The sequence below is a fragment of the Pelophylax lessonae genome (genome assembly GCF_965119305.1).
Source record: "Pelophylax lessonae genome assembly, chromosome: 4".
NCBI lineage: Eukaryota > Metazoa > Chordata > Amphibia > Anura > Ranidae > Pelophylax > Pelophylax lessonae.
The window spans coordinates 642108558-642180646 of NC_138771.1; the positions used below are offsets into that span (position 1 = coordinate 642108558).

Genomic DNA, 72089 nt, shown 5'->3' on the forward strand with positions numbered 1-72089 from the left:
TTAGGGGCAGTTAGAGAGATCAGCTGCAGTCGCATAAATCGCTCTGTTAATGTCCACAAAAGTCATTTAAAGGACTGCGAATTTTTTGGTATTGCTGTGCAGTGCACTAAAAAGGGGGGTGTGGGGGGGGGGGGGGGTAATCCACAGTATAATATACTTTGTAGAAAGCATATTATAGTGAATTAGTAGTATTATTGTGCACTGTGCAGCATTGAGACAAGTGTGGTAACTGAGCGTTGCTTCAGCAATACTACAAACAGTGCCAAACTCCCTGGCCAATTTTTTCAACAACTGGTGTAATAGACCAGTGGCCCCCCAATACCACGTACTGAAGTGGGGTGTTATCTGAGTATACTTTTACAAGTGTATTTGTGTCCTGTAACAATATTGCCTCTTTTGCTGAGTTAAGTCTGATACACACAGTGCCAAACTCACTGGTCAATTTTTTGTGTGATAGACCAGTGGCCCCCCAATACCACATATTAAAGTGGGGTGTTATTTAACAGTATACTTTTCTAAGAGTGTATTTTAGTCCTGCAAACATTTGGCCTCTCTTGCTGTGTTGACTGTGCTACACACAGTGACAACAGTTACTGGCCAATTATTTGTAGAACTGGTGTGATAGACCAGTGGCCCCCCAATACCACAGATTGAAGTGAGGTGTTGTATACCTTTTTCCAGATATTCTGCGAATCTCTAGAGACTTTTGTCACAGGATAATTAAAAAACATGACAGGCAGAGGAAGAGGCAGACATGTATGCAGGGGTGGTAGGGGTAGGGCAGGAGCAGTAGGCCGGAGCCAAACTGTGAAGTTTCAAAAGCCGCATGCAATTACGTCAAAGGACGCACCAGACTTGGTTGAGTGGCTCACTCTGCCTTCCTCTTCTGCACCCTCCTCATCCTCTCTATCTGCACCCTCTTCACTCTCTGCTGTGTGCACCCCAAAGACACCACCACCACCACATACCCTCCGCTTGAGTCACTGGAATTATTTTCCGATCCATCACAAGACATCTGCTATGCGCAGCCATTGTTGGAATCGGATCAGGAAGAGGAGGTAGCAACAGCCGCCACTCAGCAGTCTGATGACAGTACCCAGATCAGCCCAAAGAGGTTGGTCCCCGCTGTTGCTGCCTACTCCGAGATCTTGAATGTTAGTGGTGGGGAAGGTGACGTGGATGATGACGTGTCTATGGACGTCACATGGTTGGCCACAAGAGAGGAAGAGGAAGGGAGTTCAGAGGGAGAGACGGACCGGCAGATAGGGAGGAGAGGCAGGCAGAACTTGCATTGCACAAGAGGTACAAAGCAGACTGCAAATGTATCAGGAGCGAGCCATCGACCATGTACAGTCACATCTGGTGCTCCCAGGATGCCGCCACATGGCTCAGCAGTGTGGGATTTTTTTAATGTGTCCGTTGCTGACAACAGTGTTGACATCTGCAGCCTTTGCAGTCAACGCATAAGTCGCGGTAAGCTCAACACTCACCTAGGGACAACTGCCTTAAGAAGGCACCTGAACTCCCATCACCAAGCCCAGTGGAGGCAACACCGTCAGAACCCACAAAGCCACACTTCAGGCTCTCACCGTCTAACCCCTTCTCCTTCTCCTCTCTCCTCACATTTGTCCTCCACTCCACCTGCCATGATGCCGTCGTCACGTAGTTCTGGAAAAAGGCAGGCTTCTGTGGTCCAAATGTTGGAGCGGAAAAAAATTATGACGCCGGATAACCCTCTTGCCCAAAGTTTGACTGCTGGCTTGGCGGAACTGATAGCCCGCCAACTACTGCCATATCAACTGGTGGACTCGGAGGCCTTTTGCCTTTTGTAAATTTGTGGCCATTGGAACACCACAATGGAAGGTCCCAGGCAGGAAATATTTCACGCAGAAGGGCATTCCAGAGCTGTATGGCCATGTTCAGTGGCAAGTGAATATATCTCTGGCACACAGTGTTGGTGCCAAGATGCATCAGACCACAGACACATGGTCTAGCAAACACAGGCAGGGAAGGTATATCACTTTTACAGCCCACTGGGTGGACCTTCTGACGGCCGTTAAGCATGTATCCCGTGGCACCCATGTAGATTTATTTGTACCGCCACGGATTGCAAGCAGGCCTGCCTCTTTTTCTCCTCCTCCTCATCCTCCCTCTCATCCTCAGCTGACTCCTCCTCTTCCGCTTCTACCGTCTCTTCCACTGTGCCACCCAAGATCCCCAGAATCTATTCCACATGCCAGGTGAGACGTTGCCATGCTGTGCTGCGCCTGTTGTGTCTGGAAGCCAAGAGCCACACTGGTCCTGCACTCCTTTTAGCTTTGCGTTCACAGGCAGATCAGTGACTGACACCACTGAATTTGACAGTTGGTAACGTGGTGTGCGACAACGGTGCCAATCTGCTGAGCGCGCTGAAACAGGGCAAAATAACACACGTGCCATGCATGGCACACGTCCGGAACTTGGTGGTGCAGCGATTCGTTGCCAAATACCCTGGGGTCCAGGACGTCTTGCGGCAGGCCAGGAAAATCTCGGGCCATTTCCGAAGATCTTACACAGTCATGGCTTGCCTTGCTGACATTCAGCGGCAAAACAACCTGTCCGTCAGGCATCTTATTTGTGACTGCCCAACACGATGGAACTCAACATTGCATATGCTTGATAGGCTGCTGAAGCAGAAACGTGCAGTTAACGACTACCTGTTCAAACTCTGCGGCAGGACAGGTTCTGGGGAGCTTGGGTTTTTTTTTCACCGAGCCAGTGGCTGCTCATGCACAATGCATGCAGACTTCTGCGGCCATTTGATGAGATCACCAAACTGGTCAGTCGCAGACTGGGCGCCATCAGTGACATCGTACCTTATGCCTTCTTTCTGGAGCATGCATTGCGTCGTGTCATTAATCAAGCCGTCGAGGAGCAGGAGCAGGAAGATGAGGAAGTCGCGATGCTGGATGATTATAGAAAGCATATTATAGTGGATTTGTATTGTGCAGCATTGTGACTGATGAGTGGTTCTGCAGCGATACTACAACTACAAAGAGTGACAAATGCAATTAGAAAAAAGTATTATAACTGGTGTGATAGACCATGGCCCTCTAAAATGACAGATTGAAGAGGGGTGTTATATAACAATATATTTTCATAATAGTGTATTTGGGTACTGCAGAAATTTTGCCTCTGCATCATCGATGTCACATTCACCACCACTAACATTTGAGATCTCGGAGTAGGCAGCAACAGCGGGGACCAACCTCTTTGGGCTGATCTGAGTACTGTCGTCAGACTGCTGAGTGGTGGCTGTTGCTACCTCCTCTTCCTGATCGTAAATCGTAAATGTCTTGTGATGGTTGGGAAAATAATTCCTGCCACTCAAGCGGAGGGTATATGGTGGTGGTGCACACAGTAGAGAGTGAAGAGGGTGCAGATAAAGAGCATGAGGAGGGTGCAGAAGAGGAAGGCTGAGTGAGCCACTCAAGCAAGTCTGGTGCGTCCTTTGACATAATCGAACGCACCTTCTGCAACTTCCCACTTTGGCTCCGGCCTATTGCTCCTGCCCTACCCCTACCACCCCTGCGGAAGAGCCTGCCTCTTCCTCTGTCTGTCATTTTTTAAATAACCCTGTGACAAAAGTCTCTAGAAAAGCGCAGTATATGTGGAAGAAGGTATATAACACCCCGCTTCAATCTGTCATTTTGGGGGCCACTGGTCTATCTCACACCAGTTATAAAAAAATAAATCCCAGCAACTTTTGTCACTGTGTGTAGCAGAGTTAACGCAGTGAAAGAGGCAATATTTCTGCAGTACCCAAATACACTATTATGAAAGTATATTATTATATAACACCCCACTTCAAATCCACTATAATATGCTTTCTATATTAGAAAGTATATTATAAGTGTATTACATCCCTATATACTGCACACCAAACAATAGTACACCTATACCAGTCCTTAAAAGGACATTTGTGGACCTATTAGCTAGTGATTTGTGTCACTAACAGTCTGTCCCTGCTCCATACAGCAACCTCTCCCTACACTGACAAAAAAACAGAATATAGGCCTAACAATAGTACACCTATACCAGTCCTTTAAAGGACTTTTGTGGACCTATTACCTAGTGATTTGTGTCACTAAAGCCCCGTACACACGTACCGATTGTCGGCCGTAAATATTCGGCCGACGACCGATCGGCCGATTGTAGGCTTGTTAGTATGATGCTTCCGACAGCCGACAGCGCATTTTCGGCCGAACACAATCTGTCGTGCAGGCATTAAAATTTTTGTTGGCCAACACCAGAACGGCCGATTGTTTGCCAGTCAGTACAGATTTCGACAGACACGACAGCCCTGGACAAAAGACGGACGATTGTTCGGCCGACGATCGGTACGTGTGTACGAGGCATTACAGTCTGTCCCTGCTCCACACAGCAAACCTCTCCCTACACTGACAAAAGACAGAGTGTAAAATGGCAGCCAGTTCAGCTCTATTTATAAGGTAGGGGGTATGTCCATGTGCTGAAATGTCTAAATTGGCTGTCCTGTTCCACCTGATGGATGTGTCATGGGTCAAAGTTCTCCCCAATGTAAACTAATATGGCGGTCGCTAACATCGCCATATGTTCGCATGTTAGGGGAATCGTGAACGAGCAAAGTTTGCCGTGAACCGACCGCCGGGTGAACCGCAAGGCCATCTCTAGCAGAGAGATCCTTTTTCTGCTCCATATTGCATGAAAATAGTGCTCTGCTTAATAATGTGGAACACCCTCCATTAGTAGTTTTTCCTTAAATTGGGCAGGCACACTTGGCAATCTAATTATCACAGGTGTCCGAGATTGTTTTCAATGATCAAAAGAACCCTGAGACACAATTCCATCCATGAGACACAATGCCGTCCCTGAGACACAATGCCATCCATGAGTTAAACTGAAAAACAAAATATTTAATCTTTGTGACACTTAAATAGAATTTGCATAATAATTTGGAACAGGGTGTAGTGTGAACCGGCACTTAACCTGTAACATTTTTTTAAAGCGTCGCCTATAAGGATTTTTAAGTATTGTAGTTTGTCTCATTCCACGAGTGTGTGCAATTTTTAAAGCATGACATGTTTGGTATCTTTTTACTTAGTATAACATCATCTTTAACATTATACAATCAAAATTGGGTTAACTTTACTGTTTTCTGTTTATTTTTTAATTCATTATTGTGCATTTTTTCCAAAAAGATTACATTTGAAAGAGACTGCTGCTCATATACAGTTGCAACGATCACCATTTTATTTTCTAGGATCTCTGCAAAAAAAGAAAAATATCTATCTATCTATCTATCTATCTATCTATCTATCTATCTATCTATCTATCTATCTATCTATCTATCTATCTATCTATCTATCTATCTATCTATCTATCTATCTATCTATCTATCTATCTATCTATCTACAGAGCTTTTTTTCTCAGAGAAAAGGTGCAGGAACTCCTCCCTTTTAAATCTTCTTATTTCCGCCCCCATACCCACCTTTGGGCAACATCCCTTGGTTCCGCCCCCTACCCGCTTCTGAGCAAAACCCCTTGGATCCGCCCCCTACCCACCTCTGAGCAACTTCCTATGGTTCCACCCCCTACCCGCTTCTGAGCAAAACCCCTTGGATCCGCCCCCTACCCACCTCTGAGCAACTTCCTATGGTTCCACCCCCTATCCACCTCCCAGTACCGCCCCTTTTTAGAGAATACAGAACCAAGTAACATTTTATGGTGATAAGTAATTTGTATGGAATTTGTCAACAACAAGAAAAGTAGGAAAGTAGATCCCCTGCAGCCAGCAGCAATAGATCCTTCCCAATGATAATAGATTTTTTTTCCCAGATAAAATGGATCCCAACAACAGATTTGCCAGCATCAATAGACTCTCCAGCAGCCAACAACAATAGACCACTCCCTCAACAATAGTTCCCCCACCAACAGATCGCCCCAGCAATAACAGATTGCCACAAAAAATAGATGCTCTCCAGCAACAATAGATTCTCCAACAGCCAGCAAAAACAGACCCCTCTCTCAACAGTAGATCCCTTCCAGCAACAACTAAACCCCACCAGCAACATAAGCCCCCCCCCCCCCAGCAGCAACAATAACCTCCATCATGAAAAAATAGATCCCCCTCCTGGAACAATAGAACCCCCCAGCAGCCAGCATCAACAGACCCTCCAGCACCCCTTGCCATTACATACTTACATACATTCACTGCTGGAGGTGCCGGAACTGCGTTCCCCCGCGTTCCCGCTGAAAAAAAGCCCTGTATATCTATCTATCTATCTATCTATCTATCTATCTATCTATCTATCTATCTATCTATCTATCTATCTATCTATCTATCTATCTATCTATCTATCTATATATATATATAGAGAGAGAGAGATAGATATAGATAGATAGATAGATATAGATAGATAGATAGATAGATAGATAGATAGATAGATAGATAGATAGATAGATAGATAGATAGATAGATAGATAGATAGATAGATAGATAGATAGATAGATAGATAGATAGATAGATAGATAGATAGATAGATAGATAGATAGATAGATAGATATGTATATATATATAGTCTGGGGTTTCTAAGTAATTTTCTAGTGAACAATACTAAATTAAACTTGGAAGCTAAAAATGCCTGAAAAGGCATGGTCAGCAAGTGGTTAAGGGCGGGTGAATATGCCTGGAAGGAGACAACTCCAGACTAATCCACTAATGTGGCAGGGACACAATAGTTGCTCAGTAAGAGCACAATGGTAGATGAAGGCATCCAATGTTGTCCCCATGCCAAACCCAGCAAACAGGCTTTACAAGAATGCCAACCACACTTCATTAAACCTAGCTTTTAAAATATGGTGCACACGGAAAGGCATTGCATATTGCACATCAAATGAAAGAAATGGTTTCTCAGCACATTTACCAATACCAGCTAGCCTTTTGTTTTTTTCGTTTGTACCGTAGTGTGTATATACGCTGCTGGTGTTCTGTGAAAACAGTTAACTCTCCGAAATCTCAGATTATTGCTGGAAAGTCAACAGAAGTGACGTAGTTGGAGATTTTGGCAGAACACCGGCTGTGAAGTGGCAAGGCAGTAATGGTGAACCTTGGCACCCCAGATGTTTTGGAACTACATTTTCCATGATGCTCATGAACTCTGCAGTGTAGTTAAGCATCATGGGAAATGTAGTTCCAAAATATCTGGGGTGCCAAGGTTCGCCATCACTGCCGCAAGGCTTCCCTTACAAGAAATGGCGGCAGCAGCACCTGAGAGCCACTTGAAAAATCATCTGGGGTGAAGACACCGTTGGATTCGCGGACAGATAAGTGTCCTAATATTAACAGTCAGTAGCTACAATGTTTGTAGCTGACTTTTAATTTTTTTCTGAAGGAGCCTGAAGCTCCGCTTTAAGGAGAAGTGGGCTGTCTTCAGGCAAATCTGCCCCTAATTTATCCAACTTATTCTACATTGAAATATCAAGATGAAAATTTGTCAAAATAATTATGCTATGACTACGACCGGGTTCACACTATAGCTTCACTGCTCCGGCAGTTGTCCATCCCTGGCTGTGGTAGGGTTCAGGGTGTTGAGCGATTCAACGTATCTGTTAATTTTCTATATATATATATATATATTTTTTTTTTAATGTATAATATTTTTTTATTTGTTTTAGCTTTTTTTTTTTTTTTTTCTAAAACCTTTATTTGAAGTGTACAAAACATACACTTCATTCATGGCCCTATACATATTTACTAAATATTCATGTATATACACTATTTTGCCAAAAGTATTGAGACACCTGCCTTTACACGCACATGAACTTTAATGGAATCCCAGTCTTAGTCCGTAGGGTTCAATATTGAGTTGGCCCACCCTTTGCACCTATAACAGCTTCAACTCTTCTGGGAAGGCTGTCCACAAGGTTTAGGAGTGTGTCTATGGGAATATTTGACCATTCTTCTAGAAGCACATTTGTGAGGTCCGTACGTGTGAAAGGGGCCTAAGACTAATAACTATTGCTTTAAGTGGCTGTAAAGGCAGGTTTTTTTTTTACATGTGTTAAGATAAAAAACATGCTGTGTGCAGCTGCACCCCTAATACTTACCTGAGGTCACGATGTTGACCAACAAACTCAGCTATCCGGGACTCTCCCTCCTCATTGGCTGAGACACAGCAGTGGGTGCCATTGGCTTCCACTGCTTTCAATCAAAGTCAGTGAGCCAATGAGGAGAGACAGGGGGCAGGGCTGAGATGTGGCTCCATGTCTGAATGGACACACAGAGCAGCAGGTCAGCTCAGGTGCCCTCATAGCAAGCTGCTTGCTGTTGGGGCACTAAACAGGAGGGAGGGGCCAGGACCACATAATAGGGACCTGAGAAAAGGAGGATCTGGGCTGCTTTGTCCAAAACCAAATGCACAGAGCAGGTAAGTATAACATGTTTATTATTTTTTTATAGGAAAGGGTATGGGGGTCCAGGTACTGAGGGACATGTATCAATGCAAACATTTTTTTTTTTTTAAACAATATTTTTTTTCAGGAGCAGTGATTTTAATGATGCCTAAAGTGCAAAAAAAAAAGAAATATATGAAATATAGTGCCTGGGGGGTACCCTTAGGCTGCCTGTAAAGTGGTGCATCAGTAGCATGTATAGAACATGCTGCAGCAAAAATGACATTGTGAATGACAACTCAAATCCCATTTAAAAAGACTCGCAGAGGCAACTGGCTATTGGAAAACAAAAAGGGCCTCATCCCCACAACCGTGGCTGGTGGTTTTGGGGGTCTGCAGGCGGGGGGGGCTTATCAGAATCTGGAAGCCCCCTTTAACAAGGGGCCCCCAGATTCTGCCCCCCATGTGATTAAGTATGTACCCCATCCCATTCACTAAAAGTGTCAAAAAGTAATAAAAACACAGAGACAGTTTTTGAAAATTCCTTTATTATAAAATAAAAAAACAGTGTCCCCTAATGTAAATCTATCGTCAATCACGCCGTCCACCACACCCGGAAAATAAAAAATAAAAATGCTCCCACCGACATGAAGGCTGGCAGCTTACTGCAGGCTAAGCTGTTTGGCAGTTCTCATAAAGGTAAGGGGGGCACCTGGCTATGTCACCTGGTAGCACCGCCCCTTCTGTCATCATGGACCAGTGCATGCTGGGTCAGTGATGTCAGAAGGGGGTGGTACCAGCAAGTGACCAGCCCCCTTCCCCAAAGCACCCAATCCCCCATATTGAGGGCATGTGGCCAGCCGTGCTACATGCCCTGATAAGGGTCTGGTATGGACATTGGGGGACCCCTACTTCTTTGTTTTTTTTTAATTTTGAAAAAAAAAATGAGTGGGGTCCCCCAGATTTTAAGGGGAACCCCATGCCTTTTTTTTTTTCTTTTATTTACTGGAAATGTTAATTTTTTTTTTACTCTTCTGATGTTAAGGACCCAGCGGCCGACTTCCTGGCTCCAGTCCTTAGCAGCCAGCTTATACTGATCATCCATTTACATCTGTCAGCGGGGAAGCCGATGCATGGGGCAGGCGGCTCCGATTGCCGCCTGCCATCCGCGATTGCTCCCCGCTGAGAGAGAAGGACAGGCAGCTGTTGTAAACACAGCTGACCGTTCTTCTCCCTGGAATGATCACAGAGCGCCTGTGATCCTTCTATGTAGGATCACAGGTCTCTATGGTCATTTCACAAGCCCCACACCCATACAGTTAGAAACATGCCCCTGGGTACACATTTAACCCCTTGATCGCCCACTGTGTTAACCTCTTCCCTGCCAGTGTCATTATTACAGTAACAGTGCATATTTTTAGCACCGATTACTGTAGTAATGTCACTGGTCCCCCCAAAAGTGTCAAAAATGTCAGTTAGGGGTCCGATCTGTCCGCCGCAATGTTGCAGTCCCGCAAAAAAAACGCAAATTGCCGCCATTACCAGTAAAAAAAAAAGAAAAACAATAAAAATGACATAAATCTTTCCCTAGTTAGTAGACGATATAACTTTGGTGCAAACCAATCAAAAGACGCTTATTACTAATTTTTTTTACCAAAAATATGTAGCAGAAAACAAAATGGCCTAAAATGTTAAAAATTTTGATTCTAAATGTTTTTTTTTTTTGGGGAATGGTATATAGCAGAAAGTGAAAATTATATATTTTTTTTTTTCAGAATTGTCGCTTTTTTTATTTTTTTGTTTATAGTGCAAAAAATAAAAATCGCACAGGTGATCAAATACCACCATTAGAAAGCTCTATTTGTGGGGAAAAAAAGGACATCAATTTTATTTAGGTACAGCGTCGCACGACCGCACAATTGTCCGTTAAATTAACGCAGTGCCGAATCGCAAAAAATGGCCTGGTCATAAAGGGGGCAAATCCTTTTGGTCCAGTGGTTAACAGAGATACATTGATGTCTTTTTTTTTATATCCGATGAAAAAAGGACAAACGGTCTGCATGTGTGTGAAAGGGGCCTTAGATCTGAAAAAACAAAAAAAGGAGCAGTCCTTGTCCCATTCGTGTTTCCAGACCTGGATGGTTGCACGTCTGTTTGCCCCTAGACTTGCATGTAATCTTAAAGCGGGTGTATCCTCACCAAAAAAAAAGAAAAATTTACCCTGCAGGACAAAGGCATAATGATCTAGTATGCATTGCTCATTATGAAATACTTACCTTAGAACGAAGCCCCGACACGGTCACCTGGACACCCCTAAGGGAGCTGTCATGTTCCCTCGACGTCTCTTTCGGGTTTGGCGGCTCCGGCGCTGTGAGTGGCCGGAGCCACGATGACGTCACTTTCCGGCAAGGAACAGGCAAGAAGCTCTGAAGGTCCACCGCACCCTCAGAGTGCATGCGCCGCTGCTGTCAGCGGCTTCATGCAGGGCGAATATCTCCTAAAAAGATTAGTGCTGCTCAGCACCCTACTCCTGCGCTCAGAACCTGGTCCTCAGGCTGCCTCAATCTTGGAACTTGTACTCATACTTGGCATCCCCTATGGCTAGGCTATGCTGCCCTCTACGACCGGGGCGGTCGACCAAACACTGTAAATACAAAACAAAGAAAGGGCGCACCAGCCTAGCGCATTATCCTCAGCAAGTTTATTGATAATAAGAAGATAAAAATCAGCTACTCACAAACATGCGTGAAAGTCAAGCATTTCAATTCCATAAAGCAGCATCTTTACAGGAGTCCAATATCTCTCCGCTTTTATGAGATATTGGACTCCTGTAAAGATGCTGCTTTATGGAATTGAAATGCTTGACTTTCACGCATGTTTGTGAGTAGCTGATTTTTATCTTCTTATTATCAATAAACTTGCTGAGGATAATGCGCTAGGCTGGTGCGCCCTTTCTTTGTTTTGTATTTACAACGAATATCTCCTAAACCCTGTAGGTTTAGGAGACATTAATTTTACCTACAGGTAAGCCTTATTATAGACCTTATTATAGGCTTACCTGTAGGTAACAGTTAAGTATACTCCGATACTACCGCTTTAATTGGAAAAGCAATATGAAAGGACACTTATGTTTGCAATATTTTCTGCACTGAAACTTTATTGTTCTGACATACTGCTGGGATTGCTGATCATAGTTTTTACTTCATTGTATCTTCTTCTTTATTACAATATCAACAGGACACGGTCCTATAAAGCTGTCATAGATACGACTGAAATGGACTGATAACCGCCCTTGAAGAATATGAAGAAACAAAGTGTCTTTCTCTGTGCGTTGGGCATCGCCTGCTTTATGGGGGTAAGTCTAAATCTCACCATACATCTTCCAGTCAATTAGAATCGATTTATTGATCTCAGGTTTCAGTGTTAACCACTTGCCGACCAGCTGCAGCAGTTATACAACTGCAGGTCGGCCGGTTCCCGCGAATCGCCATACCTGTACAGTGATCCACGGTAGAGATCCTTGGGGCGCACGCACGCCGCCGGAAGTGCGCGCCCATTTGCCTGCGGGAAAGCCGATCCATGGGACGGTGGCCACGATTGCCGCCCAATTTGGACATTTTCACTTAAACTCCCTTTTTTTGCCAGCAGTTTAGACATCAATGGCTGTGTGTTGAGTTATTTTGAGTGGACAGCAAATTTACACTGTTATACAAGCTGTACACTCACTACTTTACATTGTAGCAAAGTATCATTTCTTCAGTGTTGTCACATGAAAAACTATAATAAAATATTTACAAAAATATGAGGGGTGTACTAACTTTTGTAAGATACTGTATATGCAGAGTAAGTAGAGCTAGACCTGGGTTGGGTTTTGTCAGGATACCTGTGACCTGAGAAAGCAGTACAAGTACTGCATTTCAAAAGATGCGGAGGTTGGGGCATGTTGGGGCATGTCCACAAGAAGCAGGTTACCTATAAACCGGCAATGACGCCAAAGTGGAGAATGGTCAGGGTAGATTTTTTTCTAATTTGTATGGAATAAAGTAACCTCTGTGTAATATCTTGAAAACATTGTTCCAATGATCCGAGCAATGGGTGATAGTAAAGCTATGTGTGATAGCAGATGTCCATGTCTCTAAAGAGAATGAATTCCCAAGTTCTTTTTCCCGACAGGGGAAGTACAGCAGCTTTTGTTCCTCCTTAGAATATTGGAGGAATTTATAAAACCAAGAAATCCCACCTTTAGACTCCTGTTTAATAGTCAAATGACTCCACACCGAGGATTCTATACCAAACACAGGGAAAGAGGAAACACCGCTCTGGTGTGTAGATGTCCAGACAATCAAATAGGGTGCTGGTTAGGTCCGCAATCCCGGCAGCTGTACAGATAGAAGTTAGGCAACCACACTCCAACTTGAGAGTTTGAAATAAATAAAATCCATTTATTGAAGATTCAAATAATCCATAGTGACAAAAATCAGAGACAGAGGACAAACACGGTTGACGCGTTTCACGAAATCATATTCGCTTAGTCATAACCATGGGGATACATGCGGAGATGCTGCCTAAATAGTGGACTACAACCAAAAAAGCCAATTTCCGTTAATTAGGTGCAAGGTTGAGAACCATGAAATACAGATTGCCAATAAGAGTGGAACAGGGCAGATTTCCATAATGGGAAAGAACGGAAAAGACTCCACATAAATGGATTCTATAGCCACATGGGTAAGGAGAAATTTACTCTGAAAATGGGGAATTTGTATATGTGAAAAAAGTACCTTCTAGTATGTTTACAGGGATGTCAATCAAATTATGATACCCTATTTCTGTCCATTTAGATACCTTTAGCGAGGGAATGAGATATTCATAGGCTGTAAGGGGTCATGGAACCCTATGGGTAGAGTTAGAGGCTGGTACCTGAGCTCCTCCTGGTGCATCTGTGTCCATCATCCCCCTCTGCGTGGTGTCATCTATGCGTGGCTTGGACTTGAGGGGGCTCCGGGTGGACGGGGTGCTGGATCCAGAGATAGTCTCGGGGTCTGAGGCCTCCGATCTGCCTGAGTTTGCGTCCGTGTCCTCCATGAGCTGTGTGATTAACGGCGTCCCGCCGGCCGCTAGAGGTAAGGGAGGCGGCGGAGTAGGTGGTCTCCCGCCGCCATGTTGTTGAAGCCTCGGCGGCTGAAGAACAGGGAAATAGGCATCCAGCTTCCGCAGCATCGGGTCGCTTTGGTTCTTTCGCATGGCGGGAGGCGGAGGAGCTATTCCCACGGGTGAGGCAGGGGACAGCGGTGCCGGGCCGGGTCTGGAAGTCGCGGTCGGCTTAAATATCCCTGGGCGCCTGACGGAGCGGAGTTAGATTGCGGCCATCTTGACGAGCGGTCGCCACGCCCCCCCCCCTATGGGTAGAGTTAGGATGAGAGTGTACGCTTAAGAGGGACTGCCAGGCCACTAATGATGCGTGGATAGAGGGGACTTCCGGTAATGATATATATTGCCCCGTAGCCTGAGCAATCAGTAAGGATGGTAAATCCCAGTTCTTAAAAAAGTATTTTTATATAGAGACCCAAAATCAGTTTGGGGTAAGAACCAGGCTTTACGTTGGTCCAGGAAGGTAGCTGAATGGTAGTGTTTCAAAGTGGTAGTCCAACACCTCCAGCTGATTTATGTTAAATCAGGGTACTGTAGAGTATTCTATGCTAGCCTTGCCTCCTTTCCATATACATTTCCTGAAAATGACCTCAAAGTCCCAGGAAAACCTATTAGGCATATAGGAATGGTCCTAAATCAATATGGTATTTTCGGCAATACAAGCATTTTACATGCCGCAATCCTCCCAAGCCAGGATAGCTCATAGGCTGCTGTAAAGTTCAAATATTTTTTGACAAATTCTGAGGGATGAAATTTGCCACAAATACTTTTAGAGGACGGGAAACTGAGTGAAACAAGTTGTGACGGGAGTCGCTTTGGTTGGAGGGCTTGTGGAACCCAGATTACTTTAGAGAGGTTGGGAAACTCCTTGACCAGCTTTTCCGGCCCCTCTTATGTTTAAGTCACCCTGTGTCTATTAGGGGCACAGGGTGACCAAGAACCCCAGTCTGGTCTGCACAACCACAACGGACTCAGCATTTGGTGTTACCCCAGTTATCCTGGGTTCTATTTGTGTGGTTTGTGTTGAAAGAGTGAAGGGCTCTTTCACTTGGGACAAAAATATTTCTGAACAATATCCCTCAGGAAATATATGAAGATGAACAGTTTGACTTTTCAGAATATTGCAGAAGTGTCTCGTAGACCCTTGCTAGTGGGGTGGGGTTTGTTATTAAGTACCTGCATCCCATTGTTCTTCTATTGTTCTGTCTGCCTTAAGATAAACTTATCATGGGATGTATATGTGTATGTGGATTGGCTGTTAAGGGGGTTGAGGGTTGTCCCACAGTGTATATATGTTTGTGCTGGTGTTTCAATAAAGAGTTGCTTTCAGACACATACAAGCTAAGTTCAGGCTAGTTTTTGCATGTAGGGCAGCTGGAATCTCTATATATGTCCAGACTAGAGGAAGCCATGTACTGACGGAAGTCCACAAACATAGTGTTGGTCGGGGGTTTCCCGTTACACAAGTATTTCAAGGATTGGGGTTCCCATACTTATCGATATTGTGTTTGTAATACTGAAAGCAGCATGCCATCAACACAAATAGGGGGAGCGGATGATTTAGTAACATTACCTTCATAGTACAATACTATGCTACATTTTTGCAGTTTAGTTTGAACCTCCTGTAGGGATGATTTGGGGTTAGTCAGGGTCAAAATAACATCATCTGCAAAAAGTCCAATTTTATGGACTTCTTTTTCCACTGTTATACCAGAGATTAGAGGTTCCATAAGCGTAAAGAGATTTGGGTATAGAGGGCATCCTTGGCAGGTGCCATTCTTAATTTTAAATATGTCCGATAAGATATTAGAAGCAGTGGCTGCCAGTGCGTTGAAGGCGCAGGGGCGCCGCCCCCCCATCCATGTGTCTGGCCCCCTAATCTGCATGCGGGGGGCCGGACGCATGGAGTTCAATGGGGCTTTTTTTTTAGTCACCTGTTTAGAGCCAGAGGCTTTAATAGGCTTCAGCAAAGGGTGGACCCGGGGCGCAGAGTAGTGCGCCCCGAGCCCACCCATTGTGTTACAATAGCTCTGCATTGAAAGGGGGCATGCTGGCATCTGTGCATTGAAAGGGGGCACCCTGGTCTCTGTGCATTGAAAGGGGGCACGCTGGTCTCTGTGCTTTGAAAGGGGGCACGCAGGTCCCTGTGCATTGAAAGGGGGCACGCAGGTCCCTGTGCATTGAAAGGGGGCCCGCAGGTCCCTGTGCATTGAAAGGGGGCACGCAGGTCCCTGTGCATTGAAAGGGGGCCCGCAGGTCCCTGTGCATTGAAAAGGGGCACACTGGTCTCTGTGCATTGAAAGGGGGCACACTATGCCTTAATTTCTGAAGGCCCCTTTCACACTTTTGTGACCTCAAAGTCACTCAATTTTTTACAGCGTTTTTTGCCGCAAAGCAATGCCTATTACATTTTTCTGTTTGCGCCCCCCACAAACAATTTTGAGCACCAGCCACCACTGATTAGAAGTGTATATACACACTGAGGGGGTTAGAGTATATTGCCATAATGGCCGATTGTCCAATTCCTGTAAGAATAGAGCATAAAAATCACCAATGAACCATGTTGAGCGCCTTTTCAGCATCTAAAGTTAAGAACACCAAGGGTTCCTTATGGTTTTCCAGCAGCTTCAAGAGGTTTAACATTCAACGAGTGCCGTATGGGGCCTGGTGACTCTTCATGAAACCTACTTGGTCTGGTTTAATAAGAGATGGAGTAACATCTGCTAATCTATGGGCCAGGATTTTTAGCATATACAGTATTTTTTTATTTGTTTTTAGGAGAGAAATAGGTCTAAAGTTATTGGGATGCATAGGATCTTTTCCTGGCTTAGGCAAGGTAATTATATTTGCTTTCAAGATTTATTGAGGGAATGTTCCAGAGGATGCTGCTGCATTAACCACTTTACCACCGGAGGATTTTCCTGCTTAACGTCCAGGCCACTTTTTGCAACTTGGCACTGCGCGACTTTAACTGACATTTGTGCAGTCATGCAATGCTGTACCCAAACGAAATTTACGTCCTTTTTTCCCCACAAACAGAGCTTCCTTTTGGTGGTATTTGATCACCTCTGCACTTTTCTTTTTTTGCGATATTAATAAAAAAAGAGCGAACATTTTGCGAAAAAATTGACATTTTCTACATTGACAGTTAAAAAATATCCAATATATTCAATTTTTGTCATATATTTAGGCCAAAATGTATTTAGCTACATGTCTTTGACAAGAAAATTCTCAATGAGCGTATTTTTAAGCGCCTTAAGACCAGAAGATTTTACCCCCTTACTGACCAGGCTATATTTTGTAATTCAGCACTGCGTTATTTTAACAGATGATTGCGCAGTGGTGCGACGCTGCACCCAAATTAAATTTATGTCCTTTTTTCCCCCACAAATAGAGCTTTTTTTTGGTGGTATTTGATCACCTGTGCGATTTTTAATTTTTGAAAAAAAGAGCGACAACTTTGAAAAAAAAACAATATTTTTTACATTCTGATATATAACATTCCCAAAACATCCCCCCCCCCCCCTACACGTCAGTAAGCATCAGGCATACATTAACCCCTCCCTCTCCAATAAAATTAACCCCTTCACTGCCAGTGTCATTTTTACAGTAACAGTGCATATGTATAGCACTGATTACTGCAGTAATGTCACTGGTACCCCCAAAAGTGTCAAAAATGTCAGTCAAAGGTCCGATCTGTCCGCCGCAATGTCGCAGTCCCGCAAAAATAATCGCAGATCGCCGCCATTACGCGTTAAAAAAAAAAACGCAATAACTTTTGCGCAAACCAATCAAAATACACTTATCATGATCTTTTTTTTACCAAACATAGGTAGCAGAAAACAAATTGTCCAAAAATTTTAAAAAAATTAGATTTTTACATTTTTTTGGAGGGGAATTTCATATAAAAAAATGTTAAAAATATTGTTATTTTTTCAAAATAAACGCTCTTTTTTTGTTTATAGCGCAAAAAGTAAAAAGCGCACAGGTGATCAAATACCACCAAAAGAAAGCTCTGTTTGTGGGAAAAAAAGGACGTAAATTTCGTTTGGGTACGGTGTTGCACGACCGTGCAATTGTCAGTTAAAGTCGCACAGCGCCAAATCGCAAAAAGTGGCCTGGACGTAATACAGCAAAATCCTCCGGTGGTAAAGTGGTTAAAGCCCAACTATGGGCAATTTTACTATTATTTGGGCCCTAAGTCAGGGTTAAAAATAAAAAAAGCAGAACTTACTGCAATACTCACCTCTTATCCATTGCTGCCCTCTAAATTACTTTTATTCCACCACAAGATGTCCCATATTTTCCAAGTTCATTGAAACACAGCTTAAATTCAACTCAGAAGACATACTATGAATGAATGGATGTCATGACACCTCCGCCATGGGTGTTTCACCCCAATAACCTTAAGGTGAAGTTTTCAAACAAAAAGAAGTGCTGATTGTCATCACGTCAGTGCTGTTCTCTACATCAACAGAATACCTCCCCAGGTCAGAGAGGAGAAGATGACCCAGCATATCACATGGCCACCTTGAGGTTTTCTGAAAAGCTAGAAAGTAGAAAAAATATTGATCTACAAACCTACAGTGTGTGGGGGAATCTCCAGTGGGTGGGGGGGCAACTGGGCCTTGAGTTGGGCTTTAAGTGAATATGATATACATGTCATTAAATACCTATCCTGTAAACCTGTACTTTTACTTTTTGGATAATTAACATCAAGTATTATTCAATTTGTTTTATTAATATTTACTTTTTGGATAATTAACATCAAGTATTATTAAATTTGTTTTATCAATATTTCCTTCCAGTTTGTTTCCAAAATATTATGGAAAGTCTCTCTCAAAGCACGCAATCATCCAGCTGCAACTGGAAACTACATCCACTACATGTTGGAAACTACATCCACAGCAACGATTCCAGTGACCAGCCCTCAAAATGAAGAGCTCATCAATCTGCTGAATATAATTGAATGGCCCCTGAGTCCAACCAACATATCCCTGGAATTTTCCACCCACCCTCGGACTTCTACATATTTTATAATCAATCCTCGGGCTACTTATGTGATTGGTGAATCACTGGAGGTTCTAATCATTGCTAAGGATCACAAAGGTCGGACAAAAAACTATGGTGGGGATTACTTTCATGTGAAGCTTCACTCTTTGAGTCTGAAAGCCGGAGTGAGTGGCTCTGTTACAGATCATTATAATGGTTCCTATACGGCAAGGTTTATTTTTCAGTGGCCTGGAGAAACTAGAATCTCTGTTAAACTCATGCATTCCAGTGAACTTATTGCAATTTTACATCAGCAGAGGGATACTCGACCAGACAAGGTAATACAATGGATCAGAAAAATAGAAATGCAACGTACTTGCTTAAGATAATAATGAAATGAGACTACAATCTATTTGTTATGGGATGCACCTGTATATATAAAGGAAGAAAAGGGACACGATCTCCAATGCAAAACCTTTACTGAGTGTCAATCAGTGGCGGTCCGTCCATTGGGGCGCATGGGCGCCGCCCCCCCATCTATACATCCGGCCCCATGCAGGGCACCGGACGCATGGATTCCAACGTTTTTTTTTTTTTTTTAAACACATGATTAGAGCCAGAGGCTCTAATAGGTTTCAAAAAGGGTGGGCTCTGAGCCCACCCAGTTGTGTGACAATAGCAAATGAATATTTGCTATTGCCAAACTGATTCTCCTCCCAGCCAATCGGGAAGTGGGTCCTGAGACCCGTTTCCGGATTGGCTGAAAGGAGAACCCATGCTATTGGCCAAGGAGGAGATGCAGGGGAAGCCACCGCTGCCGCTGCTGGGGGAAGCTGCCGCCGCTGCCTGCCCTCCATGTCAGTCCAGGCTGAGTGAGCCGGCGGGGGGGGGGGGGGTGTTATGTTGTGCGGGCTGGATCTGGTGTGGTCCGGGGGGGAGGGGGTATGGTGTGGTCAGTGAACACCCATGCGATGCAATTCTGGCAAGCATTGCGGGAGAGTCATTTGTCAAGCTCACTGCATTTTGCAATCTGTTTTGGGGTGACATTAATAAAACATTAAGCCCCCAATCACGTCAGGCAGATTTGACATGTCAAAACGCATGCCAAATCAGAGCCTATTGCCGGCAACGTCACTGTCTGAATTGGTGCAACCCTGACTTTGCGGCGCCGCACCGATTCCCAAAAGTAGTTTCTGAACTACTTTTGGTGACTTCAGGGCGATTTCAGTAGACATCTGTGCATGAACCCGTACAGAGGTCTGTCAAATTGCCCCCCGAAATGGCACTGACATGCGAGTTTGAAATCGTGCGTGTTGAGCCGAATTATTTCAAACCCGCCCTCAGTGTGAACCGGTGCCGTTACCGGAAATAGGCTCCTATTTGACATGCAATTCGGCATGACAAATCCCATGCCAAATCAGCACAATGTCAACAGGGCTTCATGTTCCATGAACGATACCACCAAAACAGATTGCATAATGCAGTACGCTTGCCAGAATCGCATCGCAGGGCTTTTTTTCTCAGAGAGCAGGTGCAGGAACTCCCCCCTTCTGAGTCACCCCTTGTCTCCGCCCCTTACCCACCCCCAAGCACATCCCTTGGTCCCTCCCCCTACAAACCTCCCAGTACCATCCCTTTTAGAGAACACAAAACCAAGGATCATTCTGTGGTGCTAAGTGATTTGTATTGAACTTGTTAATTATATCAAGAAAAGCAGCAAAATAGACCCCAAGAAACAAGAGATCACCTACACAACAATGCCCCCCACAACTAAATACCACCCCAGTAACAATAGATCCACCCCAACGACAATAGACCTCCAGCAGCAACATTAGATTCTCCAGCAGCCAGCAGCAATAGACCTCTCTGTCAACTGTAGATCCCTCCTAGCAAAAAACTGACTCCCCAGAAATATAAGATCCTTCCTAGCAACAGTAGATCCTCCTCCAGCAACAATAGACCCCCATGCAAAAATAGATCCCCACTAGCAACAATAGATCTCCCAGCGGCCATCATCAATGGACTGTCCAGCATACCCCAGCACCCCTTGCACTTAAATACATACAGTGTTGGAGGTGCCGGAACTGCATTCCCCCCTAAAAAAAAAACCCTGGTCCTATAACATTTTGATGCAAATGTGATTCAATTTGAGCCATACAAAATATATGGCTCAAATCGCATCGTACAGACATCACATGGTCTGTGCACAGGAATGCGGTGTGTTTTTAAGGCAAATCACATGCCGTGTTCAGCATGACCCCAGGCTGTGTTCCACACCTCAGAACAGAACCCAGGCTTAAAAGAAGGAATGGAATAAAAAAAAAAACATCAAAAAACGCCAGTTAGCAGCGTTTATTGACGTTAGAGCGTTTTTACAGCTAAAAACGCCCCTCAAAACCCACTAATTTTCCCTTTTTTTTATTCCAGCCAGAAAACGCCCTTTCTGAAAACTACTGATAACAGCCTCTATGTGCGAGGAGACATAGGAGAACATGCCGGGGAGACATAGGATAACATGCTGGGGAGACATAGGAAAACATGCTGGGGAGACATAGGAAAACATGCTGGGGAGACATAGGAAAACATGCCGGGGAGACATAGGAAAACATGCCGGGGAGACATAGGAAAACATGCCGGGGAGACATAGGAAAACATGCCGGGGAGACATAGGAGAACATGCCGGGGAGACATAGGAGAACATGCTGGGGAGACATAGGAGAACATGCCGGGGGGACATAGGAGAAAATGCCGGGGGGACGTAGGAGAGCATCCCAGGGGGATGTAGGAGAACATGCCGGGGAGACGTAGGAGAACATGCCGGGGAGACGTAGGAGAACATGCCGGGGAGACATAGGAGAACATGCCGGGGAGACATAGGAGAACATTCCGGGGGGACGTAGGAGAGCATGCCGGGGGGACGTAGGAGAACATGCCGGGGAGACGTAGGAGAACATGCCGGGGAGACGTAGGAGAACATGCTGGGGAGACAGGAGAACATGCCGGGGAGACATAGGAGAACATGCTGGGGAGACATAGGAGAACATGCTGGAGAGACATAGGAGAACATGCTGGGGAGACATAGGAGAACATGCTGGGGAGACATAGGAGAACATGCTGGGGAGACATAGGAGAACATGCTGGGGAGACATAGGAGAACATGCTGGGGAGACATAGGAGAACACGCTGGGGAGACATAGGAGAACACGCTGGGGGGACATAGGAGAACATGCTGGGGAGACATAGGAGAACATGCTGGGGAGACATAGGAGAACATGCTGGGTAGACATAGGAGAACATGCTGGGGAGACATAGGAGGACATGCTGGGGAGACAAAGGAGAACATGCTGGGGAGACATAGGAGAACATGCTGGGGAAGCAAAAAAAGCAGAAGCAAAGTTGGGACTTTACATGAGGTGGGACCAGACCATAATAAACATATATGTAATGAGAGGGACCAAAGGATAATGTAAAATCGTATGTTTATTGGCAGTCTATAGACCAGATACTGATATAGCCAAATGTTCACTGAGACCGTGTAGCCCATGGTAATGGGGTACACCTAAATGAAACAAAGGTAAGTATACAGGGTCCAAGACAAGGGTACATGGTAATACATTATTATCCTGGTACATACAAATAAGTACATAGAGCATAAAAAAAGGTCATTAATACACAGTATAACAACAACAACTTATAAAAGCTGACATAGCCTGTGTTGAACTCAACGCGTTTCGTGAAAAATATCACTTCGTCAGGAGTAGGCATGTTGCAAGGTCTAAAGAAAATATACATAAATAAGTAAAATAAAATAAAATACAGAATATATTAAACAAGTATAACCTCATATCCCTGTTAGGGGGGTAAAGCTTACACTGAGGTGGCGTGAAGTCCAGGGAATTGGTCCCGCCCGGGAACTGAGGGGGCGAAGCCTGCGTGTGCCGCACAGTCATAACGATAAAGTGCTAAGTGAGGTGAGATCCTCCAGAAGGGGTCATATATAGCCTCCACTGATATTAAAGTATACATCTGTAGGATGAATAGGGGTAATGTAGGTATATGGGAATAGTAATATAATAATAATAGTAATAATAATTATACAATGGGGCTGTTAATGGCATCCAGGAGAGCCAGGGGAAACAAGGAAGATATGACCAGTGGTGATTATAAAGTAATGCAGAGAGCCACCAAGTAATGAGGGAATAGAGGAATATATAAGTAAACCACTTAAGGTGTAAAGAATAATATATATCATAGTGGACCACCAGATAATGAAAGGTGTGATAAGAGGGAAGTGTGAGCGACTGAAATAATAATGAAAAAGAGATATCCAAGAAGAATTCCTCAAAGAATATCCATGTGAGAATGTGGATAGGCAAGACCAAAGAAGTATGCCAAAAGGGTGTAAAAAATATGATAAGTGTAGGAAACCAAAAAGGGTGATAGGTACCTGGGCAGGCGCAAAGGCAGGGATCGCACCCAGCGTCACACTGTTGCACAAATATATGAAGCCGCCAAACCGACAGAGCCGTCAGTGGAGCCTCTGCATTTGTGCGCGAGATGGACAACCACTTGACAGGACATGGGCGCCATGATGTGACGTCATATCCCGCACGGGAATGCGTGGCGCCGATGAGCTGCGGCCGCCGCCCCGCCTCCCAACCTAGACCCCGCCCAACAAAGTCGGGGGGAGGGAAGGAAATGAGGAGGAACAGGAAGCGGACGGAACTCATCGCAGTCCCCGGGGAGGACACAGCCCCGGAACAAAACGCTAACCCAGAGGACTTGTACATAACATAATCGCAGTAATAATGGTAAATTCATAAGGAAAAGATAAATTAGTAAACCATGTGTATAATAAGACCAAATTATAGGACCAGATATTAAAGGTATGCATGCAGCAATTAAAAATTGTTGTACTGAAACATAAAAATCACCACTGGTCATATCTTCCTTGTTTCCCCTGGCTCTCCTGGATGCCATTAACAGCCCCATTGTATAATTATTATTACTATTATTATTATATTACTATTCCCATATACCTACATTACCCCTATTCATCCTACAGATGTATACTTTACTATCAGTGGAGGCTATATATGACCCCTTCTGGAGGATCTCACCTCACTTAGCACTTTATCGTTATGACTGTGCGGCACACGCAGGCTTCGCCCCCTCAGTTCCCGGGCGGGACCAATTCCCTGGACTTCACGCCACCTCAGTGTAAGCTTTACCCCCCTAACAGGGATATGAGGTTATACTTGTTTAATATATTCTGTATTTTATTTTATTTTACTTATTTATGTATATTTTCTTTAGACCTTGCAACATGCCTACTCCTGACGAAGTGATATTTTTCACGAAACGCGTTGAGTTCAACACAGGCTATGTCAGCTTTTATAAGTTGTTGTTGTTATACTGTGTATTAATGACCTTTTTTTATGCTCTATGTACTTATTTGTATGTACCAGGATAATAATGTATTACCATGTACCCTTGTCTTGGACCCTGTATACTTACCTTTGTTTCATTTAGGTGTACCCCATTACCATGGGCTACACGGTCTCAGTGAACATTTGGCTATATCAGTATCTGGTCTATAGACTGCCAATAAACATACGATTTTACATTATCCTTTGGTCCCTCTCATTACATATATGTTTATTATGGTCTGGTCCCACCTCATGTAAAGTCCCAACTTTGCTTCTGCTTTTTTGCTTTCATGCAAACAGGGATGGAGACTCCGGTGGTCAGGAGTCTCATTTAAAGTCCCAACCCCCTTCCCCCAGAACATGCTGGGGAGACATAGGAGAACACGCTGGGGAGACATAGGAGAACACGCTGGGGAGACATAGGAGAACACGCTGGGGAGACATAGGAGAATATGCTGGGGAGACATAGGAGAACATGCTGGGGAGACATAGGAGAATATGCTGGGGAGACATAGGAGGACATGCTGGGGAGACATAGGAGAACACGCTGGGGAGACATAGGAGAACATGCTGGGGGAGACATAGGAGAAAATGCTGGGGAGACATAGGAGAACATGCTGGGGAGACATAGGAGAAAATGCTGGGGAGACATAGGAGAATATGCTGGGGAGACATAGGAGAACATGCTGGGGAGACATAGGAGAGCATGCTGGGGAGATATAGGAGAAAATGCTGGGGAGACATAGGAGGACATGCTGGGGAGACATAGGAGAACATGCTGGGGAGACATGGGAGGACATGCTGAGGAGACATAGGAGAACATGCTGGGGAGACATAGGAGAACATGCTGGGGAGACATAGGAGAACATGCTGGGGAGACATAGGGAAACATGCTGGGGAGACATGGGAGGACATGCTGGGGAGACATAGGAGAACATGCTGGAGGGACATAGGAGAACATGCTGGGGGGACATAGGACGACTGGGGGGACATAGGACGACATGCTGGGGGGACATAGGCCGACATGCTGGGGGGACATAGGACGACATGCTGGGGGGACATAGGACGACATGCTGGGGAGTTTATTGGCTGTAAAAAAAAACAAAAATGTCTAATGCCAAAAACAGCTGTTGTAACAACATCCCATGTGCATGGGGACTTATACAACACTTTCCTACCTATATACCTAGAAGGATGGGTGTAACCACACAGGTTAATCCTCAACAGCCACGTTGACATAAATTAACCCCATTAATGTACTATATAAGAATTACTACTCACAATAGTTCCTTTAATTAGTTTAAAAACGTTGCTGTCATAATCCTATTATTTCAAAATTACAGAGATACAGATCAATACAATTATCCCTAGATAGTCTGGGCGTGTGATAATCTTCATGAGTCATCAGTCATGAGTACATCAGGACGTGACACATTTGCTTTGAGTCTAGGAGCCAGCTAAAAAAAAGTTAGTTTTTCTTTTTTTTACCTTTTGTCTACAGGTCACTTTCACCTGCCCAGGCCAATTTTCTGCTTTCAGCGCTGTTGCACTTTAAATGACAATTGTCATGCAATACTTTACCCATATGACATTTTTAGACTTTTTTTTTGAGACAGAGCTTTCTTCTGTTGGTATTTAATCACCACTGAGTTTTTATTTTTTACCTAAATATATGAAATGTTGTTAACATAAATGAAGAGTTTTTTTTCCATTTTTTTAACACATTTTGCAAATAAGTAATTTTGTCTCTTCATTAATGTGCAGTAATGAGACTGCACTGATGAGGCTGCAGTGATAGGGAACTGATGAGGCTGCAGTGATGGGACACAGATGAGGCTGCAGTGATGGGACATGGATGAGGCTGCAGTGATGGGACATGGATGAGGCTGCACTGATGGGACACAGATAAGGCTGCACTGATGGGACACAGATGAGGCTGCCCTGATGGGACACTGATGAGGCTGCACTGATAGGGCACTAATGATGCTTCACTGATGGGACACTGATAAGGCTGCACTGATGAAGCTGCATTGATAGGGCAATGATAAGTGTGCACTGATGGGGCTACACTGATGTGGCACTAATGAGGCTGCAGTGATGGGACACTGATGAGGCTGCAGTGACGGGACACTGATGAGGCTGCAGTGATGGGACATGGATGAGGCTGCACGGATGGGACACTGATGAGGCTGCACTGATAGGGCAATCATGAGGCTTCACTGATGGGACACTGTTAAGGCTGCACTGATGAAGCTGCATTGATAGGACACTGATAAGTTTGTGCTGCTGGGGCGCTAATGAGGGTGCACTGATGGAACACTGATGGGGCTACAATGATCGGACACTGATGAGGCTGCACTGATCGGACACTGATGAGGCTGCACTGATGGGACACTGAGGAGGCTTCACTGATAGGGCACTGATGAGGCTTTAGTGATAGTGCCCTGAGGAGGCTGCAGTGATGGGGCACTGATGAGACTGCAGTGATGGGACACTGATGAAGCTGAACTAATGGGCAGTGATGAGGCTACACCTAGGGGGCACTGAGGAGGCTGCACTGATGGGACACCAATGAAGCTGCACTGATAGGGCACTGATGAGGCCACACTGAGGGGACACTGATGAGGCTTCAGTGAAGGGGCACTTATGGGACTGCAGTGATGGGGCACTGATGAGACTGCAGTGATGGGCACTAATGGGACACTGATAAAGATGCAGTGATGGGAAACTGATGGGACACTAGTAAGGGTGCATTGATGGGACACTGATGAGGCTACACTGATGTGGCACTGATGAGGCTGCACTGATGGGACACTGATGGGGCTGCACTATTGGGACACTGATAAAGATGCAGTGATGGGACATTGATGGAACACTAGTAAGGGTGCAGTGATGGAACACTGATGAGACACTGATGAGGCTGCAGTAATGGGACACTGATGAGGCTGAAGTGATGGGACACTGATGAGACAGCAGTGATGGGGCACTGATGAGATTGCAGTGATGGGGCACTGATGAGGCTGCAGTGATGGGGCACTGATGAGGCTGTAGTGATGGGGCACTGATGAGGTTGTAGTGATGGGGCACTGATGAGGCTGTAATGATGGGGCACTGATGAGGTTGTAGTGATTGGACACTGAAGAGGCCACACTGATTGGACACTGATGAGGCTTCAGTGATGGGGCATTGATGAGGCCGCACTGATGGGACACTGATAAAGGCTGCACTGATAGGACACTGATGAGGCTGCAGTAATGGAGCACTGATAAGACAGATTTTGTCCCATAAAATTTTTTCATAATTTTAGGCCAATTTGTTTTATGCTACATATTTTTGGTTAAAAAAAATAAAAATAAAAAAATGCAATAATATTTTGATTGGTTTGTGCAAAAGTTATCGGGTCTACAAGCTACGGGAAGGATTTATGTCATTTTAATTTTTTTTTATTTTTTTACTAGTAATGTCGGCGATCTGCGATTTTCAGCAGGACTGCAAAATTGCGGCGGCCAGATTGGACCCCTAACTGCCATTTTTGACACTTTTGGGGGGACCAGTGACATTACTACAGTAATCAGTGCTACAAATATGCACTGTTACTGTAATAATGACACTGGCAGGGAAGGGGATAACCTAGGGGTGATTAAAGGGTTCATTTTGAGCATAAAATTATGGCGCCCCCTGCTGGATGATCTCAATGCCGCTCCTGCTGCTGTTCAGTGGAGGAGAGGCAGAGCAAAAAATGTACTTTGTGGAGGGCTGAGACAGGAGAGTGAGCAGATGGGGGTGGGGTGTTTGTACACAAGTGAGGGCAGTGGGGGAGCGGGGGTCAGAGCTGATTACCTGCATGGAGAGATGCAGAGTTTAGCTGTTGTGGGGAAAGGGCTAAGAGGTGGCTGCAGAGATAATCTGTGAGAGAAGGGTGCAGAGGTGAGTTATGGATGTGGGTCAGAAGAAGGGTTGCCACCTCATCCCTTTAAACCAGGACACACAATAATTACACAGGTTCCGTGGGTGATTAGGGTGGTAATTAAACTCACTCAGTGCCTTATGTGCATTATATCAGCCTCAGAACCTGTGTAATTCATATGTGTCCTGGTTTAAAGGGATGAGATGGCAACCCTAGTCAGAAGTGTCCTCTATGCATAGAAAACCTCTGAACCCTGTACTCTATGCCTAACACCTTCCTGTATATTATGTAGTCCTGTGCCCAGTGCTCTGTGTATTATGTAGTCCTGTGCCCAGAACCCTGTGTATTATGCAGTCCTGTGCCCAGTGCTCTGTGTATTATGTAGTCCTGTGCCCAGAGCTCTGTGTATTATGCAGTCCCGTGCCCAGTGCTCTGTATATTATGCAGTCCTGTGCCCAGTGCTCTGTGTATTATGTAGTCCTGTGCCCAGCGCTCTGTATATTATGCAGTCCTGTGCCCAGTGCTCTGTGTATTATGTAGTCCTGTGCCCAGAACCCTGTGTATTATGCAGTCCTGTGCCCAGTGCTCTGTGTATTATGTAGTCCTGTGCCCAGAGCTCTGTGTATTATGCAGTCCCATGCCCAGTGCTCTGTATATTATGCAGTCCTGTGCCCAGTGCTATGTGTATTATGTAGTCCTGTGCCCAGTGCTCTGTGTATTATGTAGCCCTGTGCCCAGTGCTCTGTGTATTATGCAGTCCTGTGCCCAGTGCTCTGTGTATTATGTAGTCCTGTGCCCAGTGCTCTTTGTATTATGTAGTCCTGTGCCCAGAACCCTGTGTATTATGCAGTCCTGTGCCCAGTGCTCTGTGTATTATGTAGCCCTGTGCCCAGCGCTCTGTGTATTATGCAGTCCTGTGCCCAGTGCTCTGTGTATTATGTAGTCCTGTGCCCAGAACCCTGTGTATTATGCAGTCCTGTGCCCAGTGCTCTGTGTATTATGTAGTCCTGTGCCCAGAGCTCTGTGTATTATGCAGTCCCGTGCCCAGTGCTCTGTATATTATGCAGTCCTGTGCCCAGTGCTATGTGTATTATGTAGTCCTGTGCCCAGTGCTCTGTGTATTATTTAGCCCTGTGCCCAGTGCTCTGTATAATATGTAGTCCTGTGCCCAGTGCTCTGTGTATTATGTAGTCATGTGCCCAGTGCTCTGTTTATTATGCAGTCCTGTGCCAAGCACTCTGTGTATTGTGTAGTCCTATGCCCAGCGCTCTGTGTATTATGTAGCCCTGTCCCCAGTGCTCTGTGTATTATGCAGTCCTGTGCCGTTTGCCAATAAAAAAAAAAAGTCCCCTGATTTAATTTTGAAAATCTGGTCCCCTTATGTTAAGCTGTGTTGCGCTCCTTTACTGAGGTTGGGTTCGTACTAGCTGCAGGCTGCGGCTCACAATAGGAGGTCCGGTGATTGTCTGTTCACCGTTTCAGGTGTGAATCAGGTCTGAATGTTCAGCTGAATTCGCACCTGAAACGGACCAGAAGACATAAGCCTAGTACACATGCAACAATTATCGGCCGACCGATCGTCCGTCTTTTGTCCAGAGTGGTGTTTTGTTGGTTGGAATGTGCCTAGACTGCACACAAATTTTCTCGCCCGACAAAATTCTACTTCAGAAGTGATGTCATGTTTTGGTTTGCTTTCTTTGTGTTCTTTCTTCTCTGAGCATGCCCAGACTTGCTCATTAGATTTTTCCCTGTCGAAATCTGTACTGACTGCACGAAAATCGGCCGTGTTTTGATGGCAGATAAAAATTTTATAGTCTGCACACCAGATTTTTTTCGGCCGAAAAGTCGGAGTCGGTTGTTGGAAGCATCATACTAACAAGCCGAAAATCGGCAGATTGGTCGTTGGACGAAAATTCCCGGCCGATTTTCGATGCGTGTGTACGGGGCTATACAGAACCCTTCTACAATTCGGACCGTGGCCGTACCGGAGCTGTGTGAAGTGGCTCCATTATGAGAAGGTCACCCTCTCCTGTCATGGGAATTGGCAGTGTCGGAACAACGCGTACTTGTGTACTCGCGATGTATAATGCCACATTTTTGTGTTTCCACTACGGGTGGAATAATAACTTTCTGTAGGTCCTCGGTTGGTGGAGTTAGACCCCTTTCTATGGGTGGAATAGTACCACTTCCTGTGGGGAGTCTGTTGGTGGAATTAGGCCCCTTTCTGTGGGTGTTCTGTTGGTGGAATTAGGACCCTTTCTGTAGGTGGAACAGTACGCCTTTCCTCTGGGGGGTCTGTGGGTGGAATTATGCCCCTTTCTGTTGGTGTTTTGTGGGTGGATTTAGGATCCTTTCTGTGGGTGTTCTGTGGTTGGAATAGTACCCTTTTCCTGTGGGTGTTCTGTGTGTTGAATTATGCCCCTTTCTGTGGGTATTCTGTGGGTGGAATAAAACCCCTTCCTGTGGGGGGTCTGTGGGTGGAATTAGGCCCCTTTCAGTGGGTTCTCTGTGGGTGGAATTAGGCCACTTTCTGTGGGCATTCTGTGGGTGGAATTAGGCCTATTTCTATGGGTGCTATGTGGGTGGAATTAGGTCCCTTTCTATGGGTGCTCTGTGGGTGCAATTAGGCCCCTTTCTATGGGTGTTCTGTGGGTGAAATTAGGACCCTTTCTGTGTGTTCTCTGTGGGTGGAATTAGGCCCAGTCTGTGGGTGTTCTGTGGGTGGAATTAAGCCCCTTTCTGTGGGTTCTCTGTGGGTGGAATTAGGCCCCTCTCTGTGGGTGGAATTAGGCCCCTTTCTGTGGGTGAATTAGGCCCCTTTCTGTGGGTGTTCTGTGGGTGGAATTAGGCCCCAATCTGTGGGTGGTATTAGGCCCATTCCTGTGGGTGTTCTGTGGGTGAAATTAGGGCCCTTTCTGTGGGTGTTCTGTGGGTGGAATAAGGCCCCTTCCTGTGGGTGTTCTGTGGGTGGAATTAGGCCCCTTCCTGTTGGTGTTCTGTGGGTGAAATTAGGCCCTTTTCTGTGTTTTCTCTGTGAGTGGAATTAGGCCCCTTTCTGTGGGTTCTGTCTGGGTGGAATTAGGCTCCTTTCTATGGGTGCTCTGTGGGTGGAATTAGGCCCCTTTCTATGGGTGCTCTGTGGGTGGAATTAGGCCACAATCTGTGGGTGGAATTAGGCCCATTCCTGTGGGTGTTCTGTGGGTGAAATTAGGGCCCTTTCTGTGGGTGTTCTGTGGGTGGAATAAGGCCCCTTCCTGTGGGTGGAATTAGGCCCCTTCCTGTTGGTGTTCTGTGGGTGAAATTAGGCCCTTTTCTGTGTGTTCTCTGTGAGTGGAATTAGGCCCCTTTCTGTGGGTTCTGTCTGGGTGGAATTAGGCTCCTTTCTTTTCGTCTTCTGTGGGTTGATTTAGGCCCCTTTCTGTGGGTTCTCTGTGGGTTGAATTAGGCCCCTTTTTGTGGGTGCTCTGTGGGTGGAATTAGGCCCCTTTCTATGGGTGCTCTGTGGGTGGAATTGGGCCCCTTTCTTTTGGGTGCTCTGTGGATGGAATTAGGCCCCTTTCTGTGAGTGCTCTGTGGGTGGAATTAGGCCTTTTTCTGTGGGTTCTCTGTGGGTGGAATTAGGCCCCTTTCTATGGGTGTTCTGTGGGTTGAATTAGGCTCTCAGTGGGTGGAATGCCCCTTTCTGAGGGTTTGAATAGGCCCCTCTTTCCGGTTCCGGACTGGTTACCGCCACCAAAAGGGTGGTGTTAAATATCGCACCTTTTTTTTAGTCCTGTTTTGTTTGTGAATTGGACTTAACAGATTACTTTTTTTGTGATATTTACTGACAATTTTTCTTTTTCATTGTTTACCGCAAAATATTTATTTATTTATTTTTATTTATTTTTTAATATATTGTACTTTATTTACCACATGCAATATTTTATGCAAATAAGTAACATGATACCCTTACCGCATGCCATAAATCTTAGTAAATTGACCCCTATGACTTTATTTATTTTTGTGAGTAAAAACAACGATGTTGCGAGAATATGGATACATTTTGACTAAGTGCTGTGCTCTCGTGTGAAGAAGGAACATACGTGAGATAATGTAATGAATGACTCATGAAGATTATCGCACGCCCAGTATATGTAGGGATAATTGTATATGATTGATATGTATCTCGGTCATTTTGAAAGATTAGGATTATCACGTTTTTGAAACCTATCAAAGGAACTATTGTGAGTAGTAATTCTTGTATAGTACACTGAAGGGTTTTTTTTTTTTTCCCAAAACGAAGGGGTTCATTTAGGTAGGAGTGGCTGTTGGGGATTCACCTGTGTGGTTACACCCTTTCTTGTACGTATATAGGTCGGAATGTGTTGTATAAAGTAGGGATCGACCGATTATCGGCACCTCCGATATATCGAGGGCCGATATGCACTTTCCCCGATATATTGTAATCGGCCCCGGAGGTTACCAATATTGCCGATATTTCGGGAAAGTGCTTGTATCAGAGTGATGCCTGCAGCTAGAGGCATCACCCCGGTACCGGCGTCCATAGCCGATGGTCGGCTGTCTTGTAATGACAACAGATGCGGCTGAGAAGCCGATAGACTGTCATTACAAGAAGCTTAAGGGGACACCCCCCCTCCCGCCGCCTTCCATGGCTCGCCCGGATCTCCCGTCCCACCAGGAGACCCAGGCAACAAACCTGCACGGCCGCCGAGGACCCGATCAAAGCCACATTCAGCTCTGATCGGGTCTCCATGCAAAAACCCGGAAGTTATGTCATGACCGATATGCATTGGCCAAAATATCAGTATCGGTATCGGCAACAAAAAAAACAATATTGGTTGATCACTAGTATAAAGGTCACATACAGCTTGATGAAGAGCAGGGGCGCTTAGAACTGTACAGTCGCTTTGTTCACTATTTTGTATGGAGAACTGACACTCAGTAAACTTTGAATTGGAGATCGAGTCCCCTTTCTTCTTTTATTGGAATTTGGTGGGAAATTGGGAGCCCACCATGACACCTCTCCTAGAATCTACACAGTAACAAGAGGAATAACTCACCCAATAATTGTGTATATATATATATATATATATATATATATATATATATATATATATATATACACACATATACAGGGCTGGGACAATGGGTGGGCAGGAGGGGCGGCTGCCCTGGGCACTGTGGTATTATGTGAGGTTTGGGGGCATCAAGGGCCGGGACAAGGGGTGGGCAGGAGGGAAAGCTGCCCTGGGCACTGTGGTATCATATGAGGTTTGGGGGGGCATCAAGGGCCGGCATCAAGGGCCGGGACAAGGGGTGGGCAGGAGGGGAGCTGCCCTGGGCACTGTGGTATCAAGTGAGGTTTGGGGGCATCAAGGGCCGGGACAAGGGCCGGGACAAGGGGTGGGCAGGATGGTCAGCTGCCCTGGGCACTGTGATATCCTGTGAGATTTGGGGGCATCCAGGGCCGGGACAAGGGGTGGGTAGCAGGGGCTGTTGCCCTGGGTGCAATAGTTTTTTTCAGGGATTGGGGCACCCTGAACCTAATGCAAAGGGAAGGGGGGGCACAGTTTCGCATCTTTGCCCTGGGGCTGGATGGCTTTGTCCCGGCACTGTGTATGTATGTATATATATATATATATATATATATATATATATATATATATATATATATATATATATATTAACAGGCATCTCTTCAAACCCACCTAAGGCCCTGTTCGCACCTGAGCGTTTTTCAGCTCGTAAAACGCTCATCTCTAAAGTCTCAAAACACCCAACAAGCAAAATCCCATTCATTTCAATGGCCCCTGTTCACATATGAGTGTTTTGTCACCTGAAGCGAAACACCTGAAGCTCAAAAAAGTACATGAGCTTCTTTTTTGGCAGATTACAGGCATTTTTGTTAGATGTCAATGCCTGCCTCCAAACACCTGCAAAAAAACACCTGAAAGAAGCCCCACCCTCCTGCCGCGTTCCGGGTGACCCGAGCCACCAGCTGGATGGAGTCCCGATCTAAGCCGGAAGCGGCTTTGATCGGGTCTCCGATGACGTAACCCAGAGGCGGCGTCCATGACGTCACGTCCGGGTTACTCTGCTGCAAAAGGCGGCAGATTTAAAAAACGACTGTATGCAAAAATGCCGTTTTTGGCGTTTTGCATACATCAAAGTGTAGTGGAGGGGTCTAGACCCCCGATCCCTCCATAAAGAGTACCTGTCACTGCATTTTTGCTGTCACAAGGGATGTTTACATTGCTTGTGACAGCAATAAAAGTGATCAGATTTTTTAAAAAAAAAAAAAAACCTGTGATAAAGTAAAAAAAATAAATAAATAAATAGAAAAAAAAAATAAAAATTTTTAGCCGCCCCCGTCACTGTTAGCTCGCGCACGAAAGAAAACGTATACGGAAGTCGAGCCGCGAATGAAATCGCTGTTCAAACCACACATGTGAGGTATCGCCACGATCGCCAGACCTTGCGCAATAATTAAAAAAAAAGAGCTACACTCTAACTCTAAACCGGTAACCGTTAAAAAAATGTTAAAGCGTCGCCTATTGAGATCTCTATTGAACGTAGTTTGTCGCAATTTTAAACCGTAACATGTTGGGTATGTATTTATTTGGTGTGACATCATCTTTCACAATATACAAAAAAAATGGGCTAACTTTAATGTTTAGTTTTTTTTAAATTCAGTGAAATGTGATTTTTCGTAATTTTTCCCCAAAAAAATGGCGTTTTAAAGACCGCTGCGCAAATACCGCGTGACAAAAAATATTGCAATGACCGCCATTTGATTCTCCAGAGTCTTTGCTAAAAAAAAAAATATATATATATATATATATATATATATATAATGTTTGAGGGTTCTAAGTAGTTTTCTAGGAAAAAATACTGATTGTAACTTGTAAACAAAAAGTGTCCGAAATAGGGCTGGGGCTTAAGTGGCTAGAGACATAGCCATTTTTAAAGTTTACTTCACCTACCTAAACATCATTGATGACCAAGTACACCCCTTCATGAAAACGGCATTCCATGATGGAAGAGGTCCCTTTCAGTGGGATAATGCCCCCTGCCACACTGCAAAATTGATCTAAAAATGGTTTGAGGAACATAGCAAGTTTGAGATGTTGACTTAGCCTCCAAATTCTTCCGATTTCAATCCATTGAGCATCTGTGGGATGTGATGGAAAAAAACAAATTTGACTCATAGAGGTCCCACCTCGCAACTTACAGGACCTAAAGGATCTGCTACTGATGGCTTGGTGCCAGATACCACAGCATACCATCAGAGGTCTAATGCTCCTCTCTGTCAAGCCCTCCACTGGCTTCCGCTCACCCAACAAATTAAATTCAAAATACTTACAACATCTTACAAAGCAATCCACAGCTTAGCCCCCAGCTACATCCCTAACCTCGTCTCAAAATACCAACCAAATCGCTCTCTTCGTTCCTCTCAATACCTCCTGCTCTCTAGCTCCCTCGTCACCTCCTCCCATGCTCACCTCCAGGACTTTTCCAGAGCCTCTCCAATCCTATGGAACTCCTTACCCTTATCTGTCCGATTATCTCCTACTCTATTAGCTTTTAGGCGATCTCTAAAAACCCTCCTCTTCAGAGAAGCCTATCCTACCAACACCTAACAAATGTACCTCCATTTTCTCCATCAAACCATCCCCCACGGTTATTGCCTTTTGTTTCACTTGACCTTCCCTTCTAGATTGTAAGCTCTAACGAGCAGGGCCCTCTAGTTCCTCCTGTTCTGAACTGTATTGTAAATGTGTAAACAAATTCCTCAGTCTTACGCCTATACTGTGAATTAGTCTCCGCGCTCCAGGAAGCACCAGCACACCGGCTGGTAAAAGTTAAAACCAATGTAGCAGCTACTTAAACAAATAAGCAGTATATTTGGTGATAAATAAATAAAGAATAATAGTAGCGCTTGAAACAGTGTTAAAAAAGACTCTAAAATAAGACTCTAAAATAAACCATAAAGAGTCCCCCAAGATGTCACTCTGGTAAGTGTTGAACTCCTCCCAGCATATGGAGAATAGTCCTATAAAGTCATTCACTGTTGGTGTATCAAAACATCCATCCCCTGAGAATCCGAAACTCAAATAATTCACAAGCCGCAAATCATTTGTGTAGTTCAACAGGGTCACCAATATTCCACCACCAAGTGCAGGGGGGCAATAAGAAATGGCCACTCACCAGATCACGTTGCTCACTTACTCTCATAAGTGAGCACACCTCGAATATAATCAATGCCCACGAGTAGAGATCAGCAAGGGTTAAATCCAAGATTGGATCAGTGGTTCTCTTCCTCTCATGCTCCCATGTGCGTGGAAAACAAAAAACATTCCCCACTAGTGCAATATGTCTGATAAGATTTTATTCAAAAAATACCAACACAGCATACATCGCACTCACTTGTAAAAGAAGTAGTAAAAGCTTATCTCGTGTACTGGCAGGTTCGGATCCTCCACTGCTACTGCGATGTGGCTCCACGCCAGAATGGGCGCCCCCAGTTGAAGTCAGGAAGTGACGAAACGCGTCGGGGCGTGGCCAGACGACGCACCCAATCGCGGACTACTACAGCGGAGGACTTCCGGGACTACCCGATCTGGCGTGGAGCCACATCGCAGTAGCAGTGGAGGATCCGAACCTGCCAGTACACGAGATAAGCTTTTACTACTTCTTTTACAAGTGAGTGCGATGTATGCTGTGTTGGTATTTTTTGAATAAAATCTTATCAGACATATTGCACTAGTGGGGAATGTTTTTTGTTTTCCACGCACATAGGAGCATGAGAGGAAGAGAACCACTGATCCAATCTTGGATTTAACCCTTGCTGATCTCTACTCGTGGGCATTGATTATATGCGAGGTGTGCTCACTTATGAGAGTAAGTGAGCAACGTGATCTGGTGAGTGGCCATTTCTTATTGCCCCCCTGCACTTGGTGGTGGAATATTGGTGACCCTGTTGAACTACACGAATGATTTGCGGCTTGTGAATTATTGGAGTTTCGGATTCTCAGGGGATGGATGTTTTGATACACCAACAGTGAATGACTTTATAGGACTATTCTCCATATGCTGGGAGGAGTTCAACACTTACCAGAGTGACATCTTGGGGGACTCTTTATGGTTTATTTTAGAGTCTTATTTTAGAGTCTTTTTTAACACTGTTTCAAGCGCTACTATTATTCTTTATGTATTGTAAATGTATTGTCTTCCCTCACACTGTAAAGTGGTGCGCAAACTGTTGGCGCTATATAAATCCTGTATAATAACAATAATAGTAATAGCATCCATGCCTTAATGGGTCAGGGCTGTTTTGATGGCAAAAAGGGGAACCTACTCAATTTTAGGTGGGTGGGTATAACGTTTTGGCTGGCCGGTGTATGCAACAACAGAATGGGAGCTTCACTTTTCTTTTTTGGGGAGTTGTAGAAGGTAGGGATAACTTTATTTTGCTACAAGGATAGACAACAGTCAGATAGCAATTCTTCCATCTTTCCTAGAAATCCTCATTAACAGTTTGTTAGAACTGAATGTGTTTCGTTTTTGATTACAGGTGTTCTTTAAAGGCTACTTTGAAAAAAATGGAACTTGGGAAGTGGTTGAGTGCAATTTCGATCTACCTGGGCAGGACGTCTGTGAATATTATGATCAGCAGAATCAGGAAAAGTGGGTGTGTCAACGGCCAAAAAAGCTCCCTTGTGACTCATACCGGGACCATTCATCCGGAGGAAACCGCAAAATCCAAAGCCAAGAGGAGAAACCGTTCTTCTCAATGTAATTTCGCTTTTTGTTCTTTCTATGTTCGCTTTGTACTGCATCAATGCTCTTGAATTGAGGAGTGTTTTTTATCCTCCATCTAGTAAGGTTTAGTTAACTCCCTTAGCGGTAACCCTGAGTCACGCTCGGGGGGGTTTTTTCATGCTAGGATCGGTATCCCCGAGTCACGCTCGGGGTAGATGTGCAGAGCCTGCAGCAGGGTTCCTTACCTTCTCCTGGCGACCCAGCGATGATCTCCCATTGCTGTGATCGCCGCAGAGATCCCCGCCGCTCGTCCGTCGCCCTGATGACTTCCTGGTTCCGTTCCCTTCAGCAGCAATGGTGCATGGGAGCAGAACTGGGAGGGAAATTCAAAAGTTGCACAAAACACAAACACATAAAAAGGAGGTGATACAATGTAATCTGAGAGAATTACACTGTATCACCTTAGTATCAGAAAAATATCAAATATTATAAATTGTAAATTATAAATTATATTATTAATATATATTATATATATTATATATATAATATACTGTATATATTATAATATTTATTTTTTATAATATATTTTATATTTTATAATATATTTATATTTTATAATATATATATATATATAGATATATATATATGTATATATATATATATGTATATATATATATATATATATATATATATATATATATATATATATATATATATATATATATTATAAATATCAAAAAATTGTACCGCTTTTGGTACATAATTCCTGACATAATCATACCGCCAGGGAGGTTAAAGCCCAACCAGTTCCAGCTAATTTTTAATGCACAGCGTACATTTGAACACAAAAATAATATCTCTGACACTGTCCCCTGCAGACTCACTACTCGAGGATCCAATGCTGACCATCTTCTAGGTTGAGCTTTTTTTTTTTTTTTTTTTTATTAAATTCAGCCTGGGAGCAGTGAGTGTCTTAAGCACTGACATTTCTAAATTAAAAAAAAAAAAATTTCCTTTAAATAATATTTTTTGACAAGCTTCTTAAAAAAAAAAAAAAAAAACAGCTCACAGACCCATCCAAAGGTTCTTCTAAAATATGTAGCAGTCCACTATTTATTTTGGGTACCTTTGAAGAGTTCCAGGGTGTTTTTTTTTTTTTTTTGTTATTTGCTGCCATTTTAACTGCTGTTAATGTGGACAAGGGCCCCTCCTCACAATGCTGGCCCAGTGGTCGTGGGGTCTGAGGCAGGAGAGCTTAATCAAATCTGGAAACCCCCTTTAAAAATAAAGATTCCGGGGGGGGCGTGGTTTGGATCAGAGATGGACGTCTGACTCTGAGCTCCAAGCCGAGGACCAGGGAATCTGCTCGTATCAACCGGACATCAAGCCTCCGACATCGCCAGCCAGCACCCGGATCCTCCGCCGACCGCCACAATGTCCTCCAGGAAGCGCAAGGAGGAATACCGGCCGAAGAAACTGATGGCCTTCTTCCTCAGACCGGCGCTGCATGAGGCCTCCCAAGATGGCGCCACCGATAGAGGTAAAGGGCAGCCATCCGCCCACTACACTGACCTCCCTGACTCAGACCAACGGCTTAGAGAGGGGGACCCCCTACATCACCCGGCGGGGACCCCACATCCTCTTCCCCAACCTCGGGCAGCCCAGCTAAAGCTAGGATGCGGATGGATTCACCCATCCACCAGGCCGCAACTGCCAGCAGTGATCTTAGCCCCCTGACAGCGGACACTTCCATCATGTCCCCAATAGCTGCATTTGGAATCAAGAATGTGCTGCGCTATAAATAGTGATTGTGATATCACCAAATTAAACCATTAGTGTTCAATAAATACAGGAATAATACGCCCCTGATGATGTCAAGCATATGACGAAACCGGTCGAGTGAGTCAGACGTGACGCAACCACGCCCCCAACAGCCGGCTTCCAAGTTTTTCATTACACCGTGGGAGATGTTTGCTCATTCCTGATGCGGTTTACTTTTGTTCTACATGCTTGTGACATTCAGCATAAATGTGACTGTGATACCTGCTTTTTAATATAATAAATCGTTTTTATATGCGGAGTTACGCTATGTCCCTGTCTACATTTTTCCCTGTTTCTATCATGTGGATATCTGGTTTGAGTCGGTGAGGTGACACTCTGTGGCCAGTCCTGGTATTACAACTAAATAGGTCATATAGGTCTACTCATTGATTTGAGTGAACCTTTTACTCCAGTAAGCTGCCATCTTATTTAATCACTTGGTGATTTGCACATTGGTGTTTTTTTCATCTTTCAAGTGTCGTGTGGATTTAATGATCACTGGGACTTGTGGCTGATCTTCTTATTTACACACCATTTCACTGTGGACTTTTTTTGGATTTAAAAATCCTCTTTTTTTATTTATTTTTTCACGGATTGTTTGCTTTATATTTATATGAATTTATTATTCCTGTATTTATTGAACACTAATGGTTTAATTTGGTGATATCACAATCACTATTTATAGCGCAGCACATTCTTGATTCCATTTTCATCTAAGGTTTTTTCTATGATTCCTTATGTGCAGCAGCTTGTTCCTTTTCCCTTAATATTTCATTAATTCATTTTTATTAGCGCAGAAATTCCACTACCATACAATAGCTGCATTTACTACTACGGGCCAACCAGTAATAGACTCAACACTAAAAGAGATGAGGCTGTTACTACAATCCTCCCTCATGACCAATCTATCCTCCTTGGTCCAAAAATGCACACAAGATATTAAACGTATTGACAACAGAGTGCACTATGTGGGAAAAAAAAATGGAGGAATGCATAAGCACTGTTAATGATCTCATAGACACTTATGAACATCAAAAATAAAGATTCCATTCCCCTACATGAATGATTAACCCTTTCCGACTTCATAACGTATGGCAGCAGAGCAGCTTTTCTGTGCCAGATTTCATACCTAATATGTGATGTGATCTGGTAGGGGGCGTGCGTGTTTGACATAGCTCAAGCTGTTCAGCGGGTGCTGGCCGATGGATGCCCACCAGCACCAACTGATCGGCCAGGAGAGAGACAGGCCAAAGCACCTTATTTTTAGCATTGTCTGCTTACCAGGACTGCAGGTAAATCTATATTGTTCTCTGCCTACCAGAGAGCAGGATCTGTTAGTGAGGTCTGCTCATTGTGCTCAGGTGCAACTCGTTCCGTATGCAGAGGGTTTCACACTGGTCCAATAGGGAGGCATATTGGACAGTGGGAGGAAACTTGACAAGTGAGTGCACAGGCATTTAGTACAGCCCTTGTGATTTGACAGAGGAAAGTGCCTCGGTGCTGTAATGTTCTGGTACCTTTGGGTACCCTAATTACCCTTTCATAAGTGTATGCGCCCCACCATTCTCTTTTGGTAAGGTGCGCATACACGTTTAAGACTGATGCTGTCATCACTGAGCGCCGGACTGGATGGCTATTTAGATCGCCGGCTCTCACTCACATGTGTTCGTTCAAACTGCTTTTTGCCTTGATGCTAACCTGTCTTGAAGCTCACATGCTTGCAAGCATACCTCGCTGTCGGAACCACGCTGCCCTGATCCCTGTATCCCGCTACCGGATCATCCGCTCTTGCCGAACCTCTCCTCTGCTACATTGCTATTAGTGATAAGTACCCCACAGGGGAAACCTCTATAACCTTTATACTAAAGCTTACACTATCTAGCTCTGCATACTAAGGACTATTACTACATCTGCATTATCTAAGATTGCTAGCTCTTGAGCCTACTACCACCTGTTCTTGCACTGGGTTGATCTCTCTTGTATGTCCACCTACTACTCTGTCATCTACTACCATACATGATTGCTAAACCTATCTGCATCCCATCTGCTACTATCTTACTTTCAAGAACATTTCCTTTCAAGTGTCTGTCATCTACCATCTCTACCCAACCTGTCTCTTCAGCCTATCATCACTGTGTTACTATATACATAAGTCACTCTAGGAAACATCTTATTGAGTGTGTGTATTTACTTGCTGAATTGAGATCATCCACACATGATGAGTCATTGAGAGTTGGGAATGGTGTCTCAGCGTTTCTCTACATGACTACTGAAGTGGAATATTTCTGCAGCTGAAAATCCACATCATACGTAAAACGCAGGCGCGTTACAGGTGCATGCTGGGATACTGTATAAATGCCAGGAGCACATATGGACAGACTCGAGGCACCCTTTAAAAATTATGGACAGTCTCGAAGCACCCTTTAAAAAGTATGGACAATCTCGCTGCACCATTTAAAAATTATAGACAATCTCGAGGCATCCTTTAAAAATGATGAGCAATCTCAAAGCACCCTTTAAATATCATGGACAGTCTAGAGGCAACCCATTCTAAAATGTAAAAGCTATTCTAGTAATTTTACATTGTGGAGCAACATCCACAAGTCCAAGTAGAACACCCAACATTCAAGGTGATTTATTCTACCAACTGGTACTGACTAGTATTTCAATGTTTCTTTTCTCCCTCAGTTTTTCTCCATCACTTAACTAATGTGACCCCAACGCTGATGGGGAGGGGCAGGTGAGGGTCAAACAAGGATGATATGCAGGCGACTGACATCCTCCTTATCAACTGATGATGCCATTGATGGTTAGGACGCCAACAGCTAGAAGGTTAGAATGGTGCACATTGGAAAACCTGTGACTAATGGGCCATACACACTATAAGATTTTCTGAAGACTTTTTCCTTCAGATTTACCTTTTCTATGTAGTGCAAGGGCCAGATTGCATAGAAATTGAAAGTGTTTAGGTTTGACCTCATATTATCTGGTTTTGGTAAATCTAAAGGAAAAAGTCTTCAGAAAATCTTATAGTGTCTATGGCCCTTTAGTGTAAGTAAAAAGGCAGCCTTCATCAACACACTGGGTTGTATACAATTTTTGGGCAATTTTAAGGTATTTTTCCAAGGCGCCCCTGAAGAAACCTCAGGGCACCCCAGGGTGCCTGGGAACCCTGGTTGAAAAAGGCTGCCTTATAGTGCTACAAAGAGTCATGATCCAAAATTGAATGTGCAGTGTACACAGAATGTGCTGCCAAGAGGACAAACTGAAACTGAATGGGGGGTGTTATATGCACCCAACGTGACCAATGGGTTCCTCAAAGTGTCACGCTGGCATGACAGAGAAGAAGAGGAATCCCCGCTGGAGTGGCAGCCACTGCCCTGAGAGGCTCCAGACACAACTCCCCACATGTCAGCCAAAACCTCTCTGACTCAGCCAATCAGAGGAAGCTTTGTATTCATTGATAGAATACATTACTGGCTCTAAGCGGCCAAGCCCCGCTGCAGTAGATTCTTCTGTGTTCCGGGTATGAGACAGGAATGTCTCGGCTTGCACCTGGAACACAGTGCAGTATGCCGTATGGAGCCGCAGCTACATACAGTTCATACCACGCATTCAGCGGCCTCCCAGGTAAGTGAGGGACATAGTTCCTTCGGGCCAGCTTGGCTCTAACAAATGAAAGTATGTAAAGTGCGTGAAAAGATGGCGTTTTTCTTTAACAATAAATAAATAAGTAAAAATAAAAAGCTTTAATAAGGAAAAGCTTTAATAAAAAATAAATACAAGCATTTCAGCTTTTAAGTAATTTTTTTTCTTTGGCTTTGCCAGGTCACTGATTGACCAAGAAATCCCATCAAACCTTGGATCACTTAATGTCTTACCTCTGAAGAATGTCACAAGTGGTAGGTGTTTTTAAGTTCAGAAAAAAAAATACTTTTTGGTCATTGAATGCAACTTATGTCTAACTTGTGTTCAGGATGCCAGGGATGGGTCCTGGACAGGAAGTCTCTGTATGTATTTCCCCACTATTTGGATTGTGGACCATTTAACAGAGAGTTCAACAGACATTTTTAGTATGTAGGGGTTCCCACCCATGCAAGGCAGTACTCTCTATATCAGTGGTCTCCAAACTGAGACCCGGGGGCCAGATGTGTCCCTTTGCTTGCTTAAATCTGGCCCTCAGAGTAATATTTCATCCTACAACATCCAACATTGGGACATAATCCCTTCCCCCCACTGACACTAATGAAGGGGCACAATTCCTTTCCAGGACACCAGCAATGGGCCACTATTTCTCTCACTGACACCAATGATGCGGCATAATTCTTCTTACCAAATGACACCAAAAATGGGGCACTATTCCTCTCACTGACACCAAAGATGGGGCATTATTTCCCCTCACTGATGCCAAAACATTCTCTACTTCCAATGGCCACAGTCTTGTCCCCTAAAGTCTGAAGGACAGTAAACTGTCCCTTTGTTTAGAAAGTTTTTTAAGACCCCTGCTCTAGATTAATAAATCCTCGTTGGGAACCCAAAATTCAGAGGCTTGGATAGACTTTGCATTGAAAAGAGCCTCTAAACTGATTACAGGGACTTTGGTCCTGAAAGGGTGAACCCACCTGCAAGGGAGGCTTGAAAAGCAGAGGGAGGGGGTTAGAACGTGTCCATGAGGCAGTATGGAGTGGTTCACAGCTGTGAAAAAGTGTGCATTATCTGAAGGCTTAGACTTCGTTTTGCTGAGATCCTGAAGCTTTTCATGTACCCTAAACCCAAGTGTGGGACTGGTATATTGGCAGTGAGCTGTTATGTTCTCTTCTTGATCATACCAGGATAATGACTGCCTTATTTTTGCTGAAGAAAGCTGTTCTATTGTTTGTTTTGAGAGTCCAATAAAGCCTGTTTTCTTCTTTTATAAGTGGCTGGCTGGTGATCTCAGACTTTCCAGAGTACACCTGTTTGAACTAGTGATCGACCGATATCGTTTTTTCATTGCCGATACCGATATTTTGGTCATCACGTATCGGAATTGGCCAATATGGCCCGATATTTTCGTACATTTAATTTTTTTTTTTTTTTAACTTGACCGATAGTCTTGTGGAGGGATCTGGGGGTCCTCTGCAATTAAGAGCATTCAAAATGCCAAGTTTGGCTGTTTTGACTGCTGTTATTTTTTTGAATCTGGCACCAGTATCCGGAAGTGATGCCAAGACATCACTTCCGGGTTTTTGCATGGAGACCCGATCAGAGCCGAATGCGGCTTTGATCGGGTCTTCAGCGGCCTTGCAGGCTGGTTGTCTGGGTCTCCCGGTGGGACGGGAGACCCAGGAGAGCCGCGGAAGGTTTCGGGAGGCGGGGGGGGGGGGGACGTCCCCTCCCGCTCCTTGTAATGACAGCCTTAGAGTTTTCTATACATAAAATTAACACTATACAGTGTTGATCTCCTCTGAGAAAAGGGGGGGATTTTTAAGGCAATAATGCATGGAAAAACAATATAAATAAAATATAGAAAATTTATTGATTAAAAACAGCATTTCATATCATAAATACATAGATATAACAATTTCCCTGGCCGAATGTGGAAAACCACAGCAGGCCATGGATCACAAAAACATGTGACATATATCTGACTGTACAGAAATGGAAATCACAATTGTGGAAATGTGTAAGAAAGCAGGGGATATAGTACCTCTCCTACACCAGGGTGCAACCCTAGGATTGATGCTCTCCTTCACCTAGGGTTGCACCCTGGTGTAGGAGAGGTACTATATCCCCTGCTTTCTTACACATTTTCACAATTGTGATTTCCATTTCTGTACAGTCAGATATATGTCACATGTTTTTGTGATCCATGGCCTGCTGTGGTTTTCCACATTCGGCCAGGGAAATTGTTATATCTATGTATTTATGATATGAAATGCTGTTTTTAATCAATAAATTTTCTATATTTTATTTATATTGTTTTTCCATGCATTATTGCCTTAAAAATCCCCCCCTTTTCTCAGAGGAGATCAACACTGTATAGTGTTAATTTTATGTATCAAATTTTTGGGATGATGGCAATTTGAGGCACCAATCATCTGGAATCAATTTTTGTGCCTTAGAGTCTTCTAAGCCGCATCAGTTGTCATTACAAGACAGCCGACCGTCGGCTATGGACGCCAGTACCGGGGTGATGCCTCTAGCTGCAGGTATCACTCTGGTACAAGTACTTTCCCAAAATATCGTCAATATTGGTAACCTCTGGGGACGATTCCGATATATCGGGAAAAGTGCATATCGGCTCTCGATATATCGGCTTTGCCGATAATCGGTCGATCCCTAGTTTGAACCATGTGCCAAATCATCATTAAAACATTATCTTCTTCTTTTTTTTTACGTAATTGCTGAATTATGTGCTTAAGAGATATTTCCAAATTCAATCAAGTATGTAACTGCGTGGTCATGCAGCACTGTAACCATATGACATTTTTATAATTTTTTCACACAACCAGAGCCTATTTTTGGTGGTATTTAATCACCGCTCCTGCTCCTTGTAATGACAACCGAGCGGCTGCTCGGCCGCATTGGTTGTCATTCCAAGAAAGCCGACTGTCGGCTCTAAACAATGGTACCGGGGTGATGCCTCTAGCTGCAGGTACAGCTGGTACAACCCCCTGAAGCTGAGGTTGCATGATTGCATTCCGTCGGCGTAAAGGAGTTAAAAAAAAAAAAAGAAAAGCACCTTTTAACATTGTAAAAACAGAATTCTTAGGCTGGGTTCACACTTAATATAGATGTGTCTCACAGCAGGTGTCTGGTGCGGTCTGGTGCCGCCCAGAGTGTCCCTGTTCTCCATTTCAGGGACGAATCAAGCCCAAATTTTTGTCTGAATTCGGACCTGAAATGGAGTCGAAGTTGCACGCGACCCCTTGGGCAATCCGCTCTGCAGCCGCCCCGTAGATGTGTGAACCAGGGCACTCTCCCGCCATGAGAATTTGGTGCAGGGAAAGCCACAGCCAATTCACACTAATGTGAACCCAACCTCACCCCTAAGTTTTTTGTTTTTTTTTCTAAAAATCTATCAGCCTTGGCACAGACAACATTGGGTGCCTGGTTTTACCTTAAGTAGACAGAAGCCCATATTTCCTCTCCTCTCTGCACTGATGTTCACATTCTAAAGCCTTGACTTTACTGACTTGCAGTCTAAGCCCAATACTCCCACCCTCTACCAGTACAGTAGCAGCACCCCTATTGGCCATTGAGGTGCTCCTATTAGACCAAGGTGGTAATTATTTTGAATTTATATCCAGTTGGTTACAGTTAGCTGGCTTCATGAGTTGCACATTCAGAAGCTGGTTAATACAGTGTCGGGTATGAGATGGGCAGGATGGGGGTGACATTGTCCTGTATTGAAGTGGTTAAGGGTAATAATCATTAAAAAAAAAAAAAAAATAATAAATAATCATTCAAAATTTTAAATAAATAACTGATGTTATGAGAAGGGTGATTTTTATGTTTTTTCTCTAGGTAAAAATGTTGCATGTATGGCTGGGCTAAAGAATCCAAACCCTTCAGGATTCTATTACCAAGATGTCTGGAAGTCTCTGGTCTGCTCCAATAAACATTTTGATCATCATACTACGGCAGCAAAATGCCTTGCTGGGAAGATGGTCTACATGTTTGGAGACTCTACACTGCGACAGTGGTGGGAATACCTTGTGGATTTCATACCAAGTATGTTGAATAACAGGGAATAGGTAGAACCCCTATCAGGTTTTTATTGTTTTTGGTGTCCTGTTGGGACGATTTGCTGCCTGTGTTCTGCCGAAGACTCCGACTTGCCTAGATCTCCAACGACGTTATTTCCGGTGAGTGTACACCAGGAATAATTGGAGATTTTGACCACTTGGTGTTTTCACACAACACCGCAGCCTTTACACTCCGGTAGATGCTATAATTAGTGCAGATTGTTAGTTCAGCCACTAGTAACCAAAAACATAAACGCCTCCAAGGCGGCGACAACTAGCAGGCGGACTAACAATCTGCACTAATTATAGCATTCACCAGAGTGTATAGGCTGCCGGTGTTGTGTGAAAACACCAAGTGGTCGAAATCTCCAATTATTCCTGGTGTACAGTCACCAGAAGTAACGTCATTGGAGATCTGAGCAAGTTGGAGTTTTCGGCAGAACTTCTGTCCTAGTGACAACGTTTTCACTGTGGAAGAAAATAATGTCAAATCTCCAATGGGGACACATTTATCAAAGAAAAGTTAATGTTGGGTCAAACCTTTCTTTACACTACAAGCTATGTCTTTTTATTTCAGTTGCGTGCCTGTCTGAGAGATTTACCATTACTTCCTGTCCTTGTTGGCAGTGGTAAAAAATTTGACAAACAGGATGTAAGAGGGGCTTAATAGTTGGCTAGAATTGGTGGCAAGAGTGCAAGTCCCTACCCACGCTCCTTTTCTGCTAGAACACTGTCCTCCTCTGCCTCCACATGACATCCCTGGCCGTTGACCCTTACATTCACAAAGGAAAGGATGTCCACACATAAAGTAGTTTGCTGTACTTTACTGATGGAGTTCAATCTGGAGTCACTGGACATTACAAAGTCAATCACATTTAGTGAACAGTCCACAGTAGTCACATGTGAAAGCATATGCAGCACATTTATCAGCCATCCCCCTTTAACAGTCTCTCCTTCCACCTGGGGTCATTAGTACTCACAGGACTGCACTCTCTGCAGTCACCTCCTCCTTAGGTACACCTGTCCCGGGACCCTCCAGGGAAGAAGCCTCACTCAAGGAACTTTTGACTTGGCCTGAAAGACCTTTTGCTATCTACCCTAGCCCCCACCTCCATAAGAAACAGAAAGTTTACAGCTGGCGCTTCCTGTGTGCAGGTGCACTCCTCCTGGCCCCCTGCATGTCCAGGGCCCACATGTGCTGGCTACATCCACATAGGCATGGAATGTTTAGCTTCCATGCCCCAAGTGTGTGTGCTCCTCCCTACCTAGCTCATATATGGACATTGACTCACCCCTGACATCACTGCAGGAGGACTCTAGCTAAAAGGGATCTAGCACTCAATGACAAAGTCTGCTGTAACCAGACACTATTCTTGTACAGAGCTACCTAGTGGCAAATTAGCTAACTGCGCCTGCCTACAAGGGCAACAAACAACAACAGCAAAAAAATAAATGTTTGCCTAGAGATACACTATAGCTATTAAGATAATTTTGATTCACTTTAATTTTACCTTGCATTTTTTCCAAAATTTTAGCTCTGAAGGAGATCAAGCTTCATGTGACTCACAATCCAGGTCCACTTCTAGCCACAGATGCAGGATTTAATTATTTGGTCCAGTGGAGAGCCCACCAGAAACCTTTACGCATGGAACGTACTGGAATACAAGAACTACGCTACATTGCTTCAGAGTTGGATAGATTGGGCAACCGGAAAGGGATGATCATCGTGTTAACAATCTGGAGCCACTTCCTTACTTACCCTGTTGGAGTGTATATCCATAGGTTACATCTCATTCGAGAAGCAGTAGCTCGGCTGTTAGAGCGCAGCCCCGAAACAAAGATCCTCATCAAATCGGCCAACACTGGCTACCGGTTCGACCATGGAAGTGACTGGTTATCATTACAGCTGGACACTTTGATGAGGGCTATGTTCTTTAAGCTACCAGTCACAGTTCTTGATGTTTGGCAGATGACCTCTTGCCACCGTGAACCTGAAAATCTCCACCCCCAAAAGGTCATTATTAAAAATGAGGTAGACTTGATGCTTTCATTTATATGTCCTCATTAACAATCAGTGGTGTGTTTTCATGAGGATTAGAGCACATTCTTCAGTGGGAAGTCCTGGCCTAAGTAAAACCTGCTATATATATATATATATATATATATATATATATATATATATATATATATATATATATATATATATAATAGCAGGTTTTCCAGGCCTGTGGCCGGATGTGGGTCTGCCATTGTTACCGGTTACCTCTCCAGCCCATGTGAGCTGCGACCCTGGGTGTGAGAACTGAGACATGGACGACTCCGGAATCTTGTGTGGTTTTTATTGTAGAAAAGGTGATGGGAGAAGGGAATGAGTGGGATACTCCTTTAGGCTTAACTAATTACACTTGAGACTTAATCCTAGAAAAATGCCCGTTGGTGCTTCCTTGACTCCAACGCTTTTTAACACTAATAACACACTGTAGCTTGATAGAAGTGCTGGATCCTCGACAATAAGTCCAGAAGACCCAAGACTGTGAATTGTAGAATTACTGACACTGCTGTACTGGAAAGTCACTGAATACTCCCCTCCCGCCTTGCTCTGGCTTGAGGTAGTACACTGTAGATTTCTGTAAAGCTGCAACTCTCAACTGTCACACTCTGTCCAATTCAGGGCCCATATGCAGGTGCCCCCTTTAACCTTGAACTCTTCGGGGTTCACTGACTATGTACCCCCCTCTGTAACTTTGGGTCCTCAACCTAGGTACCCCCTTTCAGCTAGCTGGCACTGGATCCCAGATCCCAGTGGTCCCCTCTGACTCTGGCAGACCCCCAGGGGCAATCCTCAGTACTCACGACCTGTGAAGGCTTTCCTGGGACTGGACCCCTCTCACGCTCCACAGGCTCTTAGCACACCGGATCCCCTCAGCTCAGCTCAACACTCTCTGGATCCTCAGGCGACACCCCGAGACATCCACCTCCTCAGACAGGACGAGAGACAGCCACACTCTCCCTCCTGGGACACAACACCCTGTCCCACACTTCCCCCCAAACTTATACCCACTCCCAGAATCCTCTGCAGCATAATCTGCCTTCTGGGGTAGTTACAAGCTTGGATGTGTACCCTGATTGGGCTACCCACACTGCCCTATGAGAAGCCTCTCACAAGAGCCAGTGGGGATTCTTCTCCCCTCAGCAGGCACATCTGGAAGCCCTGACACCCTAACTATATAAATCACAGCCCTGCTGTTAGGCAGACAAGGCCCACTGTACACTTACCTAGCACCTACCTGTAGTGTGATATATATATATATATATATATATATATATATATATATATACACACACACACACACACACACACATACATATAGCACAGGAAATGCTAAGAATTGCTTTGATTGCAGATGGACAAATCCATGGTGCAGATCGTTATACATGCAATCAAGTGTAGACAAGGCTACTGTGGCTTAACTAGATTGCCATTTTTTATTTATATGCCACTCAGTGTCAACTTGGTTGTTTGATTAAAATAAATAATATATTTTTTATCTTATTGGTTTGAAGTGAATATAATAATCAGCAAGGAATAAGGATTATGTACAGTAGAAGTGGACATTATGAAACCTTACTTATTCCTGTACCCAACCAAAATGCCAGCAGAGTCAAATCCTACAATTACTCAAATGCACATATAGAAAAAGAAAATGATGGAGGGGGAGGGACACAGGACTTTTAGGCTCCTAATAACGCAATGGCTTTATCTATACCTAGGTGATTGCAGGGGAAACCCCAAAAAACGTATGGGTTTTAGTAACATTTTGACTTTGGAAGCCAGGTTGAAAAATGTTTATTTTACAAACATGTAGGTAGAAAGATATGTTTGGAGAGCTTTTCAGTCACATTACATTCTGTTGGTTTGAAAACAATTGCTCTATCTGCCTAAGGACTTGTATTACAATTTATACATGCTGAAGTGGGTGGCACCTAGCTAACTAAATTCTTTTGAAGTCCCATTTGAGTCTTTGGTGACATTCTTTGATATGCGGATGGTCATTCACATAGGCTTGTCACTTTCAAGGCTCGTTAGCTGAACAGGTCTTTAAAGGCTGAGATAGCAATCTTGCAAATGAAGGGCTGGGCAACTGGTGTGAAACTGATGGTCTCAGGCAGTCAACAAGAAATACAGGATGTTGGACAATCGGCTTCATTACAAATATATTTTATATAAAATATATATTTTGTTTATAACTAAAATGGCATCTCCCTTTCCCCCATCAGTGATAAAAGATACAAATGTTATTCAATAACAAAACACTAAAAACCAATATGGTTTGTGCATACATTACAAAAGCATCAAAAATAATTTATATATGATGGAATATTGGAACCATTAAATTTAATGTTTCATATAGAGAGAATATCACATGCATAATCAAAGACCCCAAACGTGTTTCTTTCAACTTGGGGATAGCGTATGTCTTCTTCAGGGGGTATATTCTCTATGATGATTTCAGCAATACATATACATTTCAATGTATATCATCATGGAAAAACTCACAAAAAGAAAACAAAATACCTCAAAAGGTCCATAAAAACAACAGCAAGCAATACGCCAAGACATAGGCAATTCACATCAGTCCTATACATCAAGAAACTCATGAGAGATTGAGTGCCCTTCTGCTTTCTGTGGGCGTATTGGCGAGCATTCGCTAAAGACACCTAATCTCTCATGTGTTTCTTGATGTATAGGACTGATGTGAGTTTCTTATGTCTTGGAGTATTGCCTGCTGTTATTTTTATGTATCCTTTGAGGTATTTTGTTTTATTTTTTGAGTTTTTCCATGATGATAAATATTGATATGTATATGTATTGCAGAAATCATCATAGAGAATAAACCCCCTGAGAAAGACATACACTATCCGCAAGTTGAAACATGTTGGGATTCAATACAGTGCACTTTCACCCTCTTCCTGCCCAGGCAAATTTTCAGCTTTCAGCACTGTCACACTTTGAATGACAATTGCGCGGTCATGCTACACTTTAGCCATATGAAATTGTTATAATTTTTTTCACACAAATAGAGCTTTATTTTGGTGGTATTTAATCACCACTAGGTTTTTTATTTCTTACAACAAAAAATAAAAAAGACAGAAAATTTTGAAAAAAAAAAAGTTTTTCTTTTTTTCTGTGAGTAAATTTTGAAAACAAGTATTTTTTCTCCTTCACTGATGTGCGCTGATGAGGTGGCACTGATGGGCACTAATAGGCTGCACTGATGGACACTGATGAGGTGGCACTGATGAAGAGGTACTAATATGCCACACTGATGAGCTCTGATAGGCAGCACTGATGGGCACTGAGAGGTGGCACTGATGGGCACTGATGGGCAGTGACAGGCAGCACTGATGGACACTGATGGGCAGCACAGATGAGCAGGCACTGACTGGCAACACTATGGGGACTTATTGTGGGCACTGTTGGCACTGATGATGGGCACTGTGGGCACTGATGGTAGGCACTGTGGGCACAGTTTTTTAGCTTTTCTTTAATCAGGGCACTGATGAACAGTGCCCTGATTACCTTTTCTAGGTTCCCCTTGAGGAGGAGCTGCTGATCGGCTCTCCTCGCCACACACTGAGAATGTGAGGCGAGGAGAGCTGATAAATGGCACTTCCTCATTTACATGTGACCGGCTGTGATTGGACACAGCAGATCACATGGTTAAAGAGCCAAGTCATTAGTTGTTTACCAAGATCGGGGTTGCGCCGTGTTGCTAGGCCATGATCACCGCACTGCGCGCCCCCCGCGGGTGCGTGAGAGAGGCTGTTCTGGTGCCTTGTCATTTGACGGTGGGCTGGTGCTAAGTGGTTAAATAATATTTGTAACTTTTATCATCTACAGTATGTATATATAAATCTAATTTGCTATTAGGAGCCTAAAAGTTCCATGCCCCCCTTTTTCTCCCTAAGGAGCTTATGAAACCTTCTTGAACCCTTTTATTGCCACCAACATACAGTATGTTATACATCAGTGGCAGTGGGTTGTGGGTGGGGGAGATTTACCCGCACTCTGCAAGCAAACTGTCTGATGGAGTTCCGATTCACTTGGGAGTTATTATTATACTACATGTTGCTTGCCATTATTTTCGAAACCTACCTCCTCGGCTGGTTCACTATTGCTCCCCTGCCCTTTACATGCAGAGTACTCAGACATAGGTCGGAGTATCTGTTGCTATTGAAGTAAACCAGTTCACCACAGACTTTTATGCCTCGTTTCCACTGAGCGGTATGGTTCGGTTTGGTACAGTTCAGTACGGTTTGGAATGGTACACTTTGATCAGGCTTGCGTTTCCACTGCCAACAGTACCTCAATTCAGCAGTACCTCAACAGTGTAGCTCCACCCTGTTGGTACGGTACTATTGTGCTTGGTACCCCAACGAAAGGGTCCCAAAAAAGTGGTATGGTACGGTTCGGAATTAGGGTGCCATTCACAACTTTTGACAATGGAAACGGCAAAAATTGCGTACGGTACCGAACCGTACCGTACCACTCAGTGGAAACGAGCCCTTATTTTCTTGTGTTGTAAAACTACAGATGAACTCACATCATATCTACCTCATTTGATCTGCCATCATTCATAGGCATTTTTTTTACCAGCTAATGATGGACCAAGCTTGTGTTAAGTGCAATATAAATCTGGCCCTTACTTGAAAGACGTTGTTATTGCAATTTTTTATTGCTCACCATGTCGACTGCTTTTTTGCACGCTTTCCACTGCGTCCGGACGCTGCATAGGGATTTTTTGTTTTTTCTTTTTATGTCTTTGTGTGCACAACCCAGTTTATGTTTTGTGTCGTCTGTTTTGTGTGGTGATATAAGCAGGGTGACTGGCTGAATGTCCTATTTGTATACAGTGACCTGTACCATAGCCACTTTTGGACACAACTGGCTTTTTTTTAAATATTATTTTACATTTTGTAATAAAATTGGGCACCTGTAACATCATTACCTGTCTTGTTTGTCAATATTTTAACCACTTTGAGAAATATATTAGTCCTGACCAATCATGTCAAGCACCATCACCCCAATAAAGGTTTGTATAAAAAAATGTAGAGAGAAAACGGGGCTCTCTTGGTGCTAGACTACTCCACTCACAATCACAATCATATTAAATCTGACATTGTGAACCCTCTTAGCCCAATACCCCTGGGGAAGCTTTAAAGGTGAAACGCGTCAGGTAAAAACCTTGTCAATATTTTAAACACTGTGAGAAATATATTAGTCCTGACCAATCATGTCAAGCACCATCACCCCAATAAAGGATTGTATAAAAAAAATGTAGATAGAAAATGGGGCTTTTTCTGTGCTAGACTACCCCACTCACAATCATATTAATCTGACATTGTGAACCCTCTTCGCCCAAAACCCCTGAGGAAGCTTTAAAGGTGAAACATGTAGGGTAAAACCTTGTCAGTATTTTAACCACTTTCAGAAATATATTAGTCCTGACCAATCATGTCAAGCACCATCACCCCAATAAAGGTTTGTATAAAAAAAATGTAGAGAGAAAACGGGGCTTTCTTGGTGCTAGACTACTCCACTCACAATCACAATCATATTAATCTGACATTGTGAACCCTCCTCGCCCAATACCCCTGAGGAAGCTTTAAAGGCGAAACTCGTCAGGATAAACCTTGTCGATATTGTAACCACTGTGAGAAATATATTAGTCCTGACCAATCATGTCAAGCACTATCACCCCACCAAAGGTTTGTATAAAAAAATGTAGAGAGAAAATGGGGCTTTCTCGGTGCTAGACCCACCCCAATCACAATCATATTAATCTGACATTGTGAACCCTCTTCGTCCAATACCCCTGAGGAAGCTTTAAAGGCGGAACGCGTCGGGTAAAAACCTTGTCAATATTTTAACCACTTTGAGAAATATATTACTCCTGACCAATCATGTCAAGCACCATCACCCCAATAAAGGTTTATATAAAAAAAATTTAGAGAGAAAACAGGACTTTCTTGGTGCTAGACTACTCCACTCACAATCATAATGATATTAATCTGACATTGTGAACCCTCTTCGCCCAATACCACTGAGGAAGCTTTAAAGGTGAAATGCGTCGGAATAAACCTTGCCCTCTGATATGCACATGGGCACACGAATACTCAGTGTGTCTCTGTGAGAGGTCAAGCCTGGGTTTTGAGGAAAGGGTTAATTTGCCATGTTTATTTATGTATGGTTGTTTAATGACATATGAACCTATCAAATGTTTATGTCTCTTTACGTCTAGAGAAAAACAGATTTCGCCTCCAAATACGGAAAGGGTTCTTCACCGTAAGAACTGTGAAAATGTGGAATAGACTCCCTCCAGAGGTGGTTCTGGCTAGCTCACTAGATTGCTTTAAAAAAGGCCTGGATTCTTTCCTGGGTGTACTTAATATAAGTTGATATTAATATTTATAGGTAAGTTGATCCAGGGAATATCAGATTGCCTCTCGGGGGATCAGGAAGGATTTTTTTCCCATGCTGGAACAAATTGGACCATGCTTTGCTGGGTTTTTTTTCGCCTTCCTCTGGATCAACTGCGGGTATAGGATTGTGTATATTGGATTGTAAGGTTGGGTTTTCTTTTTTTTTTTTTTTTCTTTTTTATTGGTTGAGCCAGATGGACTTGTGTCTTTTTTCAACCTGACTAACTATGTAACTATGTTGGATTGTTTTAAGCATATTGAATATTTGGCATTTTCATCAATCAATTAATTAATTTATTGTCTGCAGCCATTGAATATTCCATTTAATTTAGTAGCACTGTGATATGCACAAGTCACTTTGAGCACTTGGCGGTATTCCCGAGTGTGGCTCGGGGTGAAATTTCAGTGCCATTAGCGGTAACCCCGAGCCACACTCGGGGTACCTCCAGGGAGCATCGCTGGATCCTGGAAGAGGTTACTTACCTTGTCCCAGGGATCCCACAATGTATTCTGGCAGTGTACGGTGGCCGTATCTTCCGCTTGATGCTGTGTGCCCTGGCTTCCTTCTCCTGCGAGCGTCACGTCGCAGGGGGTTGGAACCGGAGGCAAATTTGAAAAGTAAAACACAAACACACTGATATATTGTAATCCTATTGGATTACATTACAAAAAGAAAGAAATTGACATTAGTTTGCCCCCAGTGCCCTTTTCTGCAGTTTTACTGTACATATATATACATATGTGTGTGTGTGTGAATAGTATATATATATATATATATATATATATATATATATACATATACGTATATGTATATGTATATGTATATATATATACGTATACATATGTATATGTATATGTATATATAAACACATGCACACACTTTAACTTATTTATAGTTATTTATTATATTATAATTTATGATTTTGTGTTTCAAACTTTATCATACCCGAGATGTTATAAAGAAGAACGCCCAGACGAAGTCTATTGAGACTAAACGTTGGCGACTCCAGACGCAACGTCCACACGCCCCTTGAATCTTTCGCCGGCCTCTACTATCTTGTTGCCTGGGATAGTCTGCGGGACGCCGCACTTCCATCCCTTGTACAACCATTTGACAAGCCTGATTATTTATGCTACATTGTGAGTACCTTTTTTAATAAATAAGATTGTAATTTTTAAACGGGATCAAGCTATGGGCCTCGCTTTCTTTTTCCTTACATATTCATTTATGATCGATGAGAAATATTGAGGAGTGTTTTTCCTGCACTGATCCCTTCGCGTATCTTGAGAAGTGGTCCATTTCTGAATAAGCATCCACGTAACATCAGATCTTCAGTGGTCTTGATTAAATAGCTGGGAGAGGCTGATTCATTAAAGCGGAGTTCCACCCTGGATTTTTTTTTTTTTTTTTTAATACCCCCGGGACAGTCAGGGCTAGTACATTCCACAATGGCTAGCCTCTGATCTGTCCCGGGTTGCACTTACCTGTTAGGACAAATACTTACCTTGCAAACGTCTTGTCCAGCGCTGCCATCTCAGATGTGGGCAGCTTGAAGCCAGCGAGATCCTCTTCGGCGTCTTCTTCCGCCTTCTTTGGTCCCACGATGCTCTGCGCCAGCCCCGACGTCACTTCCGGGTCGCGCGCGTCATCCCTCTACAGCTTCTGGGCATGCCCAGAAGCTGTTTAGAAGGGGATGACGCGCGCGACCCGGAACTGACGTCGGGGCCGGTGCAGCCGCAATGATTCCTGGGAGCTATGACGTCCAGCTCCCAGGAATCATTGCAGAGCCAGGAAGTGACGACGGGCCGCGGCCGAGGAAGGAGGAAGAAGGAAGTAAAGTAATTATTTTTACTTCGCTACGAGGTAAGTAAAAAAAAAAAAATATGCGATTATCCATTTCTTTTTCAGGTGACCCGGAGCGAGAAGATGGAGGTAAGTATAAAAATAGGGTGGAACTCCACTTTAAGTTGATCAGCCATGGAAATCTGGTAAGCTGCTGTACTTACCCCATCACAGAGGTGCTCCCCTTCCTTCACATACCCTTGGTGTCACGGGAAGAAACCCTCCCCCTTGGATTATTGTGCATGTGGATTTATGATTTGATTTCACATCATTTTCCTTTGGGACTCATTCATTTGGACACTACCCTCCCCCTTTCTTTCCTAATTCACTTTATTGTGATCATCAGTTTTTCATTCATTTGGACACTATTTTTCATTTGTTGTGATCATTTTTTATTTCTAGCGCTACACTTTTATGGTTTAATATTAATTTGAGTCATTGTTGGTTGATTTTGTGTTGGCTGCTGACATTTATCATTTTTTTATTTCATTACATTAGCGCGGAAATTTTCTTGAATTTTATTTATAAAGAAGAACACACAGTAAAAAAAAAAAAAAAATCATGTGTAAATAGTTGGTTTGGGCTGCTCGTCCTTAAGAATTGCATGCAAAATAATAATACTGCTTTCAGCACCTAAAATCGGAAAGAATCGTACCACCAGGGAGGTTAATATTGATAGCAACCTAGAAGAACCTTCTAACACACAGACTGACATTTATTTTCATTTTCTATTAATATTTTGATTTTGATTTTTCATAAACATTTTAGGACTGAGTAATACTATTTGTCATTTTAGAACTGTAGGTATTTTATAAGCACTTGTCACTATTTTAATCTACAAACAAACATAGTATTCTACATATGGGTGCATACCCAAGGGAGGCACTCCCTCTAGTGGTAGAAATTGAGACCTTTTGAAATATTTGGTATTTTGATGCATTTATTAATTTATCAATTTATTGATTGCTACATTCAATTTAGTAGCACTGTGTTATGCACAAATCACTTTAAGGGGACTGAATTAATAGAGCACCTGGCACCTCGTATTGTACACAATTATAATTTATTTATTATTAATAATATTGTTTATATTTAGTAAATCTATTGTCATTAGACAAGAGCAAAACTAAACCCTGGGTGGCTAAACTCCAACATAAAAATGCCTATTAATGCTAAAGAAAAGGCCTTCAAAAGTACAAGACCGAGGGGTCATTGGCAGCATTCAAGCTTTACAAAGAGTGTAATAAGAAATGTAAAGACGAAATCAAGGCGGCTAAAATAAAACACGAGAGACATATAGCGGAGGAGAGTAAAAAGAACCCCAAAAAAATTCTTTAAGTATATAAACAGTAAGAAAGCGAGGTCAGAACACATTGGCCCCATAAAAGATGACAAAGGAAATCTGGCCACTGAGGACAGAGAAAAGGCGGAAGTGTTAAATAGTTTCTTCTCTTCAGTCTTCACAAAAGAATTGGGGGGCTACACGAACCCAGCTTGTAAGGCCAAACTAAATAATACACCTCAGGAAGTACAGCCATGGCTAACAGAAGATAGACTTAGAACCAAACTAGAGAAACTTAACATAAATAAATCACCGGGACCGGATGGCTTGCACCCGAGGGTTCTTAAAGAGCTCAGCCAGGTGATTGCCAGAGAGTGGCGGCTGGTGCTCAAAATTTTTTTTTTTTTTGGGGGAGGCGCAAACAGAAAAATGTGATAGGCATTGCTTTGCGGCAAAAAACGCTGTAAAAAATTGCGTGACTTTGAGGTTGCAAAAGTGTGAAAGGGGCCTTCAGTAATTAAGGTATAGTGTGCCCCCTTTCAATGCAGAGAGACCAGCATGCCCCCTTTCAATGCAGAGAGACCAGCATGCCCCCTTTCAATGCAGAGTGACCAGCGTGCCCCCTTTCAATGCACAGTGACCAGCGTGCCCCCTATTAATGCACAGTGACCAGCGTGCTCCCTTTCAATGCACAGTGACCAGCATGCCCCCTTTCAATGCACATTGACCAGCGTGCCCCATTTCAAAGCAGAGTGACCAGCGTGCCCCCTTTCAGTGCAGTGACCAGTGTACATGCCCCCTTCAATGCAGTGACCAGTGTACATGCCCCCTTCAATGCAGTGACCAGCGTACATGCCCCCTTCAATGCAGTGACCAGCATACATGCCCCCAATGCAGTGACCAGCATGCATGCCCCCAATGCAGTGACCAGCGTACATGCCCCCAATGCAGTGACCAGCATACATTCCCCCAATGCAGTGATCAGCATACATGTCCCAAATGCAGTGACCAGCGTACATGCCTCCAATGCAGTGACCAGCGTACATGCCCCCAATGCAGTGACCTGTGTACATGCCCCCAATGCAGTGACCAGTTTACATGCCCCCAATGCAGTGACCAGTGTACATGCCCCCAATGCAGTGACCAGCATACATGTCCCCAATACAGTGACCAGCATACATGCCCCCAATGTAGTGACCAGCATACATGCCCCCAATGTAGTGAGCAGCATACATGCCCCCAATGCAGAGATCAGCGTGCATGCCCCCAATGCAGTGACCAGCATACATGCACACCAATGGAGTGACCAGCATACATGCCCCCAATGTAGTGACCAGCATACATTCCACCAATGCAGAGATCAGCGTGCGTGCCCCCAATGTAGTGACCAGCATACATGCCCCCAATGCAGAGATCAGCATGCGTGCCCCCTTACTTACCTGGAGCAGCAGCGGCACCGGGCGGCTTCCCCTCAGTCCCGGTGACTGGCGGCGCATCTCCTCCAGTCCTTCTGCTCCCGCCTCCTCCTTGGCCAATGGCATGGGGTTTGCCTTGCGGCCAATCAGGAAGCGCGTATCGGACGCGCTTCCTGATTGTCCAGGAGGAGAATGGCTGTGACAATAGCGAATTTTCATTCGCTATTGTCACACAATGGGCGGGCCCGGGACGCACTGCTCTGTGCCCCGGGTCCACCCTTTGCATCGCCCTATTAGAGCCTCTGGCTCTAATCAAGTGATGCAAAAAAAAATTCCCATTAAACTCCATGCGTCCGGCGCCCCTGCATGCAGATTAGGGGGCCAGATGCATGGATGGGGGGGTGGTGCCCCTGTGCCCTCAGTACACCGGCCACCACTGTTGCCAGACCATTATTCTTGATCTTTAAGGATAGTTTACAGATGGGTATGGTGCCAGCTGACTGGAAAAAAGCCAACGTGGTACCAATATTTAAAAAAGGTCAGAGATATATCCCGGCTAACTATAGGCCGGTCACCCTAACATCAGTAGTCTGCAAGATTTTGGAGGGGATATTAAGGGACCACATACAAGACTTTAGTAATGAAAACAGTATTATTAGTAGTAATCAGCATGGATTTATGAAAAATCGTTCTTGCCAAACTAATCTATTAACCTTCTACGATTAAGTGAGCTGCCACCTAGATAAAGGTAAGCCGGTGGATGTGGTGTATCTGGACTTTGCAAAGGCCTTTGACACCGTTCCCCACAAACGCTTACTGTTCAAACTAAGGAAGGTAGGTATGGACCATAAGGTGAGTACCTGGATAGAGAACTGGCTCCAGGGGAGAGTGCAAAGGGTGGTGATTAATTGGGAGTTTTCGGATTGGGTGGGTGTGGAAAGTGGGGTCCCCCAAGGTTCTGTCCTGGGGCCAATCCTGTTTAATTTATTCATAAATGATCTAGAGGAGGGGATATCTAGTACAATCTTGGTATTTGCAGATAATACTATAGTAAGCATGCCAATATCTTCTATGCAGGATGTGGAAACCTTACAAGCGGACCTGAACAAAATAACGGGGTGGGCAACTACATGGCAGATGAGGTTTAATGTTGAAAAATGTAAAGTAATGCACTTGGGGGCCAGAAACCAGAAAGCAAGCTACTCACTAGGGGGGGAACCTCTGGGTGAGTCTAGGATGGAAAAGGACCTGGGGGTACTGGTAGACAACAGGCTTGGCAGTGGCATGCAATGCCAAGCCGCTGGAAGCAAAGCCAACAGAATACTGGGATGTATAAAAAAGGGGATTCACTCCAGAAGTAAAGAGATTATTCTCCCACTCTACAAGACTCTGGTCCGGCCACATCTGGAGTATGCTGTCCAGTTCTGGGCACCGGTCCTCAGGAAGGATGTGCTGGAACTGGAGAGAGTCCAGAGGAGGGCAACAAAAATAATTAGGGGAATGGAGGACATCAGCTATGAGGAAAGACTACAAGCACTGAACCTTTTCTCTCTGTAGAAGAGACGATTGAGGGGGGATATGATATCAATGTACAAATACTGTACTTGTGACCCTAGCATAAGGAACAAACTATTCAGAGAAAGGGAATACAATAAGACACGTGGCCACTCACTAAAACTAGAGGAGAAACGGTTTAACCTTAAAATACGTAAGGGGTTCTTCACTGTCAGTGCAGTAAGGATGTGGAATTCTCTTCCACAAGCAGTCTTATCAGCAGGGAGCATCGATAGTTTCAAAAAACTATTAGATGGGCACCTTAGAGACCACAACATACAGGGGTATACAATGTACAACATACAGGGGTATACAATGTACAGTTAACAGCAAACACACACACACATCATAGGTTGAACTGGATGGACGAATGTCTTTTTTTAACCTCACTAACTATGTAACTATGTAACTATATACAGTATATATACACACACACATATATACTGTATATATATATATATATATATATATATATATATATATATATATATATATATATATATATATATATATATATATATATATATATATATATATATATATATATATATATATACATACATACATACACACACACATATCTATATATATAGTATATATGTATAGATGCAAAACCAAATAATTATATGTGTATGTATGTGGCTCCCCCCAAAAAATAAAACATTGTATATGTGTGAAATTAATATATTTTGGGGTTGGTTAGATATAGGAAGTAACAATATTATATTGATATATTGGGGTTTTTGCATATATATATATATATATATATATATATATATATATATATATATATATGCATATGCAAGAAACAATATATTATACAATGTTTTATTTTGGGGGGGGGGGGGGCCATATTATTGTTGTTCGTCATATAGAACAACAGAGACAGTTGTAGGTAGTTCAGGGATTTGAAACCCCAAATACACTGTTGCACGGCAGATTTGCTAACCATTTAGCCGCCTGGTGCTCATGATATATTTGAAAGCATTTGTGATGGGGGTAGACTTCTTTCTTAAACAAACCAAAAATACTTAAAAATCAATATATAGTTGTTCAAGAAAGAGTTCTGGTTTCAGCTGCCCATGCTCAAACAGTTTTCAAATTTTCAATTTTTTTTTTGATATAGGAATATATTTGTTGGTTGAGTGGGGAACAATATTTGTGTTGTTTCCTATATAGAACCACATTAAACTATATAAATGTGTGTGTTTGATTTTTTTGGCATATATATATATATATATAAATATATATATATATATATATATATATATGGAAAGAAAACAAAACGAAAAAATTATAAAATATATATATATATATATATATATATATATATATATATATATATATATATATATATATATATATATATATATATATATATATATGCCTCTGTGTATGTTCTAGTGATTTTATGGTATTTAAAATGGAAAGGTAGTTTCATGCAAACAATAACCATAAAAGTATGTTGGGTTTGTTTTATGCTTAACCACTTAAGCCCCGAAAGATTTTACCCCCTTCCTGACCAGGGCCTATTTTGCGATTCGGCACTGCTTGAATTTAACGGACAATTGCGCGGATGTGCGACGCTGTACCCAAATTAATTTGACGTCCTTTTTTTCCCACAAACAGAGCTTTCTTTTGGTGGTATTTGATCACCTGTGCGATTTTTTGATCATGCGCTATAAACAAAAAAAGAGCGACAATTTTGCAAAAAATAACAATATTTTTCAAATTTTTTCACATGAAATTCCCCAAAAAAAATGTAAAAATCAAAATTTTTTAACATTTTAGGCCAATTTGTTTTCTGCTACATATTTTTGGTAAAAAAATCGCAATAAGCGTATTTTGATTGGTTTGCGCAAAAGTTATTGCGTTTACTAACAAAGGGAAAGATTTTTGTCATTTTTATTTTATTTTTTTTAACTAGTAATGGCGACGATCTGCGATTTTTTTTTTGCGGGACTGCGACATTGCGGCATACAGATCGGACCCTTGACTGACATTTTCGACACTTTTGGGGGTACCAGTGACATTACTGCAGTAATCAGTGCTATATATATGCACTGTTACTGTAAAAATGACACTGGCAGGGAAGGGGTTAACTTTATTGGAGAAGGAGGGGTTAAGTGTGTCCCTAGGGGCGTGCTTCTAACTGTAAAGGGGCGTGGCTTTTCATGTAACAGCAGAGATCTACGGTCCTACATAGCAGGACCGTATGATCTCTGCTGTTACACAGGGGAGAATGACAGGCGGCTTTGTTTACATTAGCCGCCTGCCTTTCTCCCTCTGTAACCGACGATCACGAGTGACCGGCGGACATTGGGTCCGCCGGCCACACGTGCGGGGATCCCAGTGAACGAGCGGGGGTGGGAACTCGCCCCCTATTGGCTCGCAGGTGAGTGACGTACCGGTACGTCACTTTGCCTGCACGGGGCTGACCGCCGCAGTATATGTACTTGCAGCGGTCGGCAAGTGGTTAATTCTAAGGTGTCTACAACTTATTTTGCTTGACCGTTGGATATTGTAAGCTCTATCTATTCATCATATGTTGTATCTTTGCACTGTAATTTGAATAAAGATTACTTGATTTGGGTTTTTTTTTTTGGGTGGTGGGTATTTCACATTTTACATTTCACATTCCTGCTTGAGTGATTACTGATGTTTTATACATGTTCAATAAAGCTTATTCATTTGTACACAGCTCCTGTTTTTTTTGTTTTCTTTTCTTCTTATTTGTCTAGATATAATTCAGATATCTTTTGTGTCTTTTAAATGTAATCCATTTCTTGTATTTTTGGTGTGTGTGCAATGCCAGTACAGTATGAACATGTGTATGGCTCCATCCCTGTACAGCGGCAGGTGTATGGCACCGTCCCTGGAAAGCGGCAAGTGTATGGTTTCTCCCTGTACAGCAGCAGGTGTATGGATCCGTCCCTGTACTCCAGCAATGTGTGTATGGGGGTATGTGTATGAGGATGTGTGTATGGGTGTGTGTGTGTGTATGGTGTGTGTGTGTGTGTATGGGGTGTTTGTTTGTTTGTGTGTGTGTATGGGGTGTGTGTATGGGGGGGGTGTATGGGGTGTGTGTATGGGGGGGGTGTATGGGGTGTGTGTGTGTGTGTGTGTGTGTATGGGGGGTGTGTGTATAAGTGTGTGTGTGTGTATGGGGGGTGTGTGTATGAGGGTGTGTGTGTATGGGGTGTGTGTATGGGGGGGGTGTATGGTGTGTGTATGGTGTGTGTGTGTGTGTATGGTGTGTGTGTGTGTGTGTATGGGGTGTTTGTTTGTGTGTGTGTGTGTATGGGGTGTGTGTATGGGGGGGGTGTATAGGGTGTGTGTGTGTGTGTGTGTATGGGGGGTGTGTGTATGAGTGTGTGTGTGTATGGGGTGTGTGTGTGTATGGGGTGTGTGTGTAGGGGGGGTGTGTATGGGGGGGGTGTATGGGGTGTGTGTGTGTATGGGGGGTGTGTGTATGAGGGTGTGTGTGTATGGGGTGTGTGTGTGTATGGGGTGTGTGTGTGTATGGGGTGTGTGTGTATGGGGGTGTGTGTATGGGGGGGGGTGTATGGGGGGGGTGTATGGGGGGTGTGTGTATGGGGGGGTGTGTATGGGGGGGTGTGTGTATGGGGTGTGTGTGTGTATGGGTGTGTGTGTGTGTATGGGGGGGTGTGTATGGGGGGGTGTATGGGGTGTGTGTGTATGAGTGTGTGTGTGTAAGGAGTGTGTGTATGGGGGTGTGTGTATGGGGTGTGTGTGTGTATGGGGGGGTGTGTATGAGGGTGTGTGTGTATGGGGTGTGTGTGTGTGTATGGGGGGGGTGTGTATGGGGGTGTGTGTGTGTATGGGGGGGTGTGTATGGGGGGGTGTATGGGGTGTGTGTGTATGAGGGTGTGTGTGTAAGGAGTGTGTGTATGGGGGGGTGTGTATGGGGTGTGTGTGTGTATGGGGGGGGGTGTGTATGAGGGTGTGTGTGTATGGGGTGTGTGTGTGTGTATGGGGGGGTGTGTATGGGGTGTGTGTGTGTATGGGGGGGTGTGTATGAGGGTGTGTGTGTATGGGGTGTGTGTGTGTGTATGGGGGGGGTGTGTATGGGGGTGTGTGTGTGTATGGGGTGTGTGTGTATGGGGGGGGTGTGTATGGGGGTGTGTGTATGGGGGGGTGTGTATGGGGTGTGTGTGTGTATGGGGGTGTGTGTATGGGGGGTGTGTGTATGTGGGGGGTGTGTGTATGGGTGTGTGTGTGTATGGGGGGTGTGTGTATGAGGGTGTGTGTGTATGGGGTGTGTGTGTGTGTATGGGGGGGGTGTGTGTATGGGGGTGTGTGTGTGTATGGGGTGTGTGTGTATGGGGGGGGGTGTGTATGGGGGTGTGTGTATGGGGGGGTGTGTGTATGGGGTGTGTGTGTGTGTGTATGGGGGTGTGTGTGTGTATGGTGGGTGTGTGTATGTGGGGGGTGTGTGTATGGGGGTGTGTACCTATTTCAGTTGGCTGTTTAAAACGCTTTTGTGTTATACAAAGCGTCTGCCGGAACATTATCCTTCTTTCAATTCCAAGAAGAGATAATCAGAGCCCTTCTGTATCCAGCTGGTGCTCCTGCCCCAATTCACCAACCAGATGCAGTGAGCCGGCTGCATGAGAGGCATTTTCCGAAATTCCTCCCGAGTACCCCTACCCAACGATACCCCCAAAAAAGATGCCGTGTCTGCAGCAAGCGCTGATTTAGGCGTGACACCCGGAATTATTGTCCCGACTGTCCTGACCAACCTGGTCTTTGCCACGGTGACTGTTTCCGTCGCTACCACACACTACTAGATTTTTAGTGTAGGGTACAGCATGGCACAGTTTAGGGCACATTTACACAGGGTCTCAAAAGATGTTCGATGGCTATCGTCATTTTGAGAGACCCGAACCTGGAACCTGGAACTCGACGTTTGAAGAAAAAAAAAAAAAACATAAAAGCAAAAAATAGTTGTCGTCTCAGTCATTTTTTATGTTCTTCTGCACTTCCTATGTACTTTTAATGTCCTTTGTATGTTTTTCATTCTTTTGTGACCTGTTTCTCTTGCAGGTACTCGTCGGCTACCATGCATTGATTTTATATATTCTGACACAAACAGCGTTTGCGCTCAGCATATATGGATACCTTTGCTGATAGCAGCTGTGGTGATTTTCTGATTTCAGCACTGCAGTTAAAATCTTATTTTGGTATACGTTGATAGTGTCGTGTATACCCATCATTAAATTCAGTGGGTGGTTGTTTGGGCGGTTAATGATGAGTAATACTACGCATTATTCCTGTGCTGATTTCTGATAGGTTCTCTTTTTTTTCGTTCAGCCCACAGGGTGCATGAAAAAAAAAAACCTATATGCCAAACAAAGACCAGCAATGTACTGGTACATTGCTGGACTTTGAGTGGTTATACCAGGATGATGCCTGCAGATTTAGGCATCATCTTGGTATCGTTTTTTACAGCAAGCGGTTGGCTTACATGTAAAAGCAATCCTAGCAGGTAATTGGCCGCTAGACTGCTTTTACATGCAGTGGGAGGGGACTCCCCCCCCCACCGCCGCCTTCCGCAGCCTTCCGTGGTTTTTCTCGGGCTCTCCTGTCCCACCGGTTAACCCGAGAGTGCAGCCGGTGGTTCAACTATCTAACCATAGAGCTGATTGGAGATGAGAATGGCTCCAATCATCTCTATGGCCTAAGATGCCGGAGGCTACGAGCATTTCATGACATCTGTTTCGCCAGAAATAAACAGCGCCATTGGGAAATTGGGAAAGTATTTTATCACACCAATTTTGGTGTGGTCAGATGCGTTAAGGTCAGAGGAAAGATCTAGAGTCTAAAAGAACCCAATTTTTTTTAAAAAGAGTACCTGTCACTACAGATTGCTATCATAGGGGAAATTTAAATTCACCGTGATAACAATAAAAATGATTAAAGAAAAAAAAAAAATGAAAGAAAAGGTGTCAAAATAACATAAGAAAGCAAATAAAAAAAAAAAAAATCAAGCCCCCCTGTCCCCCCGTGCTTGCGCGCAAATGCGCGCACAAGCGTTGGTCTAGTGTCATATGTAAACCGCAATTTCAGCATGCATGTGAGGTATCGCCGCGAATGCCAGGTCGAGGGCAGTAATTCTTGCGGTAGACCTCCTCTGTAAGTCCAAAGTGGTAACCTGTAAAGACTTTTAAAGGCTTTTAAAACCGTACGTAGTTTGTTGCCGCGGCACGGGCGTGCGCAATTTTTAAAGTATGTCATGTTAGGTGTCTATGAACTCGGCATAAGATCATCTTTTAAATTTTACCAAACAATTTGGAAATATATAGTGTATTTCTGCATTAAATATAAAAAAAGTGTTTTTTTACGCAAAAATTGCGTTTGGAAAATGTGTGCGCAAATACCGTGTAACAAAAAAAATTGCAACATCCACCATTTTGTTCTGTAGGGCCTCTGCTTTAAAAAAAATATATAATGTTTGGGGGTTCAAAGTAATTTTCTTGTGAAAAAAAAATATTTTTTCATGTAAACAAAAACTCACAGAAAAGGCTTGGTTTTCAAGTAGTTAGAAGAGTGGGTGATGTGTTGCTAAAATTGAGCATAAAATGCCAGGACTGTTCAAACACCCCCCAAATGACCCCTTTTTGGAAAGTAGACACCCAAAGCTATTTGCTGAGAGGCATATTGAGTCCATGGAGTATTTTATATTTTGCCCTAAGTTTCAGGAAAATTACAATTTGTTTTTTTTTTTTTTTACACAGAGTTGTCACTAAATAATCTATTACTCACGCATGCCATGGGTATATGTGAAATGACACCCCAAAATACATTCTGCTGCTTCTCCTGAGTACAGGGATACCACATGTGTGAGACTTTTTGTCAGTCTAGCCGCGTACAGGACCCCGAAAATCAATCCGCACCTTCTGGCTTTCTAAGGGCGTAAATTGTTTTTTTTTTTCCAATTTATCTCTTTTTTATTTAGGAATTCACAAGGTTATACATAATATTTCCAACATCATATACATCTTCTTCATAATATATTATGATATATAACATCTCTATCTGCTGTTTTCCCAAATTATATGTTTCCCCCCTTCCTCCCATCCCTCCCTCCCCACCCACCCTTTCACCCAACACAGAAAAAAAAAAAATGTATTATTCTCATGAGCAGAGATGGGGAAATACGCTCTCTCTTTCGCTATCTCACTTTTCTTCTCATTTTATTTTGTAAAATATGGTTTCCCTTCTTCAGAACATATAAAATGGTTCCACAATTCCCAGGTTTTCCTATGTTTCTCCTGTCTAGTTTGTGCCGCGGCAATCAGTTCCTCCAATCTCCTGTTATCTTCTATCCTTCGTATCCACTCGGACACTAAGGGAGGTTGAGTTTTTTTCCAGGCCCCTGGAATGCATGCCTTTGCCGCATTTATCAAATGGGGAATTATAGATCTTTCATATTTGTTTGCTGGTATCTCTGATAAGTTTAATAGAAAGAAGGACGGGTTCTACAAATTTCTGGACTATATCCTTCACCCCTATCCAAAAGGTTTTTATTTTAGAGCAGGTCCAGAAGATATGGTACAGAGTGCCCCTTTCCTTTCCACATCTCCAACAAAGATTAGATTCATTTGGGAACCATCTATGTAATTTCTCAGGCGTAACATACCATCTTGTTACCAGCTTATAGCTCATCTCTTGTACTCTGGTACATCTAGATGACCCTAGGGCAAACCTCAATATCCTCCGAATCTGCTCCCCTGTAAAATTACAATTCAAGTCCTCCTCCCACCTCCTTACCCATGGTAATTCAGGTTGTTCCTCCGGATTTGTCAGTAAGCCATATGCAATTGATAAAGTGCGTGAGAGATTTCCTGGCTTTACGCAGGCTTGCTCGAATCTCGTTAGTGATCTGTGATAATCCTCTGGGCCCGATATGGAGACTAGATAATGATGTAGTTGAGCAGCTTGCCAAAATGGCACCTTATATGGCCCTTCCCTTTCAGTCAATCTGATCATCGAAGGCCATTTTTTTTGTGTTAAAAAAGATGACGCCTGTTCCTGCTCCCTTTCCCTTAACATTGTAAATTGTCTATGATCTAGTCCTGGAGGGAAACGGGGATTACCTAATATTGGAAACAAGGGGGATCTATCTGTCGTCAATTTATGGAATACATTTGGTCTCATACAGATCCGTAAAGTATTTCCAATTATTAAATGCTGTTTTAGTCTTTTCGGCAGGTCCTGATAGCACCATATCGCTCTTTTCAAGTCTACCTCTGTTTGTGCTTGTTCCAGCATCACCCAGAGTTTAGTCTCTGAGTGGTGCCACCAATCCAAAATCCTACTTATGTGAGCCGCCTGGTAATATGCTCGTACATCTGGCAAGGCTAGGCCCCCCTTTTTTTTGGGTAGAGTCAAAATCTTCCATGCTATTCGTGACTTTTTATGTGACCAGATATATTTTACAAATAATGAGTGTATTACCTTGAAGAATCTACCTGGTATCTTCACCGGTAGCACTCGAAACAGATATACAAATTTTGGCAATATTATCATCTTCAATAAATTACATTTACCAAACCACGACTGCATCCCCCCATGCCATTTTTCTAAAAAACTCTTAGTTGTTGCTATCATAGGCAAGAAATTGAGGTCATACACCCGTTCTATTTTCGCCGGTATATATGTTCCCAAGTATCTCACTGCCGTCTCATTCCACTTGAATCCGAAGCTATTTTTTAATAATTGCACCTGGGCCGTGGGCATCTCTACCCCCATTGCCTCTGATTTCCCAAAGTTGATTTTTAAATTTGATAAGGCCCCATATACCTTAAGTTCTTGTATCAAATTCGGCAATGAGATACTCGGGTTAGTTAAAGAAAATAACATGTCATTCGCGTAAGCAGCTATCTTGTATTGTTTCCCCTTTACTCTTATTCCTTCTATATCTGAATTCCCTCTGACTTTACAGAGGAAAGGCTCTAATGTAAGGGCAAACAAGAGGGGTGATAACGGGCACCCTTGCCTTGTGCCATTTTTTATTGGGAATGTCTTTGATAGTATCCCATTGGCTTTCACCCTAGCAATTGGATTTGTGTAGACTCTAGTTATTCTGTCTATCATTAAGTTACCCAACCCAATATATTTGAGCACGGAAAACAAGAAAGGCCACCCCACCCGGTCAAAGGCCTTCTCTGCGTCCGCGCTCAACACTACGCACGGGGTCTTCTCTTCCTTTACTATTTGTATCAAGTTGAGTATTCTTGTTGTATTATCTTTTGCTTCTCTTGATGTCATAAAGCCTACCTGGTCTAGGTGTATTCATTTTGGTAATATTCTTGCCATCCTATCTGCCAGTACCTTTGTGAATATCTTCAAGTCCACATTTAATAGAGATATTGGCCTATAGCTGCTACAAGCCGCTGGATCCTTACCTTCTTTTAAGATTAATGAAATATGTGCCGTCAGTGTATCTCTAGTTAACGTCCCGTCTAGTTCTGTTGCGTTAAATAACTTTACCAGGTATGGGCCCAGAATATGAAACAGTGACTGATAATATTGTGCCGTTAGGCCATCTGGCCCTGGCGCTTTCCCTGGCTTCATTAAGTTCATTGCTTGCTGTACCTCTTCTATGGTTATTTCTGCTTCTAGGGAGTCCCTTTCTTCCTCTGATAACTTAGGTAATTGTGACTGGTTTAAATATTTTTCAATTTCTCTTTGTATGGGAGGCTCTCCTTTTAAGTTATACAATGAGGCATAATATTTCTCGAATACCTCCGTTATTTGTGTTGGTAAGGTCCTTTTATTCCCCTCGGTTGTTACTATATGCGGTATGTATGACCTCAATCTCTGTTCCCTGACAGTCCTAGCCAATAATTTTCCACATTTATTTCCTGTCTCATAATTTAATTTGCGGCATCTCTGTAAATCTGCTTTGGCCTTATATTGTAGCAGGTCCGTGATCTGCTTCCTAATCGCTGTTAACTCCATCAGTATTCTAACTGTTTATGTTTTGTCTCTAGCTCTTTAAGTTTATCTAACAACTGTGTCATTTGTTCATTTCTCTCTTTTTTGAGACGTGCCCCGTTCTTAATAAAAATCCCTCTTATTACTGCCTTATGTGCTTCCCAAAGGGTGCCCATCCGGCAGTCTGCTTGATCATTAATCTCAAAAAAGGTTTTTAATTCTTGTGCAACCTCTTTTAACACTTCTTCTCTTTGCAATAAGCTCTCGTTCAGCCTCCAGCATTGCTTATTCCTTAGTGAATTCCCTGTAAGGCCATACACCATTGTTATAGATGCATGGTCTGACCA

At 43.6% G+C, this 72089-nt stretch overlaps 1 protein-coding gene across 1 annotated transcript; it reads left to right on the top strand.

The window, feature by feature from the left end:
• Window positions 1-16120: 16120 nt before the first annotated feature.
• On the top strand, window positions 16121-49345 carry LOC309552918 (NXPE family member 3-like; the record flags this gene model as incomplete). Its single annotated transcript, XM_082253825.1, has 7 exons — window positions 16121-16227; window positions 16339-16396; window positions 18369-18890; window positions 37463-37683; window positions 43300-43373; window positions 46981-47187; window positions 48737-49345. The coding sequence occupies 7 exons, from the start codon at window positions 16121-16123 to the stop codon at window positions 49267-49269; spliced, it is 1722 nt and encodes a 573-aa protein (XP_082109951.1). The 3' UTR covers window positions 49270-49345.
• Window positions 49346-72089: the final 22744 nt, after the last annotated feature.